Source organism: Nicotiana attenuata, unplaced genomic scaffold, assembly GCF_001879085.1.
Source record: "Nicotiana attenuata strain UT unplaced genomic scaffold, NIATTr2, whole genome shotgun sequence".
Lineage (NCBI taxonomy): Eukaryota > Viridiplantae > Streptophyta > Magnoliopsida > Solanales > Solanaceae > Nicotiana > Nicotiana attenuata.
In genome coordinates, this window is record NW_017671318.1 from 8600 (window position 1) to 66868 (window position 58269).

General features: G+C 39.4%; 2 protein-coding genes across 3 annotated transcripts; one reads left to right on the forward strand and one right to left on the reverse strand.

Annotated features, from left to right (window-relative positions):
- Positions 1 to 28679: 28679 nt before the first annotated feature.
- Positions 28680 to 30633, forward strand: LOC109207527 (taxadiene 5-alpha hydroxylase). Its single transcript, XM_019370468.1, has 3 exons — positions 28680 to 29903; positions 29992 to 30179; positions 30277 to 30633. The coding sequence occupies exons 1-3, from the start codon at positions 28928 to 28930 to the stop codon at positions 30568 to 30570; spliced, it is 1458 nt and encodes a 485-aa protein (XP_019226013.1). The 5' UTR covers positions 28680 to 28927; the 3' UTR covers positions 30571 to 30633.
- A 298-nt stretch (positions 30634 to 30931) lies between these two features.
- On the reverse strand, positions 30932 to 33927 carry LOC109207528. 2 transcript variants are annotated; one of them, XM_019370470.1, is made up of 5 exons: positions 33089 to 33922; positions 32889 to 32966; positions 32616 to 32689; positions 32429 to 32536; positions 30932 to 31346 (listed from the first exon to the last, which is right to left on the reverse strand). In XM_019370470.1, exons 1-5 carry the CDS (start codon positions 33747 to 33749, stop codon positions 31233 to 31235), a joined length of 1035 nt encoding a protein of 344 aa, XP_019226015.1. In that variant the 5' UTR covers positions 33750 to 33922; the 3' UTR covers positions 30932 to 31232. The 2 variants fall into 2 exon arrangements, with proteins under 2 accessions (XP_019226015.1, XP_019226014.1); XM_019370469.1 differs by lacking the exon at positions 30932 to 31346 and adding an exon at positions 31717 to 32091 and having other exon boundaries at positions 33089 to 33927.
- Between the last annotated feature and the right edge of the window lie 24342 nt (positions 33928 to 58269).

Genomic DNA, 58269 nt, shown 5'->3' on the forward strand with positions numbered 1-58269 from the left:
TATATATATATATATATATATATATATATATATATATATATATATATATATATATATATATATATATATATATATATATATATATAAGAAAGTATTCCATGCAGAATCTGAGTATGTCAACTTAGAATCTTCCTAATGCTTAATATCTTCGCACACATTAAATAAGTTAGTATTCCATGTGTCAGCGTAACACAAATTTATCTGGTACTAAACTTTGGTTAAAAGTGATCTTACAATGTTTGTAAATTTAATTAGATTGTGAAAGAATCCCAATTTTATTTAATAGAGCATACAAGATTTGAATTGTTACTTGTGTACTTGTGTATTTGTTCAGGTATATATTTTCCTGGAATGAAAATATTGTTAACATACACTTCTTTCAACTTTCAATATAAGAAACTTACTTCCAACACCAATTCTAAGAAAAAATAAATTAAACTAATATTACTTTATTGCAACTTGTAGCCAAGTGGACATATTTCGGAATTCAAACCACATGTCGAAGTGGACATATTTCGGAATTCAAACCACATGTCGAAATTGAAAACTAAAGCATTTCTTGACATAGCCAGCATTTATACACAAACATGCATATTTACCATTTCATAAACTAGAAAATATGTATTTGTAATTAACAAAGAGCTCAAGTTAAAGCTTTGAATTTTATTACATCAAATTCAGAATAATCTGAGTACTACGTAGTTGAGATAAATACCTAGATAGCAGAGAAGTGAGCAAGCACAACGGCAGAAATAGCAGAAAAAACAGCAACAACCAGCAGCAGATCAGTGTTAGAAACAGCCCAGAAAATCCCGCGAAGACACTTAAAACTAGTAGCTAACAAACTCATAACTTAGCCAAATGATTGCTCTATTTTTCTTAATGATTTTGCACTCTAAGATTCAACCAAAACTCATAATTTTCACCTTACTTTTCATGTGTTCAACTGCTGAATTTTTTTATGTTTTTGTGTGTTCAAGCAATTCTAAAGATGTATGGAAGTATGATGGATTCCCCCCTTTAAAAATAAGGAAACGGCAGCCCTTAAGTAGGCAAAGAAAGCCACTTTTTGGGCAAATTTTGGTTCACCAAAAATCTGTCCAAAAGAACCAAAATCTACCCAAAAAGGTACTGACTTTGTGTGCTAAACACTATTCAAAGGTTGTCCAAAAGGTGAAAGGACAGCCTGAAAATCTGCTATAGCAGAAGCAAGGAGAAAAATATCATTTCAGCCACCCTACTAGTCAAAAGTAGGCTACTAGCATCCTATTTAGTGATAAAATAACATAAACTTCAGCTCTTACAAATATTAATACCAAGTTATGTAACCAAAACAAACTCAAACAAACTATAATTGACAAAACAGAGACGAAACTTTAAATGGACCTAAAACTCCAACTAACTAGACTAAGACAAATTGATTTGTGCAAACTAATATGGAACAACAACTGAATTTCACAAGCTATTGCTTGAAACAGAAATTAAACGAACATGACTAAACTATCACGATTAATAACAACTAAATATACGACTAACTATATAAACAATTGAACTAATCTTTTGGTTTTTTTTCTTCATGAAATTAATATAAAGACTTAACTATTCGACCGACTAGGTCAAAAAACTGAAAATTCAGACTTGACAACTCTATACAAAATAGTCGACCGACTAGGTCAGAAGAATCAAAAATCAGAACTAACGGACAAACAATAAAAAAAAAAAGGTCGACCGGCTAGGCCGGAGAACTAAATGTTCAAGCTCAATCAAATCCACACAAAATAGTCGATCGGTCGAAGAACCAAAAATCAGAACTAACAAGCAATAACGAACTATTCGACCGGCTAGGTCGAAGAACTAAAATTCACATTTATAAAGTAAAATATATTTAAAAATTAATACTCATTGCACATAAATAACATAAACATTAATGGAAATTAAACCTTAGAACTAATACTAAAACAAAAGCAAAAAATCAGAAAAGATAAAAATAAGGAAAGGAAATTGATGTTTTACCATACAGAGGAATTCAATGCCAAATCGAGCAACGAGACGGATGCCGGGGGCGACGAATGGTGGCTGCCCGACCTTGAAGCGCACGTTTCCTCTTAGCAGGCGCCAAAACAAACAAGTTTGGCATCGTGCTAGAAGGAAATGAGCGCCTCTAAGTCGATAATAGAAAAGAAACAGAGGTTGATGCATTTGGTGGTGATTAACGGCAGTGAAGGTTCGCCGGCGGCGGTGTCACGGCAATGGGGGTGGCTGCCGATGGTGGTGAGGCTTTTCGGGGTCAAGACCAACATAGGATGATAGATCGTGTGGAGCTCTACACGTCTATGTAATTATGTTATGAAGGAGAGGTTTAGAATCCGACGAATTTACAAAATAAAGTAAGCCAGGGTTTCGGATTTTGGTTTATTCGTGGAGTTTGGGAGGGATTAAAGGGATTTGGTTGGGATGGGCAGAAAGAGGAGGAAGAGGGGAGGAGATGGTGAAATTTTAGGGTTGATTGGAGGACGTCCGCCGCCGGTGGCGAATTCCGGCTGGCGGCGCTGGGCGGGGCGGACGGTGAGGGAGAAGAGAGAAGAGAGGAGGCTAGGTTTTGGGGTTAATTGAAGCAAAATTTCTGATTTTTTAAAGTTTATATACGAAATGAAAGATTAAATTAAGGCCATTGGATTGAATAAGATCAGATGGCTAGGATTGACCCTTGGTAACTTAACCAAAACGACGTAGTTTGAATATAAAACTACGTCGTTTAAACACTATCTTGGCAGACATTTAATTGGTTTTGAAATTGCACTCTTAGCCACCTTCTCTTTCAAATTTGGCCCGATTTCTTCCTTAATCCTATTTATTAAACTAAACTTACACAAATAAATAAATTAATTAAATAACTTATTGAAATGATCAATCAACTAGATTAATTCACCAATTGAACGGTTAGTTAATTTCTAAAATCCACACAAAAAAGGAACTATTTTTTGGTATTTTATGATAGGAATTATGCAATTAAAAACACAAAAATTGAGAAAAACAATAAAAAAATTAAAAAAAAATAAAAACTAATAACTTTAAAAGGTGTAAAAATAGTGCAAGGTGTTCACAAAAGGTCCAACTGATCACCGCGCCTTTATTGTAAATATGCAGTTAGGAATAATCCAGCCACTACAGTCTCGGAACAGAACAATCTTGTGTCATAAGAAAAGCTATTATACAAATCGATTTTTTTTATTGGCTTCATTCCGAACGTCCCATTATTTATGGCGAAATCTACGCCAACCACCTCTAATTAGGTCCTATACTCATTAGTCCGACAATGTGCATCAAGTTGATTGCGACTTACGCTAGGGATTGTGTTTGCAACTCTAAAAGGAGCTCACTCCCAGCGTTAAATAGCACCGTTTAGTGGCGTGCAGGGAGTAGTCATCTTGTTGCTGGTATGTGAGTTGACAACAATTGAGCCGAGAAAGAGCAAAAAGGATATTCATGATATTACGTAAGATTTTTCTTCATACGCTCTACTCGCAGAGCGGTATACTGAAAAACGAAGCCACTACCTTACTTAAGCAATTGGAGGCGGCTGAGCACATCCCACAAGAGTCAAGCCCAGAAAGTGTGGCAAGTCATTCACCAAGGCCATTACCAACAACAAGATTATATTCTAGATGTCAACTTGAAATCTCGATGAATCGAGGAGAACGAGTCAACCCTACAAATGAAATAGGGATTGAAAGAGTCAATATTCACCCGCGAAAACTTTTTTTATTGCAAAATTTAGGACAATACAATAAAGGACAAAATAAGAATTTGGTGTAATAATACAATTTGTTTTTAGATTTCTACTTATAAAACTAAAAAGGAAATATGTAAAATTGTCTCTCCTAAAAAGATTATTCTAGAATAAATGGGCAATAGTTAGGAGAGATGCGCTAGCGATAGGGAGTGAAAGTTCATAAAATTACTTGGGATGGGAAAAAGTGGTTGATGCTAAAAAAAAGATGGGGTTTCATCAGGCTTTCACTTTTTCGATCGACCTCACCGACAGATGATCGAAGGCCTTAACTAGTAAACTGCTCTAGCTAATTGTCCACCCTTTCCAAGTGTGATTTCTATGTTATGTATGGTCGTGCCTAAGGGCATATCGGTTGAAGTAGATTCTTCTTTTGATCAATCAAAACTCAATGCAGCATGCGCTGAAATCCGCCTAGCTACTTACTACTTTACAACACTTAAAATAAAAAATGAAATGGAATTCAACCTACCTCTACGAACAGCCTTAGACTGGCGTACTGATAGTAGCTGCTACCCATACCGCTGATGGTCGCTTACCCAGATCTGTTTATGTGTATACGCTTAGAGCTCACCTCCCGTCGTAAAAAAAATTAGTATTTTTCGGAAATTCTCGGTAAAAAAGAAGGGGATGTATTTTTTTTCTGTTTTAAGAAAAGGAAAATCTTATTTCCCGAATCATTGTACATTGCAATTTAAATTAGGAATTCTGTGTCCAACTCTAAGCAGCCCTTAACCTCGCTTTAATTTTCCACTCAAGTGTACGACATCTGCCATGCTTAGGCCCCTTCTTCCCTTAACTAATGAAAGAGTCCACCATCAACCTTAGTATTCTCAAATAAGGTGTGCAGGCCTGCCCCTTTAGTAGGTGATTCACTACTGAAGCGAAGAAAAGGCTGGACCAATCAAAGGGGGTTGGCACTGAGACTTTACTTTATCAAGATGGAAATAGGGAACTCCTTTTTGGAACTGCCTTTGATCTTAGGCTCGCAACTACTAGGTATGTACCCTTGAACCTAGCCCTCTTTTGTAGCACAGGGGGATAGAAAATGCTTTTCCCGCAGTAGGGTAGGGAGAGATTCTTTTTCTTTACTAGAGCCAAGACTGTACGAATCTTCAGGATCAACTTTTTAATCTCTTTCTCAATGAACCAGACAACGAATTTCTTTCGATTTTACGCAAATCCCCTTTTAGGGAACAAGGCAAAGTTTCAGCCTGCCTTCCACCAAATATAAAAAACCTTAGAGCTTTCTAACCTGCTGACATCCCAGCGAAGAGAGTCATTATTTGTGTTACATCTTCGAATTCGAGAGAGGGCCGCGGTTTATTATTGTCAACTCACATAGTGTCACCTACCAGCAACAAGACGACTACTCCTTGCACGCCACTAAACGACGCTATTTAACGAGACGCCATCAGTTTGGAGCGCGAGGCCAACAGAGCTTGCTGCAGATGAGATAAGAAAAGGCTCAGTAGAGGGGATCTGGCAACTGTTATGAATGTGGAAGAGTGGGGCATTTTCTCGTTACTGTTCCAATGTTCAGGCGGCAGCGTTGCAAATGGATAACCTTTCACTATCTAGGTGCCCTTGAATGAGGGGTCCCACGGACTTCTTCCCCAAAGGTCAAGCCGTAGTTCTTGTCCCTGGGAGAAGTGGAAGGAGTTAGGAGTATGGAGGGCCCTTTGCCCTAAGAAATAGGCGGTTTCGCCTTCAAGTCGTCAAGAAAAAGGCCGCAGGTGCAAGCAACCGATGCTTTGATCATTCAATTGACTCCTTGCTGCCAGTTCGTGCTTGCTGTCATGCTGGCATAAGCAGGGGTTTCGGTCGGTTTTACCTACTATTGGATTTGAACCAATGACTCTCGCCGTATGAAAGGTTTAGTGACTGGGGTGGATTTCTATTCTATACATGTCTCCTTCTGTTACTATTATATAACCTCCTCGAAGCAAGGAAGGGAAGGAGGAGGAGAAGCCTCAGTCAAGCTTCCTTGTTCCTTAGTGTCGTCTTGGCCCATAGTTGTTGACTCCGTTCTTTATAGCCTAGTCTATATCCACAGCTAACATGACTCCGTACCAACGCTCCCTCTCGCCCAAATAAATGAAATGGGATGAATCAAATCAATAACCTTTTTGATTGATTCAGGGCGCAGCAAAGCTAAATTAAATCAAGGCAAGGGGGCTTACTTTTCCTGAGGCTGATTCATCCTATTTAAATTTAGCTATGCTAATGGAAGAGGAAAAGTTTTCAGATGAGATGGACCCCCAACACCACTGAATAATTCACTTTCAAGTTCTCTCCTCCGACCCAGGAGAACACACGGTCAAGCCAAGTCCTGCTCGATGAATCTGAAGCAGCAGTCTGCAAGACTCGGTCCTTCTTTCTTCTGTTGTAAGAGGGGTGAAAGGGAACAAATTCGGACGCGGTTGTTGCTACGCGGTGATACGGACTCGACCTGCCCCTACCCACTCAGGGGTACCATAGCATGTCAGAATAAGGGGGGACATAGACCTCTATGCTCGAATTCGTCTCTTAGAAGCACGCCTAATCGAGCAATTACCTCCTCAACTTAACGATTGGGGCGCTATCCCTTTGGCTGGGATGGGAAGGAAGGTCGAGGAGGCAGGGAAGAAAAAGTTATTCATTGTTTGCTTACCCTTATATCAGGCCTTGGTACGGCCTATACAGGCAAGATTTTTTGTATCCTCCTATTTTTAAAAAATGGAAACTTAGGTAAGTGCTTCCTCAGACCAATAGAGCCTAGCCAGAGAGAGGACATTCCCATGCTGCGATTCGAAAAGGTCTCCAGAAGAAGGTCACCAATAGCTAAGATAGGCCCTGCTTGTCTAACTCACGACAAATAGTTTTCATGGCAAAAATGAACGAAAAGTGAGATGAGTGTGCTATTTTCAAATCGATTGATACATAGCCTGATCTGTTCTGATAGATCGAAAGTGGCCCACAGGGTGCCCCTACAGGGCCCGAATGAAAGACCCAAGCCTACATGAATGACATGAACCATCAAAGTCCTACAAATGAAGACTTGGCCCTATCAAGCCTGTTTTCCTCGATAAAAGCCCACAGAAGGGCCTAAGCACAACAAGCCTACTCATCATCAAAGCAAGTCCAAGCCCATGATGCAGGATATTTAAGAGGTGGGTTGGTCAATCCATTTTTGCCATTGGAGAGGCACTTAGCAGCCAAATATGAGCACCATGGCTTTTTCTTTTCCAAAGTATTTGGTGAAGAATAGATTTGATTTTGGCTGGATTTTCAGATTGAAATTCGAAGAAGAACACATGATGTACGATATACATATAAAATTGTATTAAAGTTGTATAATGGTTGTATGAAAATTATATTTGGTTGTATTTTATTTGTAGTTGTATTATTTTTTTTTAAATGTTGTATGATTGAAAATTAGTTGTATAATGTATGAGTCGTTGTAAGAATTTTGTATTTAAGTTATAAATACTATCTTTTTACATAAAGTTGTTGATATGTATCAAAATTGTATTAAAAGAGGAAGTTTTGATTGGAATCTCAGAGAGGAAGAAACACACCACATACAAAATATATATAGATCATGTACAAAAAATATACAAAAGACATATTGTATAAATTTGTATGAAAATTATATTTAAGTTGTATGATGTTGTAGTTGTATTTAACTGGATAAAAATGATGTGTAAAGTTGTGGATAAGTTGTATACTGTATAATTAGTTGTATGAAATTTATTTTTAGTGTGTATGTTGTTGTAGATATATCGAATTTGTATTAAATTTATTTTTAATTTGTATGTTGTTGTACCATCCATTATTCTTTTCTTACTCGATTCGTTAAAGAAAGAAAAATAAAGAATGAATCCAAATTGACTCATGTCCACTGATTCAAGTTTGTTTAAACTGAAAAACTTGAATATTATAGCAGCAGTAGTGACTGATAATGGCAATGCATAAGTATTTTTACTAGCATAAATTTTTTATTTTTAATTTTTGGAGTAGCGCTACAATACTCCGATTCTTGATGATGGCCCAGAAGTTGGAAACGATGATAGTGACGATCTGTCGTTGGCATAACCTAAAAATGAAGAACTGATATTGGTTTCTATTTAGGAGGGAGGTGGCAAAAAGAGAGAAGAGTTCTGCTAATTACTGCTAAAAATAGGCAACACACAATTGGAAGGAATCTTATTTAGATGGAACGATAATTTGGACTTTATTCCCTTCCATTACCCTCTTTTCCAAGCAAAGAATCCCCTAATTTAAGGATCTAATAATGGCTTGTAGTATTTAGGGTAGCTAATATACAAAATTTAGACAATTTTAATAAATAAGTTTAAGCTATTGTATAGGAACGAAAAAATCCCCCGGTAATATACTTGCCTAGCGAAACTCTACACCATCAAAATAACGAGAGAGAAATGAGTTTATTCTCAATTACGAAATGGCAAGTTCAGATGTATAGGTTCTCTACCTTCGGGCTTCAAATTGACTTTTGGAAAAGGTGCAATCTCACTATATCTATTCTTCAAGTAATTGCATGGATGGATGGAATGATTGAATGGAAAAAAAGTTTATACAGCCAATATTTGCAGTAAATCAATGTATATACTGCACGTCTTTGACGTACAGTTTTCTGGCTTAATCATCGTGATTCATGATTAATTAGTATGCATTCTCGTCTCAATTTATTTCTTAGTCATGGTGAATTAATATAATTAGGTGTAAACATCTGGTGTAAGTATTTCACAACCTTCAGCCTTTTCCTATTATCTTAGCTCGCCGCATACCACAAAGAAAATTAGGACTAGTAATTACTAAGATTTTACGTAAACTAGTGTCAAGAAAAAAGAAATTCAAATAGCACCACATCAAGTGAGATGAGAGAGTAACTCTAAATTGCACATCTATAATATCCTTTAATTGGATGAATAAGAATCATTACGTGCATACTGATGATAGGCTATAGTTACGTATTTTAGTCGATTATTACACTCTAATTTACTGCACTTTAGTTGAGTTTGCGCTTTAATCGCTAGTGTTTTGCACTAACGGTGTGTTTTATGCCTTGCAGGAATGATTTCGAGCTATATAGATGTCATGGAATGAATTCAAGTGATTTAGAGCTTTGAAATCTGAGTTAAAGCCCAAAGAATTAAGTCGGGATCGTATTCGGGGATCAACGGATGGTAGAGCAACAAAACGAAGAATCGAGTAGGCATATTGCGCACTGTCTAGTAAAATGCACATAACTTTTTGCTCAGAACTCCATTTGGGCTCCACAATATATGGTTGGAAATATCACTTAAAGGGCTACAACTTTCATGTTTTATGTTTTTCCAAATTACAAACAGAACAGGGTAAAATACGAGGTCGAAACCGCGACCGCGGACCTGAAGCGGGCTGAGGCAGTATACCTGCCATATACCGCGGCCGCGGCGTCCAGACGTGGAAAAATTGTCCTTTTTCGCGTAGGAGAAGGTATAATATCTTGGGCCCGACCCTACTTGGTATATATACATGGAAAAACGGTATATTGAGGGAGGTTGGACATATTTTTGACACAGATTCGATCTAAGGAGGCAGAGACACAATAGGAGCAAGGCGGGGAATTCTTCTACAAGTTTTTTCTTCCTCTTCCTATTTTTCGTTGTTGGTTATGACTTTTAGTATTTTAGTTTCACATACTATTATGAATAGCTAATTTGTTATCTAGGGTTTTGATGGAACCTTTTGAAGGATAAATTCTTGTTATGTTTTTATATAATTGAGCCGTAGTATTTTTTCTATTTGTTCAACTATATTATTCTTGTGGTTGATTGAAGGGCCCTCAATTAGCTGTGCCTATTTAGTATGTATTACTCGGGAGAGAGTGCATATTTAGGTAGTTGTTGAATAACATCACTCCCGACGTATGTGAGCAATCAATAACCAAGGGTTTAAAGGTGGGATTAGGGATAACGAAACCTTGGGTGCAATCTAAGTGAGTTGTAATTAAAGCTAGCTAGCGTAACTCGGGAGAGTATGTCTAGTAAATTATCGTAGTTACTCGGGAGAGAATTACAACACACAGAGCGCTCATGACCGGTAGAGAATACTTAGGCGAAATTATAGAAGACATAGCGGGAAGGATTCCGACAATTGGGAAAATCATAACTCAAGACCTCCTTAATCTTTTCTCCAACCTGTAGTATCTTTAGTGTTAATTTATTATTTTAATTTGTTAGTTAGTTAGTTAAACACAAGAATCTTAATATCTATAAGTTAGGAATTGTTCAAGCTTGTATTCTTGGTGATAACAACTGTAGCTAAGCCTTAGTTCTCTGTGGGATTCGACTCCGGACTTGTAAACCGGATTATATTTGCAGCGACCGCTTATCCTTTTCAGGACTAGAGTTGGGCGTGATCAAATTTTGGCGCCGTTGCCAGGGAACTAACGGTGTAGTTGTAGGTGTACATATTACTAGGTTTCAAGTTTGAACTTTTATTTTAATTTTTTAGTATTTGATTTTTTTAAATTTGTTTTATTTTAGTTTTATTTGTTTATTTGAGAAACATGACATCATGGAATTATTAGAATTTGGATGTTGGTAATGCTACTTTTAATCCTCCTTATGCATATTGTAAAGGAAACCACCCAGGGCAAAATTATCAAAATATTCCCGAGAGCGAGTTTTGTGCACCAACTCAATCTTATATGTGGAATGTGTGTGATATGTGTGGTGGTCAAGATGGTCACTTTCATGGTTGTACTTATATTTCTTATCTTCCCCAACCCCTTACTTTGATGGTTCTTCTTTTTCTTGTGAAGTTAATAGGAACAAAGAACCCGTATATGAGGACCTGAAAGAGATCGAGGATATGAATAATTAGAGTTCATATCCTCTCTTTATTATTTTTCAATTGCCCATTATGAATAATTTAGTAGTTTTATCTTGTTTTGTCATGAGTAGCTAATTCCTTAGTCTAGGGTTTTGATGGAACCTATTGAAGGATGAACTTCTTGTTATGTTAATATAGTTTGCCGGTTTAATCTCTATTTGTTCAACTATGTGCTTGTTGTAGTTAATTGAAAGGATCCTCAATTAGCTGTGCCTATTTAGTGTGCATAACTCGGGAGAGAGTGCATATTTAGGTCAATTGTTGAACAACACCACTCCCAAAGTATATGAGGGATCAATAACTGCGGGTTTAAAGGCGGGATTAGGGATAACGAAGCCTTGGGTGCAATCTAAAGTGAGCTGTAATGAATAAAGTCAGCTAGCGTAACTCGGGAGAGAGCGCCTAATAAATTGTCGTGATTACTAGGGAGAGATTAGGCGTAATAATAGTGCTCATGATTGATAGAGATGATTAGGCAATTCTATGTGAAACATAGCCGGAAGGGATTCCATCAATAGGGGAAATCATAACCTTAGATCCTTCTCTTAATTGTCTACACCTTAATCAAGTTAGTTTGCAGCTGTTTATTTACTGTCATTCGTAGTTAGTAGAAATACCATCAATTGTGATTCACAACATTTGGGAAGTTGATTTCGTGGAATTTAGTAAGTCTAACGAGAGTAATTGATAGGTTAATTCCTTGTGGGTTCGACTCTGGGCTAAATACTCATATTATATTTGCAACGTCCGCGTGTCCTTTTTATAAGGCATAGTTGGCGTGATCAAATTTTTGCGTTGTTGCCGGGGAGTTAATGGTGTAATCAATTACAATTGAAAGAAATACAAAAATTCTTAGTGTAGTCAGTTTTCTCTATACCCAATCTATACATTGAAATTTTAACGTTTGTTGACTTGGTTGTACAGGTGCATGCCTAGAACTGAACGAGAACTGGTGAAGTATTCGAAGCTCTATCAGATCCCGAAAAAGTTGTTATGGCTTTGAACCGAGCCAACCGGAAAAGCAAACAGCAACAAACAATTGAACAATTCGAACCGAACATGGGAGATCACGAAAACAATCCACCTGCACCTATAGCGCCATCGCACCTCTCTTGCCAAAGGCTGCTCTCTATGACTGGGCACAACTCACAGCTGAAAATCTAGCCACAGCGATTGTAGTCCCGCAGATACAGGCTGAATCATTCCAAATCACGAATAACATGCTGCACTTGCTGCAGAATAAGGGACTATTTTCGGGTTCACAAGTCGAAGATCCTCAACAGCACTTGAAGAATTTCCTGTCAATCAGCAAAACTCAAAGGCAGCCCAATGTAACTCAAGAAGCAATCAAGTTGTTGTTGTTCCCATTCTCAGTGACGGGAGCTGCCCAGACCTGGCTAAACTCACTCCCCATAAATTCCATAACAACTTGGGAGGAGTTANCGTTATTTAATTCACCGCGGCTGCGGTGGGACCGCGGTCGACCGCGGCCGTTCGGCGTCAGGTAGGTATTTTTTTTATTTTTTTTCTTTTCCGTTTTTTTTATTTTGTTCAATTTTATATCCCACCCCTTAATAATTTCAAAACCCCCCCTCTCCACCATCCAAAACACCCGACCCACCCCTTATTTCCCCAATTCCTTCTTTCTCTCTAAACCTAAACCCACGACCACCCCCATTCTTCTTCTTCTTCTTCACTCACCCCAACTCTCCCATCTCCATTCCTCCTACCCCTCCTTCCATTAACGTATGTTACTCCTTTCTCCCCTCTCTTTTCTTTTTGTATTTTGTTGTAGTTTATGCTAGTTTAATGTTGTAATGGTGTAGTAATTGTTAGTAGATTTTTGTTAGTTTCCTCTTGTTTTGCTTGTGAATTTCGTTGTTGGGACTGATTGGTGAAGGGGATGTGTGTATAATGTGATGAAAAGGTGGGTTATGGTTGTTAAAGGAAGTGTTGTGGGGTGTGATGGTACAGTTGAATCTTTGATTTGGGGAGGAATTGATGTCACATTATGGGCTATGTGTATGAAGAATCTGTCTTGCCCACAAGGTGTTTGGGGAATTGCCCCAATGGAGTTATAAGGGGCTAATGTGACATGGTTGTGGTGAAGTCTGAGTAACCACCCATAGTCACATTTCACACATTCACTAATCGGCATTTCTCTGTTTGACAGGTAAAATGAGTTCATCTAGGAAGCAACGCAATACCGGGTCCTCCGCTAGTGGACCGGGAAGCTCCTCGAGAGCTAGCGACAAGCAAGTGCGCCCCAGTTTGACAACACTAGGTTTGTCTCTAAGCCGGCAGAGAACCGGTACAATGCAAAGGCAGCTAAGAAATTGCTACACGAGGTGCATATTGACCGACAAGCCTTAGAGGTGGAATGCCCGAATTTGTTTAATGAGTTGAGGAGGTGTTAGCTGGACATCTTCTTTGAGGAACCAGAGGTGGCCAATGTTCGGATGGTACGGGAGTTTTATGCTAACTACCTGGAACATGAGAATGGAGTTGTTACTGTACGCAATACACGGGTAAATGCGTCTATCAAGGCCATCCGCAGGGTGTACCGGCTGCCCGTGTTCAGGGGAGAAGATGATGATTATCGTATTTTTAGCCGAACAAGTGCCTTGTGGGGAACTCTTCTTGAGACTATCTGTGTGCCAGACCGAGAATACATATGGATAAAGCACGGGATCACACTCAATTCCCAGTCTCTCAATTGGGAGGCTAAGTGTTGGCTCATCATTATCAACAGTCAGTTGTTGCCCTCCAGCAATAAGACCGATGTTAATCTACCACGGGCGGCAGCAATCTATTGTTTCATGGCCCACAGGGATTTTGATGTGGCTAGGCTCCTCCATGGCGAGATGCTCATTAGATCACCTGAGTTACTCAAGGGCTTCTATATCCCTTCTCTAGTCACCAGGCTGTGTCGTCTTGCTAGAGTCCCTGAAGATATTAGAGTTGATGGGCAATTGCCATTGAAAGCCCCGTTCCTGGCAAGGAAAATTAGAATTGGGATAGAGCCGGTGGTGAATGTTGCTGACTCGGATGATGAATCTGATAATGCTGAGGCTGAGGCAGCAGAGGTCCCACCACCTCCGAGAGTGGAAGAGGCAGGCCCATCACAGCCCTGCCGAAGCACACGCATGACAGCTTTGGAGCAAGAGATGGCTGGGTTGCGCACCTCAGTCACTGATTTGGGTGCCCGTGTAGACGCGGTAGCTGACCGGCAGGTAAAGTCGGAGAAGAAATTCCTAGGCTGGCTGAGAGCTCTGGGTCGTGCTTGCCATGTGAACCCAGACACCGTCTCCGATCAGGAGTGATCTTTCAGGGAAGTTCCTTTACCTCACTGCTCTTTAATTTCTTTATGCCATGAGCACATGTCTACATTTTAAGTGTAGGGTGGGGGATACTTCAATGTATGTATGTAATTATAACAATTGACTGTTTGATTTTGTTTTTGTTTTGCTTTGATTATTTTTGGTGTTTTAAGTAATAGTTCATCAGGTAAAGTAAAGTAGGTAAGTGACTTGTCCCGACGACGGATCTCTTTCGGCGGGGTCCTTGAGGGACTAAGTCGAGAAAAAAAAGGGGGAATATGGAGACTCTTCCTGATGACGGATCCTTTAGACAATTTTCTTGAGGGAAGTAAGTCTAGAGAAAAGACCAAAAAGATTTTTTTATTTTTAGGTAGTGTAGTAACTCCCCCTTGGTTTTTCTTTGGGCCACGGTTCTTTTCCAAGGGCTTAGCTTGAAGCGGGTGTAGGTAGTTTTTGTTTATTTTGTTTTTTTTAGTTTTAGTGGATTAATGGGCTATGAGATAAAATCGAAGGAGAAACCCTTAGCGGTGATACACCTGAACACAATAGACACTAGAGTGTAACGCTTAGTCTCAGTGGTTGAATCTTGCTAAAGTGCCTTAAAATGTATGTTTGTATCTAACTTGAACACTCAAAAGAGAATGTCTTGATAAATCAATCCGGAGTGAGTCATGTGCCATGCGTGTGTGAGTTTTACTGTATTCCATGATTCACATTTGATGCCTAGAACTTGCCCTGTGTGTTTGCAAAGCGAAATAGTAGCTTCATTCAGTCTTAGAAGTGATATAGGCATTTCTTTGTTAAGCCAGATATATATAACATAAACCCACCTGAATGTAATACATCTTAGTTAACCCCGTTGAGTCTATAAGCCTGTTTCTTTGGCAACCACATTGCGAACCTTACCTAATTGTTTGAATAGCCTGCTGTTTGAACCATTTTACCTCCCATCAGCACTTGAATGGTATTGAAAGTATGCAAAAGCAAAAGTGTGGGGTGGTGGTTTGGTTGTTGAGTGCAACCATTGAAATAGAGAAAAGGTGCAGAATTTTGAAGAATAAAAGAAGAAGCACCACGAAAAAAGAAAAAAAAGTTATAAATAAATATAGTGGTTGATAAGTGGTAGCTTGATGCAAATGCACCTAATGGATGGAGATATTTTAAATAAAAAGTGGTGGAGTGTTTGGTTGACATAAGTACGGTATTGAAGGTTAATGTAATTGAATTAAAAGTGCTTAAGGAGGTTAGTCACTATATCCAAATATATCCTACCCGTCCTTTATCCTACATTACAACCAAGTGAAGTCCTATTGATCTTAGACTGAGTGGGCTCGATGAGTAGAGTATTACACTACGGGCAAGCTTATGGTGCATCTTTGTGGCATGTGAATGTTCCTTTAGAGAGTGAGCGAATTTTGTTTATCTAAGTTCCTAATTGTTCAAAATACCATTATATGTGGAACTACTCTCTTGTTGTGATGTGAGGGCATGTGATTCACAAAGGAAAGGTAAGTCTTGACTCTTGTATAGAGTGGTTTGAGTAAGTGCGAATGTTGCATGGTACGAGAGATTTGACTTTTGAGGTAAAGGCTGTCACAACTAGGTGAAACTTTGGTAAATTGTTCACGGTGTGAGTCGTTAAAGGAAAAGCTTAGGGAAGGAACTTTGATGGAGTATGGTGGATTGCTCGAGGACTAGCAATGATTTAAGTGTGGGGTGTTGATATTAGGCTATATAGATGATATTTACACCTTAATATTATCATGCTTTATTGTTGTTTTATAGGCAAATTGTCAACAAAATGCTCTAAATGGTGTTCTTTTGTTTCGCAGGGAATATTCTAAGTGAGGAAGCACCACGAAGTGTTTTGGAGGCAATAATGTGAAGAAAACGCCCACTCAAGAATTACCCGAGCACAAAGAAGTGAGAAAATGGCCTGAGCAAATTCCACCGCGACCGCGGCAGATTAAGGCTCGAGGCAGAATGATCAGCTCCCACCGCGGTCGTGTCGCGGTCACGGTGCACTGTTCACACGCTAGGAAATTTGGGGACCAAAGTGTAAATTCGGGAAAACTTGTGTCAAACCCTTATAAGCTTTAGAAATTCGCCCAAGATTGTATTAAGCTTGTTTTTAGACAACTTTGGAGGCAAGAACAAGTGTGAGAAGAATAGCAAAATATTAGAGTTCTTCTATCCTCTCTTTATTATTTTTCAATTGCCCATTATGAATAATTTAGTAGTTTTATCTTGTTTTGTCATGAGTAGCTAATTCCTTAGTCTAGGATTTTGATGGAACCTATTGAAGGATGAACTTCTTGTTATGTTAATATAGTTTGCCGGTTTAATCTCTATTTGTTCAACTATGTGCTTGTTGTAGTTAATTGAAAGGATCCTCAATTAGCTGTGCCTATTTAGTGTGCATAACTCGGGAGAGAGTGCATATTTAGGTCAATTGTTGAACAACACCACTCCTAAAGTATATGAGGGATCAATAACTGCGGGTTTAAAGGTGGGATTAGGGATAACGAAGCCTTGGGTGCAATCTAAAGTGAGCTGTAATGAATAAAGTCAGCTAGCGTAACTCGGGAGAGAGCGCCTAGTAAATTGTCGTGATTACTAGGGAGAGATTAGGCGTAATAATAGTGCTCATGATTGATAGAGATGATTAGGTAATTCTATGTGAAACATAGCCGGACGGGATTCCATCAATAGGGGAAATCATAACCTTAGATCCTTCTCTTAATTGTCTACACCTTAATCATAGTTAGTTTGCAGCTGTTTATTTACTGTCATTCGTAGTTAGTAGAAATACCATCAATTGTGATTCACAACATTTGGGAAGTTGATTTCGCGGAATTTAGTAAGTCTAACGAGAGTAATTGATAGGTTAATTCCTTGTGGGTTCGACTCTGGGCTAAATACTCATATTATATTTGCAACGTCCGCGTGTCCTTTTTATAAGGCATAGTTGGCGTGGTCAAAGTTTGGCGCACCGCGGTAGCAGTTAAATTAATTTTATTACATTTATATATGAATTTGATGAAACTGTAAATCATATAAAATGAATAAGGCAAAAGTAAAAAAGAAAAAAAAAGAGGCCAACATCTAAGGCTCCCCCCCCCCTCTCTCTCTCTCTTCATGATCCAGCCATAAGACAACATAAAATCAACCCTAAAACAGTCCAGCAAATACAACAGGCATTTAGGAAAATGTTGTTAAGCTAAGGAAACTAGAAATCGACACAAAAGGTGACAAGATCGTCTATAATAATTTGGACAATCACTACAAGAAATAGTTTTATAACGGCGGTTTAAAACCGCCACAATAGACTAAAACGGCGGTTTCGATAAACACCAGAATTCCGTTCGCCAGAATTCTGTTCGCCAGTAACATATTGCGGTGTCGTTTTTTTTTTTTTTTTTTTTTTGTTTTTTTGAACCCAAGAGTCTCACCCGTTAGGAAGCGACCCGACTCCTAAAAATGCCGCCTATTCCTAACCGGTCCCTCATCCCTCTTAAATATATCCCTTCACCATCACTATCACCACTATTCACATCAAAACTCCAAAACTTCCCTTTTGTCTCTCTTAAAACCAATATTCACTCCTCTCCAACTCACTGATTCCCACCATGTCTGAACAACAAAAAAACCCAAATGTTCCAAGTATCATCCCTACTGAGTCTTCACCTGTTAAAATGACGATCACAAAATCCTCACTCACCACCACTACCAGTCCAAGCCCTAAGGCAGAAACACCACCTCCCTCTGTTTCCTCACCTACCCAATCGAGTAGTAGTTCTCATCGGAGTCTCAAAACTTCAAATCCTAAGAAGTTTGTGGCTACGAACTCTCCTTCTGCCTCGCCAGAAAAAATAGGGGGAACAAGACACAGTTAAAGAAGAGGAAAATTAAGAAATTTCCAGTCTCCGTATGGAAGAAAGCCATAATGTGGACCAAACTGTTAAACCCGTCAATGCTGACTCAACAATGTCGATTCCTAGTTTGAGTACAGGTAACGCACCTCCCTCTCTTGAGTTTTCCATAGAGTTACAAGAAAAGGAAGGAAGCAATAGAAATCGTGTTGTCTATAGCTGCTGAAGGTGTTGTTATTGAGAAAGGTGAGGGTGTGTCTACGCCACAGGGGGAAGAACCTAAGACCCTTATGGAGAATAGGGAGCTTGTGCCTGTTGAATCATCGGCACCAGACATTGCTACTGGGGAACCTGCTGAAGGGCCTAATCTTTCGGAGGATCCAACTCAGGGGTCTTCTCAAGAACCCCACGTCAATACTGACCCGGCTCCCTCTCCTCATTTCTTGCAGAGCCTCTATGTATGGTTGTTCTTGAGATGAGATCTGTGTCTAAAGAACAAAATGGGGATAGTGAAGAGGATTATGATGATATGCCGATTGCTAGCTTGACTAGACATAGACCAATTGTTACTCAAGAGTCAACTCCTAAATGACATACTACAAGGTGGAAAAAGAAGGAGGCTTTTGAGTCTGCTATTAAGAAAAGCCAAGACAATCAAAGGAGGAGGGAATTGGTGAAAGATGGGAAGTCTGTGAATGAGAAGAAAGTGCCAGTTGTCACTGTGGATGACGAAGAAGATGAGGAACCTGGTTCCTTGACTTGCAAGCACTCCCAGAAGCACACTCTCCCCAAGCCTAAAAGGGGATCTTCTGTGAATGTTGAGAGTCTGAACAAGCTTGACGATGTTATCACGGGTGGCAAGTTAGTGGAAGAATCAGGTGACAAGGTGGTGGAAGAATTAGGTGAAAATTTGTCTGAGAAGACAGAGTCTGTGAAGTTTGTTGAGAAGGGAAAAAGTGTTTCTGTTGAGAAGGGAAAGAGTGTTCGCAAATTTGTAAAAAGGAAAGTTGATACTGATGAGGAACCTGGTTCCTCCAAGAAGGCCAAAGTTGGTGATCCCCAGAGTGCTGGGAAAGAGAAATTGAGGGATCAAAAGGTGCTATGGGGCTACACATTTGCCCCTGATATTTTGGAGGAGGCTGAAATGCGACAATTAGTTTACATTTGTAAGTTTCAATAGTGGAAACACTTGTTCACAGGAGATGCTCCCAAAGTATATGAGGAGGAAGTGCGTAGCTTCTATGCTGAATTCTTCAAAGTTGAGGATGACCATATCTGCATGCTGGTGAATAGGGTCGACTTCGTTATGGACTCTACTGTGCTGGGGTCTATTCTGGTGTACCCGCTGAAGGGTTGTCTTCTATTCAGGGAACCTGCTCTTCAAACTTCATAAACGCTATCCTGAAGGACAAAGCAGTTCAGCAAGGGGAACGGGTACAAAAGAAGGAGCTCCTTCTAGTGTACCAATTGTTGTTTGAAATAGTGAACAAGGTCCTGCTTCCTCGTGCTGAGAGAAGATCCATTACTTCTCATGCAGACCTGGTTCTCATGGAAGCACTGGATAACTACACAACCATCAACTTACCTGGCATCATAATAGAGCACATGCAGAAAGTTGCAGAGTTCAACGATGGTAACCATGGGTTGCCTTACGGGTTCCTTCTTACTAAGGTGTTTGAGCACTTCAAAGTTCCCTTGGGACAAGCAAACGTGAGTACCTATAAGCAATCCTTCTCCAAGACTACTCTTGTGGAATGTGAATGTATTGGAAAGGTTAGAGGGGTTGGCAGCACTTCCACTATCTCCCAGTTGATCAACGCTCAAAATAGTGCCACTGATGAGATAAGAAAGTTAAAGCAAGGAATGCTATTCTTGAGGGTCAGCTAAGTCACCTGGTTCCAGTAGCTCTCAAAGCACAGAGGTTGCCCGTCTGACCAAGGAGAATGCTGAGCTCAAGAAACAAGTTGAGGACCTGAAGGAGAAACTGCTCATTGAGCAAATGCCGGCGAATGCTCGAATGGATTTAGTCCTCAAAACCCTTTCCTCTTCCTCTAAGCCCTCTCCTTCCAGTGCTCCCTAGAAAGTGTACCCCTCCACTGTCAAATTTTTAAGTGTTTGTTTCTTATGTTAGTTTCTGATGATGATTGTGGTTGGTACTTTTTCTTTTTGTTCTGACTTATGGATGGTTGTTGGCAACATTTAAACTGATCCCTGTCTTAAAATCCAAATTGTTTAATGAAAGCTTGTTCTCTTTTGCTATGTATCCCTTACTTTTATGTTCTGCTTTTAGTCATGTTGTGTGCACATAAGTGGCATGAGTTAACTCAAGCTAGACTTCTTTTTGCTTAAATCCTGCTACTGACCTTTTTATGATGTCAAACGGGGAAAAAATAATTCGGGGGGAACAGGATGGGGAACAGATCCAGGGGGAATACATGAAATGTGAATGTCATTCTGGTTCTTAAGGAGAACTTGAATTATAAGTTTGTCATCATCAAAAATAGAGAAATTGATAGGTTATATATGCATCCTTGTTATGTTTTGATGATCTAACAAACTTACTGTCAAGAACCAGATAAGGAATCTGTTACACATTCTCAAGACCTTAAGATCAACAAGGTTCTAGTTGGGGACATGGTTCAACTCTTCAGAGTCAAAGGAACAACGGAGGGAACAGATAGGTACTAGTTCCCGTGGTGACTGGACAAGTCAACCGCTCCAGTTGTAAAGTTGTTGCCTACACACGTAATAGTGCGAAAACAATACAACATTCAACTTTATGGGGAATGCCCTTTACCTACCTTGCTTACATCATTCAAGTGATGTCACAAATGAATTATTAACATCAAGCAAAGGTAAAACAAAACACTTGCACATTCAGGAATTGATCAAGCATTCTCTCAAGTGATTCATCAATCTTGCAAGTGACTTTCTCGGGCATCAAGAACAAAGAACAACATAGCAACGGACCAGTTACCTCTATTGAGTTATTATATGTCCTTAGTTGTGTTGTACCTTTGTTGAAGTTCCTTACTTGTAATTCCTACTTAGCTTAGTTAGAAGCATTGCGTAGTAAACCTTTTGTAAATCATAAACCCTTGTGTTTGTGTCTTGGCTAGAGTTAGTCGAGTTGTAAAGTCTTTGTAATAGAGTTATTACAGAGTGGCTTGTAACAAAGTTGTTACAAGTTAGTGAGGGATTAAGAGGTTATTTCCTAGGTTATAATAGGTTGTAATCTAAAGTTCGCTCAGTAGTGAAGTTGAAATCCTACAAGGGTAGGTCGTGATTTTTAATCCCATGAGCTGAAAATTTTCCTCGTAAAATTTCTCTGTGTCATTTACTTACTGCAGTGTGCATGTGTTCAGTGGGAACTAATAGAGCACCTGGTTCTCTATATAGTTTGGTTGACCCTCAAATTCTATCACAACCCCTATATATAGATCCCAAATAGTCCCAAATCTATGAGAGAAATATCTCCCAATTTGACAAGGAACAATAGGTTTTCCTTTCCCAAGTCTATTAGGACAATGGGTTTTCCTAAACCTATAGGGATTATGGGTTTTCTAAATTACAAGAAAATAATTCAAGCCACAAAATAACACATTTATATTCTATAGAGGCTTGTAGATATGTCCTGACCCATAGGAGTACAGATGTCAGCATAGTAGCCTTGTCGGCTCATTTATGTATATATTTATTTTGGATAGCTTCCCGTTCGGTTCAGTTGGCCTTTTCGGCCTAACAATCATATATGTTCAGATAACACATGTTTCAGTAGATACACTCAGTCAAGTAAGACACCAGATGGGTCTCGTCTTCCTGGATTTGGAGCGTGACAAACTCACACACTCGCACAAAAGCGGTGGTGGAACATATTTCGCACCTGATTAGCTTGATTGTTCAATTGTGAACTTTTTGAAGTGACGTGATGTCAGTTAAATAGCTTAGTGGAAAAAATTCCAATAACTACGTAGTATGGACTTTAGCATAATTATAAATCTTTTAATTCTAAATCCAGCTGAATGAAACCGGCCGAACTGATCAGACAAAAAATAATCCCAAATATGACAAACAGTTGGGTCACGACACGATTAAAAGACACTAAAGTTTCTTGACCTATTATATATTGTGTCTAGAGGTGGCAAAATGATTAAAAGAAAACAGTCATTCATCCATATTATCCATCAAAAAATGGGTTGGATAATGAACTATTTAAAAACGGGTCGAATTTGGATAAAGAATCATATTATCCACTTAGAAAATGGTTAACCAAATGGATAACCAATGCATAACTAATATGTTTAACTTTTACATTTGTAAACCCTTAAATTGGGGGTGATTTTTAAAAATAGCCAGATTTACAACTGGTCGTTCAAAAATAGCCCAATTTCAAAAGTAATCGAAATTTAGCCACTTTTTATGTAAAGATAAATCTGAGCGAAAACACTGTTCAAAACCCGAAAAATACTCCAGTATATTATGCTGGAGTTCCAGCATAAGTATACTTGAACTCCAGCATATTATACTGGAGTTCCAGGATAGTATGCTGGAACTCCAGCATAATATGATGGAGTTCCAGCATAAATACACTAGAACTCCAGCATAATATACTGGAGTTCCAGCAAGTATAATGGTCCAGTATAATATACTGGAGTTTGGAGCACCAGTGCTCCAGTCTCCAGTATATTATACTGGAGCCAGCAAAGTATACCGGTCCAGCATAATATGCTGGAGTTCATACACAAGTGCACCGAAACTCCAGTATATTATGCTGGACCGGTTTCTATTGCAGCAAAACGGTGGCTATTTTTCATTGACTTGGTAAACGTTGGCTATTTTTGATTGACCAGTCCGAAAACTGGCTATACCGTAAAATTTTGGCTTAAATTGGAGTTCCTCAAGTTTGGGAGACTAGGAATTCTCATAAGTGACCATATTTAAGAAGCCATGATAATATGGATATCCATATTACCGCTGGATAAACTCGTTTTTATCCATCTCAAATACGGGTCGGGTCGGATAATTTATCCGTTTTTTAAATTACCCCTTTTGACCCGCATATATCCGACCCGACCTTCCCGTTTGCTACCCCTAATTGTGTCTAAGGTGTACTTGGTGGCTTGTTGTCTTCCTTTGGGCGCAGCGGAACGGGATCTCAAGATTAATAATCTGTTTGGCCAAGCTTCTAAAATCAACTTATTTTTTGCTACTCAAGCCAGCTTGTTTTTCGCTTTTCATTCACAGACTCCAAAATACCGATCTTATTTTTCTCGTTCTGGGATTTGCTGTTACTTTGAGTTCTATGATATTCTTCCATAGATAAATCAACAGCTTTCGGAGCAGCTATTTATTTGGAAAAAAAAAAGAGAAATAATATTCGCCTTAATTGTAAACTCCGACCAGTGTCGGCTCAAGGCCAAAGCAACTGAAGCAAAGGCTTTAGACCCCAAAATTTTATGGGCCCCATTTTTTTATTACAAATAATTTTTGTGGTTAATTTTTTCATACACTTAATATTTTAACGTAAAAATTACAAGATTTTTATGAAAAAAAATAAACAGAGAACTATTTAGCCATGTGAATGATTAGCTATATTATCCATTAAAAAAATTACTTGAAGATATTAACTATAAAAAAATTATTATTTAACTACTTTGTATCTCAAGAAACTATAAAAATAAACTTTAAATAAAAATATGTGAAAGTTCAAAGAAAAAAATTAAGACCTCTTCACGAAAAATTGCTTTAGGCCACCTACTTTGTTAAGCCGGCCACTGACTCCGATCCGTGGTTGTTAGGTATAGGAATATCATTACACGTGATAGCTAATATATCAGGAATCTTGAGTATTAGTTAGAAATATAATAATGGCAATTAGATAATCTTCTCTTGCAAATTAAAATACTGGCGATGTTAATTAGCAGTGTTTTAAAAGGATTTTCGGGGACTTATCTCGGGGCTCGCCCCGGGACGGGGCACTATCAAAACGCCTTGAGACTCATGTGTAGGGTTTAATTTTGTGAGGCTTACGCTCCCAAACGCCCGACAGTGCGCCCTAAATACACCTAACGCTCAACGCTCGGTACTCACCCAATAGTTCCTATGTAAATCATGTGTTTGAATTCATTAATTTGTAACGTTCACTCTTAAAATTCTTTAACAAATGAATGATTAAATTTTTTTTTCTATAGGAATATAAAAATTGTGAATGACTCAAGTAACGAACCATAATATTGAATATTTACTAATTGAAAACATCGTGAGGGTGAATATCATTTGAATATTTCTTCTAAAAATATGATCAAAATTTATATCTTTAGTTGATAGATCTTCACGTATTAGTTCTATGTCTCTCAAAATTATCATACATTTCTTATTTACTATTTAAAAATAATTTTATATTTACTCATGAAGGAGTAATATTTTAATTTACACTATTGATAAAAGTTAATAGTATTTACCTTTAAAGAGGTAAAATATGCAGTTTGATAAAAAAATTTAAGAAATTATAATATTTCATAGTAACTTTAATAATATTGTATTATTTATACTTGTAAAGCATGCTAAATATTTTATTTTATATAAGTTTCTTTAATTGTTTTTAGTTTTTTTGAACTTTTAGTGTATCCTTTATATTTTTATTGTGTTATAATGCTATTATTAATTCATAAATTTAAAAAATTAAAGATCCGTGGGGCTTATGCCCCGTGTTTCGAGGCTTTCGCCTCGCTCTATATTAAGTAAAACGTCCTGTCTCACGCCCCGCTTTTTGTTAATTAATTGTTTGTGCCTTCCTTTGAGGATATTTCATTTGTTTACTTCAAAAGAATTTTCCAACACGTCATCGGTTATCATACGCGACATATTAAGTACTTCAAATATTAGCTCATTTTAAGAAATTGAGTTTGAGATAGAAACAGAAAACAAGACTCGACCTCATTAATTTTTTATTTACGTTTTTTCAATTCCCCAAGCTCAAACATAACTTCCTACTAAGAGTGAATCTTATTTATCCATCACATTCCTGGACGATAGTTAAATATTTTTGAAAGATGCGTAGTTTTGTTATATCTTATTTCTCTCGGCTAATTTATTCAATTTAATTTGTGACATTATTATATTTATAAGTACTAATTAACTTTAGTTTCAGTTGGTGGTGAAATACTAATCAAGTTTTGGTGTTTAAAACTTAAATCACTTCTAACGTTAATATCAGATGAAGAATAATTAGACGAGGCACTTCTCGTTCTATTAAAAGAATCTAGTTTCTTATTAAAACCATTTACTTTTGAAAATCTGACGTGGGAAGAACACCTTTTAATCTTTAACTAATGTACAGTAGGAATTTCAATTACATAGGTGAGATGGATTGCTTAAAATAAACGCAATTATGAATTGCTTAAAATAAACGCAATTATCTACCTCTCGATCTCGTCTACCCCACAGGTTTAACATATTCCATTAGGTTTTTACAGCATATTCTGTACTAAGCAGAATTTATTAGAATAAAGGACCCCAGAATGCACCTGTATGCAGTATGGTTCAAGATAAATATGACCGGCCAAAACAAATTTATTGGCAAAGTGATTCATCTTACTAATTGTAAAGTGATATAAAGTTGTCAAAATGGAATTGGCTTTTTAGGATTGGCCAATCCAGTTCAAAATGGACTAGTTTCTTATTACACATATTCTGTACTTGGATAAAGTTGGTTTAGAATTTTTCAGAGTGCATGCATTTGAAATCAAGACTTATAAGTCCGACCTAAATTAGCTCATTGGCCCTTGAGACTTGACTTAAGCTGAGCCTGCACAAGCCTGGGGGACAAAATATATTTGAATTTAAATATTTAATATAAAAGAAAAATTCAAAAAATAAAGCTAAGTTATCCTCCTTTTTCAATCCTAGATCCAAAGTTAACTGTTTATATAATTCTGGTTATATATAGAGAGAGAGAGACTATGTATGACCATATTTCTGAGATCAAAGGAAAATTATTATTGATCTGTGACGGTGAAGTGAGGAATAATTTGAACACCAATATTACATGGTTATTTTTTCATCATGGCTGATATTAGAATTCATATTTTTGACATGCACAAGATTAGTTTTTCATTTGCTTCATTAATAACGAATTAGAAATTTTTTAAATGACCAGTAATAATTTTTTTCAAGAGATAATATCATTATTGATCATTTATCATTAGCTTAAACTGCCCGTTAGTATAGGTAAAGACCAATTTTTAACACTCAGGAAATTTTTTGACAAAAGTAGCAAATTTCATGAACATTTAAAATTTTTATGGACTATGATGATGATAATTAGCAAATGATCTTAGACCCAAATTAAAAGATTTTATCATATAAACTTATTAAAGCAATCCTTGAACTTGAGAAAATTAAAAAGAAAATATTTATCTAACGAAAAAAAAAAATACAGAATATGAGTGCAATTACAAAATTCCTTATTAAATATCAAGATTCTTGTACGACTATATGCAAACATAAGTTATTCACATGATTAAGGGACTATGTCACAAAGAAATCCTTAAAGATTTAAAAAAATTGAAAAAAAAAGTATCAGCCCATCCTAGCCCGCGACCTTCTTAGGGCTGGATTGGGCTGGCAATTTTAAGGCCTGTTCAAAGGGATTTTTTCCCATCTATACCATATATGAAACTTTATTACCAAAAATGTGCATAGTATGTAAATTACTCGCCCAGTCCACGTTTTACCTACAAATTTTGTACCATTCGTCTATTAGGTATTAAAAGGGCAGAATATTCCCTAAAAAAACGTGCTAAAATTAATGAGAGAATCTTGGTATTAATTGATTCTACATTAAATTCAATTTTTAAAAGGGAAAGGAGATTTCTCATCTGCGTATTTTTCTTCAGAACTACAATTCAAATTCTCGAGAAAAAAAAAAAGAACGAACAGTTACAAAAATTACGAACAGATTCAACTACGAACAAATTGGACGAACTGAATTCAAATTGTAAAATTCAAATTTTCGAGTTTCAACAACTCAAAGTTGATAAAATCTGTTTTTCGTCGTTTCTTCTCTCAAATTGTCGCTCATATATATCTGTTCTTCATCTTTTCTTCTCTCAATATAGAAATCCAAAAAAACATCACCAACAACAAGAAATCATATTCAAATTGCAATCATGCTACAATTTTAATGGGATTTGGGATAACTATGGCGGATTTAGAGATTTTGAAGTTAATGCCATTGTGGTAGATGAGAATGCAAAATCCCAATCATGCTACAATTGAATGGGAAAAATCTGATTATAAAAAATGGGTCTCATCTACAAAATTTCTACAAAAAAACTACAAATCAGTTTTAGTATTGTATAAAGTTGTACTGTTTTTAAGGGTATCTACAAAGTTACTACATTTATACTACAATTAAACTACAATCTATGTTGAAACAAAAATGTTGACTACAAAATTTTCTCTTCATCTACAAAATTTCTTCAAAAAAACTGCAAATAAACTACAAATCAGTTTAAGTATTGTATAAAGCTGTATTGTTTTTAAGAGTATCTACAAAATTACTATTAATTGATTGTACAATTAAACTACAATTTATGTTAAAANTAAAACTGTATTGTTTTTAAGAGTATCTACAAAATTACTATATTTATATTACAATTAAACTACAATTTATGTTAAAAAAAAATATTGGCGGAGGAGAAGAATTATAGTAAGAGAATAAGATAGGAAAAAAAAATGAAAGGATGAAAAGATTCAAAGAAGGGAGAGATTGACGGAAAGTTTCCGGAGAATTTGGGGTGGAATGTTTAGCTTATTTTGGGGTCATTTTGGTGGAATTTTGTTTGGTTACAGAAGAGGGAAAAATGGTAAAAAGAATGTGAGGTATGGGTAAAAACGTGGGTGGGGGTGAGGGGTTAGGAGAGAGAAATGTGGGATATATGGATACCTTTAATTAAGGAGTAAAAACTGCACATTAATTAGATATGGATACCTTTAATTAAGGAGTAAAAACAGCCCATTAATTAGACACTTAATTAAGTATGGCATAGGATTGGTAATTTGGTATACTAAGTGTAATTTACTCAAACTTTAAACATATAGGGTAAAAAGGTTTCGTATGTGGTATATGAATATAAAAATTCCCTTCAAATGGTAGGTTACCCTATCCTAGACCACCAAATTCTAAAATCTGCGAGGCTTGGGCTGGGCTAACCTGGCCCGTTTTGATAGCTACTTATGGCAGACGAGACCCGATCATCACATATTTTAAGTGGTGGGAATTCAAACGAACTTTAATATTTTTGACATGGAACCTAGATACATATGTGAATAGTTACAAAAAATTCAACGAATGTTAAATTATGAACTTATAATTTTAAAATTTCAACGAATTACTTATTAAGAGCCTTAAGATTGAACCTATCAAGTTTAAATCTTATGGATTATTTTAATTAACAAGTTTAGAGGATCATGTACCTTTCCATAGATATAAGTTGTTCTGACATAATTTCTACTTACAGCTACCAGAATCATTCCTACTTGATTATTTCTTTAGTATTTTTCAACATAACGAAGGTGGAGAAGATGCTCTGCAAATTTCACGTCCATTAGAAGCTATTTAACCCTATTTATATATTAGCCATAGCAGATATCTAGGGATACTTTTGCTATTAAATATTTCAATACCAATTGACCAATATTGCAAGAATCGTGGTGGCCGGTAAGTTTTTTCTTTTTTCTTTTTTTCATATGAATCTTTCAGATATATTATGATGATGATTCAGAGGTTTTAATTTTTGTAGGGTGAAGAACTTGATTTTTGGACGGCCAAGCTCACATGCATTTCTTCTGAAATAAATTAGTGAATGGAGTAATTAATTAGCTAGGTCTATAATTGGTTGACTTTTTATGAGTGATCAAATACCTTTGACTTCTTAATTGATTTTCTGTTGTTCTTAATAAGTCATCTTCCCCATGCAAAGGAGTATAAATTTGGCATAGTTTCTTAGCTAATTAACACTCCAAATATTCTTTTGTTAAGTTGTCTATTCTCTTTTCCAATGGCTCTTTCTTTGTTAAGCCTAATCAACTTTCCTTGTTCTTTCTCCTTATCAATCTTTTTCATAATTGTCCTTTCCATTCTATTGAAACATTACAAAGGCTATAAACACATTACCAAAAAGAAACTTCCACCTGGAGAAATGGGGCTTCCATGGATTGGTGAAACCATAGAATTTTACAAAGCCCAAAAAAAGAACAAATTATTTGAAGAATTTGTTCAGCCCCGGATGGAAAAATATGGAAAGACATTCAAAACAAGACTAATGGGATCACCAACAGTAGTGGTATGTGGAGCAGAAGCTAATATGTTCTTTTTGTCTAATGAATTCAAATTGGTAATAAGTTCATGGCCTACTTCTTCAGTTGAGCTAATGGGCAAGAATTGTATTATGGAGAAACAAGGAGAGGCGCATCGACGCCTTCGTGGGATTATATCTTCAAGTCTTGCCTCTTTTAGTCTAGATGCTATGGTTCCTAAAATTTGTAACACAATTCAATCTCACTTAGACAAGAATTGTAATGGCCAAGACCAGATCATAAAACTTTATCACCTGACCAAATGTTTGACGTTCAAGATTGTGTTTGAGTGTTTTTTGGGAATAGTAGTCAAACCAGGATTACTTGAAACGTTTGAGAGAGTATTGGAAGGTGCTTTTTCACCTCCATTTAAGTTTCCAGGATCTAAGTTTTCAAGGGCAAAAAATGCAAGATTGAAAATAGAGAAAATTCTTGTTGAGGTTATAAGGGAGAAGAGAAGAGAGATAGAATTAGGAGAGGAGAAAGAAGGGAAATTAGACGAGGCATTACTTTCTCAGTTAGTGAAAGCGTTGATTCGCGGTGAAGTAAGTGAAGAAGAGGTCGCTGATAATGTTGTTTTGCTAGTGTTTGCTGCACATGATACAACTTCTTTTGCCATTGCTATGACATTTAGGATGTTGGCTCATCATCCCACCTGCTATTCACTTCTCATTCAAGGTACGTTTATATATGGAAGCTAACCACAACATATCTATCAACTTTTTTCTCTGTCTATTAAACTGATTAATGTGAAAATTGGACACAGAACATGCAAATATAATGAATAACAAAGGATCAGATGAGATACTATCGTTGGAAGACACAAAAAAGATGAAATACACATGGCAAGTTGCTCGGGAAAGCATGAGGCTGTTTCCTCCTATATTTGGTTCTTTCAGAAAAGCAATTGCTGACATTGAATTTGAAGGATTCACCATTCCAAAAGGTTGGAAGGTAAGAATTATCACTACCCTTTGAGTCATTAGATAGCTGAAGAGTGAAAGATCAAATCCTTTTTACATGTCATGCTAATTTTTGTTGTTATATGCAGGTATTGTGGACAACATACGGTACACATTATAGTCCAGAGTATTTTAAAGAGCCCCAAAATTTTGACCCAAGTAGATTTGAGGAGCCTGTTCAACCATATGCATTTGTACCATTTGGAGGAGGGCCAAGGCTGTGTGCAGGGTACCAATTGGCAAAGCTAAACATTCTCATATTTGTTCATTACGTTGTGACACGATATGATTGGTCCTTAATAAATCCTGACGAACCAATTGTCATGGATCCCCTTCCCTTCCCTTCCAAAGGAATGCCCATTAAAATTTCTCCAAAGTTCTAATGAAATATAACCTTGTTATCACTGTATTTGGCTGATTTATGTTGCAGGGCACTTGATTCGTTATGCACATTAGCAAAGTCAAAAAAAAAAAAGGATTCCACATCATGCCTCAAATTAACCATCAATCAAACAAATTATTTATACGACTGTTTTATCTGTTTATAATTGTCATCAGTCTGAACAATCATGAAACACCTGATGACATTCAAATATTAACTAAGGGCATGTCATAATCGTTAGCCCAGTCATAATATACAATTCCATATGGCTTGAAATATTTGGAAATAAGTGACCTTGAAATCAACCAAAATAATGATGTTGCAATCAACCAAAATTGTATACTATTAGGAGAATGAACTCGTTGACAAAATGCATCTATCATTATCACCAAATAAATGTTTAGCAGCATCGACTCAAGAGAGAAAATTGTTCTAATATTAAGTTGGTACATGATTCAGTCAAAACAAATGCTGAAATGACTGATATAGCCTTCTTATCAGATTCCACACTCAAGAGACAAACCCAAGCAAATAACCCTGTATAATTATTAGTGGTAATAAAAAAAAATGGCTGTTCCTGGTCGGGTTGGGTGTGTACTTTCTTTTTTTCCTTTATGGGGGGGAGGGGAAAGAAACTTTTGTCTCTTGATCTAAAGAAATTCCCTAAAGTGGTTCATCTTTTACACACTGCTGGCAATCAGGAAGAAGCGTATGATTGACTGGCTTCATCCCCTGGCTACTCCATCGGTTCACAAGAGCCACCTCAAGTACCCTGACCTGCAGACATTTTGCTCTTAGAATCAAAAGTGTCCAAGGAAACCAGGTCAAATTGCAAGATAAAACGAAAGGAGGGGAAGCACTTCATCCAATTTGATGAGAGACAACTTGATAGTGAAGAAGTGATCACATAATTGTGCATTATAGTTTTGAGTAGAGTAACCCATAAAAAAAAATCTTTTGAGTAGTGTATGTTCTTAGGAAACCTCATAACGAATTGCTGCATAGGGATTAAGGCAGCAGCTACGCCAGTAACTTTTGGAAGTGACAACGACAAAAATAATGCAGGTGATGGACCTATTTCTCATGAGCAGCTGTCACAATGCAGTGGATGAGGCATCCAATGTACCTACCTCAATTGGCGGATATATATCCAATAAGCTATTTGACAAGATGCTAAAACTGCTTTAAGCATCAGAGAGGTTGTCTTTACTTGAGAATGCTACAAGTTCATTGTGACAAAAGTAATACAAATATAGGTGACTTTTTCAAGTAGGGGAGAATAGGATGTCGACCCTACTGTCACCACCAAAGATTAACTCCATGGACTATGTCTAACAAAAGAACCGCTGCTGATAAGCAATTCAGCTGAGAGAAGCAGAAAGTCTGATCTATGTCTAACAAAACAACCGCTGCTGATAAGCAATTCAGCTGAGAGAAGCCAGAAAGTCTGATCCATGTCTAACAAAACAACCGCTGCTGATAAGCAATTCAGTTCTGAGAAGCCAGAAAGTTTGATGACCGACTGGGTAAGAGGAGTCCATGCCAGGAAGCGTGATCACCAGATTAGTGCTCAGCTTATACATAAACCTCTCTACAATCAGTATCGGAACAATAACAAGGGAATTTGACTTCAAATATTGGACATATGCATTTAAAAGGTAAAAGATCTCGCAAACATTCAGGATGGAGAAAAAAGATAATTGATAGCTCAAGAGATTCACACTACTGGAAATTTAGTTCAACATAGGTGGATTAGTCGAGGTGCGTACAAGCTGTCCTGGGTGGTATTCTAAAAAAAAAGTTATGAACCAAAATTATAATCAAGGTCATCAAACAAATCATTCTTTAGGAAATCTAACCTGCTGTACAATTAATGGTTCCTCTGCACGACTTAATGGCTCTGTCAAAATAGTAAGAAAACCATTTCTATTACCATAAACTATGTCTGTAAACGGCCTATCACCCACCTGCAAAGGACACAACATAAACTGTCAACTGAGAAAGGACAGAGAAAAGCTTACAAAAAACTAAAAGAACCAAGTTTACCATAATAAGCCTCGACGATTCACAACCGAATTGTTTTTCAATTTCTTCAGCTGTTCCAGCAGGCTTCTTCACCCCTAACGTATACACATAACGGAAGCAGCAAATACAAATAGCATTAACTCAAAGATAGGCAAATGATATTCATATAAATTTCTCATTTTTTTGACTTATCATTCGTTAGTTCATGTTACTTCAGAGTTGCATTACTATAGAAATGGAGTACACGATACATGACAGATTAGGGCAAATGGAATAAAGAAAAATTCAACTTACTGTGCGTAATGACTTTAATTCCGATTGCACGTTCAAGAATTCTGGCTTTTCTACCATCAGGGTCATATTCATCTAGTCCTACAAATTCACAAATCATAATTACTGAGCACTACTGAGACGAATTGTTAGGAGTCAAGACTGGCCCAATTGACACGGGCCCAACTAAGACATTTGCACTGATCTAAAAGAAATCTAATTACCTGCAGAGTTGCTATAAACTGCAATATTGTTACCAAAGAGAGATTTGCACTGATCTATAGAAGAGGCAAGAGGAGACCACAAGCTCAAGGAGTAAGGAACTGTAATTGTATTATCCTTGTCAAAGACCACACCTTGAAACCCTCGTTTCTTTAGCTCAGCCCAATCGATATACCTTATATCCGGCACAATAACATGTGGGATCGCCAAATGCTTGTCCTTAGAGAAAACCCCTAAAGAAGAAACAATGCCCTCCACGTTAATCCTCTGGCCTACTGCAGCTTTTAAGTCTGTCCACCACATGTTTGTGTAAATGCCTGAATGATTGGAAAGCTCAACTTCCGGTTCCTCGTTGTCTTCACTGTACTGTCTTCTCTTTTCTTGAATTGAAGAATAGAATTCTTCCCAATTTATACGGTTCTGTCGATCTGGGTTTGTATCTGGGTCTGTACTGTTGTTGTCCCCTTTGTGTTTCTGTTGGTCCTGACTGCAACTATGTGTAGAACTGAGAGTGAAACAACACTTGTTTGTGAAATGGGTGGAGCAAAGTGAGGAACGAGGAAGAGTTTTCTTATTGAGATTAAAGGAACGATGGGGGGAGTAAAAATGCTTAGGAATTGGGTAGAAGCAAGTATGCAAAGGAGTAATTGAGGTATACTGCATAATCAAACCTTAAATCTGGTATCTCTATGGGTTTATATATAATAAAATAATTGTACACATCGATTTAAACAAGTGTAGTAGTTAACCAACCTGTAAGGGTACTTTCACGTTACTGCTGGATATCTCGACTCTCTTTTACGTCAGAAAGGAGAAAAGCGACTGAATTAGTGATGTATTGATGATCACAGAGGACAATTTGCGAATGGCTAGCCCATAAATGGATCAATTCAAAAATAGCCATAGTTTTAACGGGAAAGAGTTCAAAATACCCCTAAATTATTGAAAAAAGTTTACATAAACCCTTCATCCACCTATTGGGCTAAAAAATACCCCTCCATCCACTTTTTTTGTTCATTTTTGCCCTTTGACCATTAGGTCAATGCTAAATCAAAAATTATTATTATTCTTTTTGTAAAACTTGAAGAAAAATATGTTGCAAAATATTTTCGTTTTTTTTAAACTAATGCACCAATACTCCATTAATTTAGTGAAGACTTCTTTTTTTTTTTCCAGTTTTTACAAAAACAAAATTTATTTACATTTTTTTCAGTTTTTTTAAAGCATTTTTTTTTTGTAAAAACTGAAAAAAAGATTGTAAAATCAGAAAAAAAATATTTTCAATAAAATATTTCGTTTTTTATAAACTGAAAAATATATGTTCAACCAAAATATTTTTGTTTTTGAAAAATATTTTTTTTCAATTTTTTCTAAAGCATTTCGTTTTATTTTCGTTTTTCAGTTTTTTTTTAAAAGAAAAAATATTTTCGTTTTTTTTAGAAAAAATAAAAAAAAAATATTTTTCAACAATGAAAATATTTTTTTCTGTTTTTACAATTTTTTTTGAGTTTTCACAATAAAAATGCTTTAAAAAAATTGAAAAAAATGAAATTCTTTATTTTGTAAAAACTGAAAAAAAAGAAAAAAGAAGAAGACTTTACTAAATTAGTGGACTACTGGTGCATTAGTTTAAAAAAACGAAAATATTTTGTAAATTTTTTTTTAAAGTTTTACAAAAGAATAATAATTATTTTTAATTCAGCATTGACCTAACGGTCAAAGGGCATAAGTGAACCAAAAAGGTGGATGGAGGGGTATTTTTAACCCACTAGGTGGATGAAGGGTATTTTAAACCTTTTTCAATAGTTTAGGGGCATTTTGAACCCTTTTCCGTAGTTTTAATAGTAATCGAAATTAAGTCACTTTTCATGTAAAGATAAATCTAAACGAAAATACTGTTCAAAATCCGGAAAATACTCCAGCATAATATACTGGAATTCCAGTATACTTATACTGGAGTTCCAATATAATATACTGGACTTCCAGGATAATATACTGTAGTTCTAGTATAATATATTGGTCGAGCATAATATGCTGGAAGTTCATACACAGGTGCTCCAATCTCTAGTATATTATGCTGGAACTTTCCACGTGTTGGAGTTCCAGCATAATATGCTGGAAGTTCATACACAGGTGCACCGATCTCCAGTATATTATGCTGGAACTTTCCGTGTTGCAGCAAAATAGTGGTATATTTTTTAATGACTTTGCAAAGGCTGACTATTTTTAAATGACCAATCCGAAAACTGGCTAGCCCGTGCTATCTTTACTGGCGTGACCCAAATAGATATTGAGTTAGCCCATCTGAGGTGTTTATGTTTTTTTTTTCATCAACAAAGAAACTAATACTATATATTAAATTGTTGTTATAGTACCATTACTACGAGTGTCATCTATAACACTCAAGTTTAGAAACTTAATAATACTCCCTTCGTTTTAATTTATGTGAACCCATTTGATTGAGCACGGAATTTAAGAAAAAGAGAAAATTTTTAAATTTGTGGTGTACAATGAGCCACATATATTTGTGTGGCTATAAATCATTGAATAAAGGTAAATTGTTTCCAAATAAGGAAAGAGGTCATTCTTTTTGGCATGGATTAAAAAGGAAATAGTATCACATAAATTGAAACGGAGAAAGTAACAAAAGAAAATTAGTTTTATCAACATATTTATCACTTCATTTTTTGTTTTATCTGCAACAATTACTAATCGAGGTCCAGCACAGAATGTTGAAGTTTTACTTGTACAAATTTCAGTAATGCTGGAGTTTTCCCTATTTCAGTTAAAAATAAATTAATTTTATCAACATATTTATCACTTCATTTTTTGTTTTATCTGCAACAATTACTAATCGAGGTCAGTGCCGGCTCAAGGGCCAAGCGACTGAAGCAGGCGCTTTAGGCCCCAATTCTTTTAGGCCCCTTTAATTATTAATTTGAAAGTTGTGGTCTTAAAAGCTTAAGGGGTAAAAGGTTTGTGGGGTCATGCCATTTGTGTGGCTATAAAAGCTTCTCATTAAGAACAAAAAGGGTAAAATGAAGAGTTTAAAGTTGAATTATTTCCAAATTTAGAAATGTGTCATTTATTTTGGAACAGACTAAAAAGGAAATTACCTCATTTAATATGAAATGGAGGGAGTAGATCTTATGTGTTATTTATTTTTTTCAAAAATTTATAATTTAATGAAAAATATAAAATCTAAAGAATTTTTCGTTATGTACTTGAAAGTGACTATACATACATTTCTGGTAATGTACATATATAATCCAAATTATTTTTATTCTCTTTTTTTTCATTCACATAACAATACCTTGTATTCTAGGTTCTCTATTCCTTTTCCTCCTAAGTTATCTATTCTCATAAACAAGTGTTGAAGATAAAATTGCACATTTTTCTTCATTCTTTCTCGAGTTGTTAGGCATTGCAGCAAGCAAACCAACAAGGAAATTTTTGTTTTTAATATCAAGTTACAACTTCTAGAATCAATTTTATTTTATTGTTCTAACTTGTTATTCTCTTCTTTTTTTTTTGTTATTATCTTTTTATATATTACATTGTAGGTCTATATTGCTTTTTATATGATTAATTATAAGTATATCAACTAGAAAATAAGAATCAAGTAATTACTTTAAATTCACAAAAAAGGAAAAAATTGAAACTTTAATGCAATCTCATAATAGAGCTCTTGATAAATTTTTAATCCACAATAAAAAATAAATTAAAAAATAATGAGAGTGCTCTTTAGAATATGAAGAAGTCACTAAGTTGATTGCAAGTGCATACAGGAAAGGAAATAATAAAATATATAGAAACTTTGCATCTAAAAATACGTACAAAATATAAACTTCATATAATGTACGAAATTTTGTAATAAAATATTAAGGCCTCTAATAAAAGTTTGGCTTTAGGCCACTAAGTAACTTGAGCCGCCACTGATAGAGGTCCAGCACAGAATGTTGAAGTTTTACTTGTACAAATTTCAGTAATGCTGGAGTTTTCCCTATTTCAATTAAAAATATTTTGTTCAAATATAACCGTATTAAAAAGCGGCTAAAGTTTGAATAATTTTGCAATTGTAGCTAAGTTTCAATTAGCGGGAGGAATGAAAAGCAACTACTCCTATTTGTCAATTTCTTCCTAGCATATCCATAGAGAAGATTGCCCCTCGTACTCCTTGAGTTCGGAACCAAAATGTAATTCTTTTGGACTCAAAGAATAAAAATATGTGAAAAAAATTTAGTGACCAAAATATGTATAGCGTTTTTAGAATCACACTATACTTTAACGACCCTTTGGCCAATTAAATATAGTGTTTTTTCAAAAACTCTCTCTCTCTCTCTCTCTCTCTCTCTCTCTCTCTCTCTCTTTCTCTTTCTCTCTCTTTATATATATATATATATATATATATATGAAGTGGGACCACAAATAATTCTTATGTGCTTAACTGACATAACAATAATTCAACTGGGTATAGCGTGTTTTTAAAAGACGCTATACCTCAAATAATTGAACCCCCGGGCTGGTTTTTGCCTTATTTAAAGAGGTAAAGGATTTTGTAAAAATCCATTTATAGACATTTTCAAGTCTTCTGAAAGTTTTCTTTGTTAAGTTGTTTTGCATTTTGTCATAATGTCTGAAGAGCGAAAATTTAGGGTTTCATTATATTGCGGGGGGGGGGGGGGGGGGGGGGGGATAACTTAGTAAGTTATAGTTTATCTCCACAGTCTCATGTTAAGTTGCCACTTACAATGGAGTACGATAAATTGGTATCGTTGATATATAAAAAAATGAGTGTGAGCAAACGTTCGGTGAATCTTAAAATAACCGGAAGATATACGTATTCTGTGACTCCCTAGGGGGTTGCTTGTTATGCTGAGTTTAACATCGAAGACGATGAAACTCTGAGTGATTTTTTGGGGACTCCGGATGAATATCGAGAATTTATTGTGATAAAACTATTGAAAATGTACGTCAAGGCTTAAGACTTTCGCAATAATGAGGTTGCGCAAAGTAGGGAAATTCCTCAATCATCGGGTGGTTATTTTGGAGCAGTTTTAGTCGAACAGGTTCCGGCTGAAAGAGCTTGGCCGGATCTAAACTTATCTCCACGGGCGAATGAGGAGCGAGGAAATAATGTCTCCCCCAGTATACATAATCCACAAGCCGAGTGGTAAACTTCAATTCCCGTTGTGTTACGATGTACATTTTTGTGTATTGTATTTGTATTAACACTCATATATTCCACAGGGGGTACCGACCAGATATGAATTTTACTAGTTATGAACCAACGGCCAGTTGGAATATGCCTAGTTTTGTTGTGTTGGATCATGGTGGTCCATCCGAGAGTCAGCATAAATAAGATAATGTGCATCATGGGATATCAACACATTATGATTTGTAAGTGAATATATAAAGTTATATGTATTGTTTGGACCAATTTCAGTAGCTCATTATTTCTTTGGTTGTGTAGTGAAAACGAGCAACTTGATGGTCCTGTCCTCACTCAATTGCCAGAAGACGACGTATTTACTCGGGATCTGGCAGATGCGTAGAGTCAGGAAGAGAATAATGATTATGATAACAATGCCGATGAGTCTGGAGATGACACACCCTTCCTTGACGAGGGTGATGATGAGGAGGAAGAGAATGCCGAACCTGATTTGACGAGGGGGCATGCTCCACCTCCCGTTAGACCAAGAGTGTACGAGTCTCATGTGCCGTTTCATTCAAGGCATATTTCCTACCTTGATCATTTGCCAAGTACGTCGTGATGTGGATGCCCTCACAAGGGATATTGACGAAATTCGGACAGCAATGTTGGATGAATCTAAACCAACGGTGCTGTCAAAAGGGCATGCTTTTTCCTGATAAGGCGCACCTAAGCAGGGCGGTGTCGTGAGATGACGGTATGGGAGTCATCTTCGGATGTATACAATGTTGTTTGCCGTAGATGGTTTACAGGTTGTAATTAGATGCTGCGTGCAATAAAGAAGAAAACAAATATGTGGAAAGTGGGTAAATACATTAGCACCCACAATTGTGAAATGGACACAATCAGTGGGAATCACTTCAACTTGGATGTTGACTTGAATTCTCTTGTCTTGATTCCACACATTGAAGCGTCCATAAGGTACACGATCAAAGAGTGTATTACATCCGTCCACCAGGAATATGGGTGTACCATTACCAAGAGAAAGGCATATCTCGGCCGCAAACGTGCGTTTGAAATTGTTTATGGTGACTGGGATAAGTCATTTGCATCTCTACCCAGGTACATGGCCGCATTGCAACACTTTAACCCCGGGACTGTTGATGAATGGAAGCTTGAGCAGAGTCTATATATATTCAGATACGTGTTCTGGGCATTTAAACCAGCAATTGATGGTTTTGTACATTGCCGGCCAGTAATATCCATAGACGGTACTTATGTCTATGGAAAGTATGATATTAAGCTGTTGATCGCCGTTGCAGTAGATGCTAATGGACAAATATTTACCCTAGCTTTTGCCATTTGTGCCAATGAAAGCCAAGAGACGTGGACGTTATTTTTGAACCACTTGAAGGAGCACGTTGTCAAACAACATTCAGGTATTTGTCTAATATCTGATCGACATGGCGGTATTTTAAGTTCAATACAACATTTGCCTGAATGGCAGGAACCGTATCATACCACCGTTATTGTGTGAGGTACCTGAAGGCCAATTTCCAGAAGAAATATCCCAACAAGGACTTGCATGATTTAATGTGGATGGCTGCAACTGATCACCAGGAGTGCAAATTCAGGAGGCGCATGGAATCGATCAGGCAGGAAGATGAAAGAGCCTATCATTGGTTGATGCGACATGAGCTTGACAAGTGGACATTGCATGCGGACGCTGGCAGATGATGGGGAACCCTGACTACAAATATAAAATCTTTCAACGGGTTATTGAAGACTGCACGTGGATCGCCTTTCACTACCATGGTGCGGATGTCATTCAAACAAATGGCGGAGAGGTTTGCTGAACGGCATAAAGGTGCACCAGAATTGATGGAGATAGGTGTTGAATATATGCCAAACCCAATGAAAAGTTTTGAGAAATACAGGAGGCGAGTACATTGGCATTCATTTTTATAGTATTACAACGAGCGAAATATTTTTGAAGTTCTCACCGCTATCCATCAAAACCAAGGGAATAATATACACACCGTAAATGAAGCTAGCAGGTTGTGTTCTTGTGGAAAATGGTCCATCTACCATATGCCGTGCTCACATGCCATCAAGTGCTTTCAACCTACAGGTTTAGGGCCAACCAACTATGTTGATAAGCAATACAATGTTGCTGCATACTTAAACACATATAGTGGGCAGTTACGGCCAGTGGGTGTTGAGCATTATTGGCCGCCAGAACCATTTAGAATAGTATGTAACAAGGACTATTTGCGTAAGCTACAAGTGCAAAAAAATGCGTATATGGAACCAAATGGATGTTGGTGATTCCGTTTATGCACGTAAATGTGGCATATGCTCGCAAACAGGATACGACTGTCGTAAATGTCTTTCAACTGGTTTGGGTGGCGGTGGTAATCCAGCTCCTGGTGGAAGTTCATCTAATGTGCCCAACAATCAAGGATACACGTAGTGTTTTGTTTATCTTGTTTGTAATGTGGTTGTAATAAGTGTATGTACTTGTTTATCTTGAAGAATGTATGAAATAAAATTATGTTTTCATTGCTGTTAAATCTTATTGATATTTAACATTAATACTTCAGTACAACAATCTTAAGTAAAGGAGTTAAAATTTAAAATTTGAAGTGATTTGGAGTAAATTTGAGCAAGATTTGAGTTAAATTTCAGAAAAGACGCAAGTGTTTGTAGACGAATCTACAGAATAAGACTTCAAATTTTATATACAACATCCTTATACTATTTCCAACAAGTGTGAAAAAGTGGCTCGCCTGCAAAAGATAACTTCTGGAAAAGCTGTATTATGCCCGTAAAAATCTTTGACACGCGAAGCGTAGCGCGGTTAAATACTACGTTATGTGAGTTGTCTTATCGACGTAAAAAGTTGCTCGCCTGCAAAAGATATTTGTACCTGAAAGAATCTTTAACAAGCAAAACATAGCGTGGTTAAATACTACGTTATGTGGGTTGTCTTGTCAATGTAAAAAGCTGCTCGCCTGCAAAAGCTACTCGCCTGGAAAAGCTGTTTTGTACCCGAAAGAATCTTTAACCCGCGAAGCATAGCACGGTTAAAAACTACGTTATGTGGGTTGTCTTGTCGATGTAAAAAGCTGCTCGCCTGCAAAAGCTGTATTGTACCCTAAAGAATCTTTAGCATGCGAAACATAGCGCGGTTAAATACTACGTTATGTGTGTTGCCTTGCCTATAAATAACTAGCGCATTTTAGTTATTATCTGCGCTTAACCAAAACAAATAGCAAAACTTTCCATAAAAGCAGGGCTTTTTTTATTGCATTAACAAATGTCTGGATGCAATGACCAACCAATGTGCTATTGTGGCAACGCTATATGATGAAGTCATGTTGGTCCGATGGTCATGTTAGGCGCATATACTGGATGTGTGTAAACAGATTTGGAGGCAATGACGGAAATTATTGCAATTTTGAGGAATGGTATGATGAACCCATTGAGCAGGAATGCTACAAAGAATCTTTGCAGTATATTTGGAATATGAATTGTGAATACCAATGTCACGACCCAAGTTCGCCCTCCGTGAACTGTCGTGACGGCACCTAGTCTCTACGACTAGGCAAGCCTAACAATTTGCGGAAAAAAGAACTAAATGCGGAAAAACAAATAAAAACTGAAGATAACAACTATAGAAGTGTTTAAGATGCCGCTCGGCATGTACCAACACAAGATCTCAACAACTGAACAATTCCCAAAATCCAGAATCCCATGAATCACAAGCTAAGAGATACATAAAAGCTCAAACTCCAGAAATGTCTATCAACAAGGAAAAATACAGAAGGGCTAAACTAGTACAGAGAATAGAAAGGGACTCCTCGATCTGCGGACGCGGCAGATATACCTCGAAGTCTCTACAAGAGCGCCTCGCCTTAAGGGTGATAAGACTGAGTGAGAGTACATGGATCTGCACATGAAAAACATGCGCAGAAGGGGCATGAGTACACCACAACGGTACTTAGTAAGAGCCAAGCCTAACCTAGGTCGGGTAGTGACGAGGAAGGTCAGGGCCCTACTGAGGTTAAATGAAATACAAGGTATGACAGTATAGAATAAGGTAGTATAGTAAGTGCAACAGTAAGAAGTAACACAGGATAGAAAGAACAACAGCAGCTATAACAGAGACAAAATAATCACAGAAAAAGGATACAGCTCACACAGAGATAACAATCGGGGATCTCCCAGGATACCGTCCTATAGTCCCAAATATAAATATCCAGTGGATCTCCTGGGATACCGTCCCATAGTCCAACTCATAGTGCGCGGGGATCTACCGGAATCCCGATCCGTAGTCCCAAATGTAAATACTCAATACTGGGGGAATCTACCGGGTGCAGTCCCGTAGTTCCAATGTAAAAGTGCAGGGGGATCTCCCGGAATACAAATCTGTAGTCCCAAAGTAAACATACAGGAGGATCTCCCAGGATACCGTCCCGTAGTCCCAAAGTAAAAGTGCCGGGGTATCTCCCGGGATACCGTCCCGTAGTCCCAAAGTAAAAGTGCAGGGGGATCTCCCGGGATACCATCCCGTAGTCCCGAAGTAAACACACCGCAGCAACACTAAAGAGTACTTAATTCAATATCAAATTTCTATACCAAAGCAAAACAGATGTTTCTAGCCTAGCATGTTGCACATAATCCCAACAAGGCAATTTGAGCAAGTAAAATAATTAAGTCAACTAAACATGCTTTTCTAAGCTAATAGCAGGCTTAAATTACACACGGTATGAACATGAAAAAGGAAATCACATTTTATAGTTACTTAAAGAGAACGGAGTTTCAACAATTAGCACAAGTACGCACTCGTCACCTCACGTACAAGGCATTTCAATTATCAACGAACCAATCCTAAGGGGAGTTCCCCCACACAAGGTTAGGCAAGCCACCTACCTCGATGCCACGAACACAATTCAAGCCTCAACTACCGCTTTACCTCTTGATTCCACCACCAATTCGCTTGTATCTAGCCACAAGTTACTTTACTATATCAATAAATGCTAAATAAATTAATTCTAATGCATGAAAATAGGTTTTCTAACGTTTTTCCCAAAAAGTCAAAAATCGGCCCCGGGCCCACATAGTCAAAACCCGAGTTCGAACCAAAACCCGATTACCCATTCACCCACGAACTCAAGTATATAAATTATTTTGAAATCGGACCTCAAATTGAAGTCTAAATCCCCAAATTTCAATATTCTTAGGTTTTACCCAAAATCCCCAATTTCACCATGAAAAACCCTAGATTCTAGGATGAAATCTTGTAAAAAGAAGTTAAGAAGTGAAAGAAATGAATTTAAAATCACTTACTTGTGTTTTGGGAAAGAAAAAGTGTTTGCAAAATTGCCCCTTATGTTTTAGGTTTCTGAAAATGGAAGAATAATTGAAAGGTCCCGTTTATATACCCCTCTCAGACCCTCACCGCGGATCGCATAAAAGGACGGCGGCCGCGGAGCTCCACCGCGGACCGCCGCGAGGGCTTGGCCTTGCTCACCGCAGACCGCATAAATCTCACCGCGGTCGCGAGAAATCACTGCGGACTGCAAAGCCTGGTTCAGAGACCTGCAACTTCTATGAATCTGCAACAGTTATTTTTCTAAGTCTAAATGCACTTCGAGGCCTATCCAAAACTCACCCGATCCCTCGGGGCTACAAACCAAACATGCACGCAAGTCCAAAAAAATCATACGGACTTGCACGTGCGGTCAAATAATCAAAGTAACATCAATAACTATGAAATTAGCATCAAGATTGAAGAAAAATATCATGAACTCTTAAGTTCAAATTCTTAACAACCGATGGTCTGATTCACGTCATTTCAAGTCCGTTTCTTATCAAAATTTACAGGATCAACATAAATCCCATATAAGACCTGTACCGGGCTCTGAAACCAAAATATGGGCCCGATACCATCAAATTCCAATACATTCAAATTTCCAAAAACTCTAAATATTTCAGTTAAACAATTTTCTTCAAAAATTCATTCCTCGGGCTTGGGACCTCGGAATTCGATTCCGGGCATATGCCCAAGTACCATATTTTCCTACGGACCCTCCAGGACCGTCATATCACGGGTCCGGGTCCGTTTACCCAAAATGTTGACCGAAGTCAACCCAAATTCATTTTAAAAGCAAAAATTCATCATTATTTTCACAGATTTTCACAAATTCATCAACACTGGGGCTGTAGTCAAAGCTGTCTTGAGCTTCTGAAAGCTCTCCTCACACTCTTCCGTCCACTGGAACAGAGCACCCTTCTAGGTCAGCCTGGTCATAGGTGCTGCAATAGATGAAAACCCCTGAACAAATCGACGGTAATAACCCGCCAAGCCAAGAAAACTGCGAATCTCTGTAGCTGAGGATGGTTTGGGCCAACTCTGCAGTGCTTCCACCTTCTTCGGATCCACCCTTATCCCTTTACTAGATACCACGTGACCCAAGAATGCCACGGAATCCAACCAGAACTCACATTTCGAGTACTTAGCATATAATTTCTTCTCTCTCAAAGTCTGGAGCACTGTCCTCAGGTGTTGCTCATGATCTTCCCGACTCCGGGAATATACCAGAATGTCATCAATAAAGACAATAACGAATGAGTCAAGATATGGTCGGAACACACTGTGCATCAAATGCATGAAGGCTGCTGGGGCATTGGTCAGCCCAAATGACATAACAAGGAACTCGTAATAACCATACCGAGTCCTGAAGGCAGTCTTCGGGATATCTGGCTCCCGAATCTTCAACTGATGATAGCCTGAACACAAGTCAATCTTAGAAAAAACACAAGCACCCTGTAACTGATCAAACAGGTCATCAATACGAGGCAAGGGATAACAGTTCTTCACTGTAACCTTGTTCAACCGGCGATAATCAATACACATACGCATAGAACCTTCCTTTTTCTTCACAAATAAGACAGGAGCACCCCAAGGCAATACACTGGGCCGAATAAAACCCTTATCAAGCAATTCCTATAACTGCTCCTTCAACTCCTTCAACTCAGGAGGAGCCATACGGTACGAAGGAATAGGAATGGACTGAGTGCCCGACAACAGATCAATGCCAAAATCAATATCTCTATCGGGCGGCATGCCCTAAAGGTCAGCTGGAAACACATCAGGGAAATCCCGTACCACTAGGACTGAATCAACTGTAGGGGCATCAATACTGACATCTCTCACATAAGCTAGATATGCATCACACCCCCTTCTCAACCATACGCTGAGCCTTAAGGAATGAAATAACTCTACTGGAGGTATGATCTAAGGTACCCCTCCACTCAACACGCGGTACACCTGGCATAGCCAGCGTCACGGTTTTAGCGTGACAATCAAGAATAGCATAATGGGGTGACAACCAGTCCATGCCCAAAATAACATCAAAGTCTACTGTGCTGAGCAATAACAAATCGGCTCTGGTCTCAATACCAATAAGAGCAATCAAACACGACCGATAAACGCGGTCCACAACAAGAGAATCTCCAACAGCAGTAGAAACATAAACAGGAGAACTCAAAGAATCTCGAGATACGCCCAAGTGCGGGGCAAAATAAGAGGACACATAAGAATAAGTGGAGTCTAGATTGAATAGAACCGATGCATTTCCATGACAGACCAAGATAGTACCTATGATGATAGAATCGGAGGCGACAGCCTTAGTACGGGCAGGAAGGGCATCTCGAGGGCGACCTTTACCTCCCTAACCTCTACCTATAGCTGGCTGGGCCGGTGGGGTAGCAACTGGTGCTGTGATCAAAGCCTGAGAACTCTGCGGGGCATGCTGTGGCTGAGAAGTCTGTGGAGGTGCACCCCTCCTAAGTCTGGGGCAATCCCTCACCATATAGCGTGTGTCAACACACTCAAAACAAGCTCTGGGAGGACGTGGCGACTGTGACTGGCTTGGGCTAGGTCTGCTGGACTGACCACTGGAAACACCCCGTGCAGGAGGCGCACTAGATACTGGTGGCACATAATAAGGCTCCTGAGGTCTGGGAGGAGCTGGGGTACCACTGGCTGTTGGAAGAGCTGAATGAACAGGGCGACTCATATAACCCCTACCATGAAGACTTGTAGCTTGGGCACGGGTACCAGAATAATGGCCCGACTCTCGAGACCTCTTGGCCTCTCTCTCCTCTCTATCCCTAGCATGCATACCCTCAATCCTCCTAGCAATGCTCACCACCTGATGATATGAAATATCTATCTCCAACTCACGAGCCATGCTAGACCTGATGCTGGGGATAAGCCCCTCAATAAACTGGCGAACCTTCTCGCGAACAGTAGAAACCAAAGCTGGTGCATGTCTAGCCAAGTCGGTGAAACGGATAGCATACTCCGAGACATACATAGTACCCTAGCGCAAACGCTTAAACTCTACGCGCCAAGCGTCCCTGAGACTTTGGGGAACATACTCTCTCGTGAACATATCTGAAAACTGAGCCCAAGTCAGGGAAGCTACCTTATCCGGACTGTCTAACTCTTAAGCACGCCACCACTGATAGGCGACTCCTCGAAGCTGGAAGGTAGTGAAGGAAACCCCGCTCGATCCTGAAATACCCATGGTATAGAGGATACGGTAGCAGTCCTCTAGAAATCTAAGGGCATCCTCTGAGGCTAGTCCGCTGAATGTAGGAGGCTGATACTTCTTGAACCTCTCAAGCCTCTTCTGCTCCTCTGAAGCTACTGCCCTCTCCTCGGGCTGAGCCGGGGCTATCGGCTGCACATGGATAATCTCTGGGACCTGATCAACATGCACTCACTACTCAGGAGTGCGAGCGGCGAGAGTCTGTGCTCCTCCCTTGGCCTGGGATGTAGCTGCAGCAAGGGGAAGCAACCCTGCCTAAGCTAGAGTAGTGTACATAGTCATAAACTGCGCCAGAGTCTCCTGGAGTGCTGGAGTAGTGGTAGCGGACGTATTAGTTGTCTGGACACCGACTGGAACTACTGGTGGCACCTCGGTGGCAGCTCGTGCGGGTGCTCTGGCTGCACCACGAGCGCGTCCTCGGCCTCTACCCCAGCTTCGGCCTCTAACGACTCCAGTAGGGGGCGCGAGTGCCTGATCATCTTGGGTAGCACGTGTCATCACCATCTGTGAGAGAATAGAAGACAGAAGCTTAGAATTGTGATATCAAAATCTCGCACGACAAGAAAATCAAATGAAGTGGAATTTTCCTAACAGTTACATAGCCCCTCGCAGATAAGTACAGACGCCTCCGTACCGATCCGTGAGACTCTAATAAACCTGCTTGTGATTCATGACTCCTATGAACCTAGAGCTCTGATACCAACTTGTCACGACCCAAGTTTGCCCTCCGTGAACTGTCGTGACGGCACCTAGTCAGTACGACTAGGTAAGCCTAACAATTTGCGAAAAAAGGAACTAAATGCGGAAAAACAAATAAAAAATGAAGATAACAACTATAGAAGTGTTTAAGATGCCGCTCGGCATGTACCGACACAAGATCTCAACAACTGAACAATTCCCAAAACCCGAAATTCCATGAATCACAAGCTAAGACAGAGAATAGAAAGGGACTCCTCGGTCTGCAGATGCCGCAGATATACCTCGAAGTCTCTACAAGAGTGCCTCGCCTCAAGGGTGACAAGACTGAGTGAGAGTACCTCGATCTGCACATGAAAAACATGCGCAGAAGGAGAATGAGTACACCACAACGGTACTTAGTAAGTGCCAAGCCTAACCTCGGTCGGGTAGTGACGAGGAAGGTTAAGGCCCTACTGAGGTTAAATGAAATACAAGGTATGACAGTATAGAATAAGGCAATATAGTAAGTGCAACAGTAAGAAGTAACACAGTATAGAAAGAACAACAACAACTATAACAGAGACAAAATAATCATGGAAAAGGGATACAACTCACACAGAAATAACAACCGGGGATCTCCCAGGATACCGTCCTGTAGTCCGAAATATAAATATCCAGTGGATCTCTCGGGATAACGTCCCGTAGTCCAACTCATAGTGCGCGGGGATCTATCGGAATCCCGATCCGTAGTCCCAAATGTAAATACTCAGTACTGGGGGAATCTACCGGGTGCAGTCTCGTAGTTCTAGTGTAGAAGTGCAGGGGGATCTCCCGGAATACAAATCCGTAGTCCCAAAGTAAACATACAGGGGGATCTCCCAGGATACCGTCCCATAGTCCCAAAGTAAAAGTGCAGGGGTATCTCCCAGGATACCGTCCCGTAGTCCAAATGTAAAAGTGCAGGGGGATCTCTTGGGATACCGTCCCGTAGTCCCAAAGTAAACACACAGCAGAAACACAAAAGAGTACTTAATTCAATTCAAATTTCTATACCAAAGCAAAACAGATGTTTTTAGCCTAGCATGCTGCACATATTCCCAACAAGGCAATTTGGGCAAGTAAAACAATTAAGTCAACTAAACATGCTTTCCTAAGCTAATAGGAGGCTTAAATTACATATGGTATGAACAGGAAAAAGGAAATCACATTTTATAGTTACTTAAAGAGAACAGAGTTTCAACAATTAGCACAAGTACGTACTCGTCACCTCACGTACAAGGCATTTCAATTATCAACGAACCAATCCTAAAGGGAGTTCCCCCACACAAGGTTAGGCAAGCCACCTACCTCGATGCCACGAACACAATTCAAGCCTCAACTACCGCTTTACCTCTTGATTTCACCACCAATTCGCTTGTATCTAGCCACAAGTTACTTAACCATATCATTAAATGCTAAATGAATCCATTCTAATGCATGAAAATAGGTTTTCTAAAGTTTTCCCCAAAAAGTCAAAAATCGGCCCCGGGCCCACATGGTCAAAACCCAAGGTTCGAACCCAAACCCGATCATCCATTCAACTACGAACTCAAATATTTAAATTGTTTTGAAATCGGACCTCAAATTGAGGTCTAAATTCCCAAATTTCAACATTCTTAGGTTTTACCCAAAATCCCCAATCCACCATGAAAAATCCTAGATTCTAGGATGAAATCTTGTAAAAAGAAGTTAAGAAGTGAAAGAAATGAGTTTAAAATCACTTACTTGTGTTTTGGGAAAGAAAGAGTGTTTGTAAAATCGCCCCTTATTTTTAGGTTTCTGAAAATGGAAGAATAACTGAAAGGTCTCGTTTATATACCCCTCTCAGACCCTCAGCGCGGACCGAATAAAAAGGAAAGCGGCCATGGAGCTCCACCCCGGACCGCGAAAAGTCGAGCGCGGCCGCGAGGGCTTGGCCTTGCTCACCGCGGACCGCATAAATCCCACCGCGGTCGCGAGGAATCTCTACGGACCGCAAAGCCTGGTTTAGACACCTGCAACTTCTCTGAACCTGCAACGGTTATTTTTCTAAGTCTAAATGCACTCCGAGGCCTATCCAAAACTCACCCGAGCCGTCGGGGCTCCAAACCAAACATGCACGCAAATCCAAAAACATCATACGGACTTACTCGTGCGGTAAAATCATCAAAATAACATCAATAACTATGAAATTAGAATCAAAATCGAAGAAAAATATCATGAACTCTTAAGTTCAAATTTTTAACAACCGATGGTCCGATTCACGTCATTTCAAGTCCGTTTCTTACCAAATTTTACAGGCTCAACTTAAATCCCATATAAGACCTGTACCGGGCTCTGGAACCAAAATACAGGTCCGATACCATCAAATTCCAATACATTCGAATTTCCAAAAACTCTAAATATTTCAATTAAACAATTTTCTTCAAAAATTCATTCCTCGGGCTTAGGACCTCGGAATTCGATTCCAGGCATACGCCCAAGTCCCATATTTTTCTACGGACCCTCCGGGGCCGTCAAATCACAGGTCCGTGTCCGTTTACCCAAAATGTTGACCGAAGTCAACCCAAATTCATTTTAAAAGCAAAAATTCATCATTTTTTTCACAGATTTTCACATAATGGCTTTCCGGATACACGCCCGGACGACGCCCGAAATTCGAGGTGAGACAAAAAGGAGGTTTTAAGGCCTCGAAACATAGAATTTATTTCCAAAATAAGTGATGACCCTTTTGGGTCATCACAACCAACACCGTGAATCTAAAATGAAATGAGAAATTGCGGCATTGCTGGAGAAACTAAAAGAGGCGGAAGAAGGAAAAAATAGGCTAGAAGAGAAATTTAAATGGTTGGAGCAGAGAATACTAGGCGGGAGTGATTAAACAATGACATGTATGTGTTGAGTGTAGTATTTCATCTTTATATTTTCTGTGTCTTGTATTTTCATTAGTTGTACTAAATTTAAATTATGTTAAGTTGCTATGTTTGTGTTTGTGTTGTAGTATTAAAATAACGAAGAGCCGGAGAAATAAAAATATAATGCATATATAATGTAAACAATAAAAATAATTTTCATTATTTACTGAATGTCATATGTACATAAAATACAAAAAAGAAAAAAATCAATGAGTCCCACATTCTGTATGATTTAATGCAGCCGTTGGCCTGAGACGCATCCCATCCCGCCCGGCTACACTATCAGGATCATCCTCATCAGGACGCCTCTTTATCGAAGGATGAGCTGCAGCATCATCATCGGTAAGGCTGGCAGACTCGGTAGAAGGGGTCGTCGGTGCAACAGTAACCTACAGAATAATGACATTTTTTTATTATATGAAACATGTAATAGTAATGTAGGGGTTGATTGCATACAAATAATTAAAATATCTTACCATGGTCGCAGCGGGCTCATGAATATACTCATCCGCCTCAGGCATGTGAGTGTCGCACCTAGTGGCCTCCGCGACATGCGAGGATGATGGCTTCAAAAAAAATATGCTTTAGATATTTATGACTAATCAATGAGATAAACACAAAAATTAAGTAATAGTATTACAAACTAACCAAATCCTGTGGAAGATCCTCAGCATCCGTCGTTGGTGAGCCATAACTAAGTCGGCGCCCACTATCCACATCTTGTACCGGTCGAGCATCAGCAACCGTCGATGCCTCTGGAGGGTCAACAAACACCTCATCTCATTATGTAAGGTAAAGGCCGTGCCCGCAATCGACAATGGAGCTGATGGGGTCACTTACGAAGTCCCTGGAGTAAGACCTAGGCTAAATGAGGGCACATCACTAGGATCAGGGTGGTCACCTGGCTGATCAACTCTAACATCCTCAATAGGTGCCTCAACGCCCCCTTGCTGGGGACTACCTCCTCGCCGACCCCCACGACCTCGTGGGACACTCATGGTACACCCTCGCCTCGTGGCACACCCCTACCACGTCGACCACGTTCAGGCTGCACTGCTGGCCCACGATGGTACTGCTCTGGCGCCATATAATCAGCCTCGTGTGCTAAGCGCTCATCATCCCGAGCTCGCTACAATGTCCGGGCAGCCAAATCTCTAACCTGCCGGCCATAGTCGTGCAAAGCGGTCGCTCCCTCGCTGGCATTCTACTGTATCTACTATCCCAACTGGTGGAACATATGTAGTCCAATAACCTGCACAACATGTAAAATATTAATTACAAAACGGTAATGTTAATCTTATAACTAAGTATACCAAATAACATACCAGCGCCTCATGCCTCCCAGCGTATGGAACGAACTGACCGCCAGCGCGATGAACGGGATTCCCGACGATAAGTCGGGTAATGCTGCGGTACCATCTGATATACTCATGTGCACCAGCCATAAGCTCGGGTGGAGGGGGTGGCGGAATCAGGTCACGCCGCTGGTCCCAAGTCTCGATCTGCGCCTCTAGCCATGCCTCATATGCCTGGTCAACCCTCGAACGATCATCCCGCTGATAATGTGTTCTAACCCAAGCGGGCGGTGGAGGTACAAGCTGTGGTCGACCAAACTGGCGAAGGACTCGCTCGTGGCATAATGCTCGACAATATGGAGACACATCAACGGACGAAAGAGCTCCAGATAAGTTGCCCAGTCGAGTAATAATCGGGCAAACCAGCTATTAGCTCGTCACTGTGTGGCCTCCAATTGAACTATTACATAACAACAGGAACCGTGAGTATACAAAACACATATCTAACGTAGGCCAGGTAAACTTAAGTATAGAATTACATGCGCGTCCTCCAGCAAATCCAACAAATCTCTGCAATAGGGGAGATTATGTCGAGCCTCGTACTCGCGTCCGTATCCCCGCCTCTCAACCCACCTCCTAACCAAAGGGAGAAACGGTGGAGGTGGTGCATCCTGAGCTATGGGTGGTAGAGGTGGCTGAAACTACAGGAACTGCTCCGAGGCCCAAACCTAATATACAATTTGGACGTAAAATTTAAGGTATATTTTTATGATGTATGTTATAATGAAGAGAGTATTTGACTATGTTTTCACCTGCAACAACAGCATAAATCATGCAACGTCTCGCTGGGAGCCCATGCATGCCCGGCACATCCGCCGGTACAAGTAACCAAGAACAAAAGTACCCCAGCTGTACTGATGCAAATCATCTAGCCGCTCAAGATGACAAAGAAATATCAAGTTGACTGGGTTTCCCGAAGTGTTCGGGAATGATACGCCTCCAAACATAAGCAGTAGCAGCGACCTCGTGTACCGGTTAATATGAAGCTCCGATGTATCATCAGTAATATCATCATGCATGCCCTCCAAATGCAGCCGGATGGGTGTCAACGCAAGACGACTAGCCCCAACCAATACCCTAATCCTCCGGCGGAAACCGATGAGCCGCTGCAACGTGTCCAGGTACTGAGCTCCCGTATAATCTCTCATGCCTTGCTGTGACGACCCAACCCGTCGTCACGCGAGTTACCACCCCATTTTCCCCATTTTCTAATTCTTTATGCTTCATCATCAGTGTTGGGTGTGAACGAGTTGATTGGGATTGGTCCTAGAAGGAAATGAGACACTTAGTCTCTTTAAGGAAGGTTTGTTTTGGAAAAGACAACCGGATGTTGACTTATGTGTTAGAGGGCTCGGACATGAGTTCCGATGTTTTGGTTAGCTTTGGGGGATGATTTGTGACTTAGGAGTGTGATCGGAAGTAATTTTGGAGGTCTGGGGTAGAATTAGGCTTGAATTGGCGAAGTTAGTATTTTGGCAAATTTCGGTCGATAGGTGAGATTTTGATCCGAGGGTTAGAATGGAATTCCGAGAGTTGTTATAGCTTCATTAGGTGATTTGGGATGTGTGTGCAAAATTTCAGTTGATTCGGAGGTGTTTTGGTCGGGTTTTTGATCGAATGCAAGTTTCGGAAGATTTGGATGAACTTAGGCCTGAATTTGATGTAATTTGATGGTTTAGGTGTTATTTGTGGTGTTTTGATGATTCGAGCAAGTTTGAATAAGGTGTTGGATCATGTTTGTGTTTTTGGTTGAGGTCCCGGGGGCCTCAGGGTGATTTCGGATGGCTAACGGGAAGTTTTGGACTTGTAAGGATCAAAAATCACTGTTGCTTCTGGTATTTTTGCTTCTGCGGAAATGGGACCGCAGAAGCGGTACCGCAGAAGCGAGGAGCGAGCCACAGAAGCGGCAGGGATCGCAGGTGCAAGTAGGGATACCGCATCTGCGGAGTCGCAGATGCGACCATGTGACCGCAGATGCGGATTGTGGAAATCTTAAGGGAAACTGCAAATGCGAAAGGGGAATCGCAGATGCGGGAGCCGCAGAAGCAGTCTTGTCACCGCAGAAGCGATTTATTCCGCAGAAGCGACTCGTAACTGCAAAAGCGGAAGTCGCAAATGCGACTAAGGAGCCGCAGATGCGGAAATAACTGGTCAGTGATGTTTTATTTCTCCTTCGCGAAATTTCAAAGGGTTTCATAATTTTCACTTCGGACTTGGAGATTTTGGGTGAATTGGAAGAGAGAAATCAAGTGACTTCTTCGAGGTAATGATTTCTGAGTCTAAAACACGATTTTATGGTGTAAATACATAGATTAGAGCTGAAAACTCAAGGAATTAAGAGGCAAAAATGGTGATTAGGGCTTGAAACTAAAGAGAGCTAAAATGGGGATTTGAGGTGTCATTTGGACTCCGATTTTGGTGTTCTTTATATGTATAGACTCGTGGCGAGATAAGGTATCCGTTGATGGTAAATTTTTCTGATTTTCGAGAAGTGGACCCGGGGCCCGGGTTTTGCTAATTTCGAGATTTTCGCTATTTTTCGATTGTTTTCGATTGGGTATTGTCCCATTAGCATATTGTGACGTATTCGTTGTGGTTTTGATCAGATTCGGTACACGAGGAGGTCAATTCGAAAGGCAATGGCATAGCGAGCTAGGACTTTGGCCGGCTTGAGGTTAGTAATAGATGTAAATGCTGTGGTGAGGGTTTGAAACCCCGAATTTGCACATTGTAGTGCTATGTTGAGGTGACTTGCGCGCCGGATAACGGGCGTGGGGTAGAGCACCGTCGGGGATCGTGACTTGGTCCGTCCCGCTTAATAAAATTACTACCTAATTGATTGAAGCTTAGTGATATCCTTATAAAAATGGATTACTTGTCGTAATTGGGCTTCGTGCCAACTGCTTGAATCCTTCAGGGATTGTTTTTACTGGTTTCTTACCATATTTACAGATAATTGAACTCAGTCCTAGTATTTAATACTGTTTTGCAAACTCAGCCACTTTTTCTTAAACTTGAAACTTAATTAATATTTTTAATGAAGTTTGGGCTGAATATTTCTATATGATTGTGCCCGAGGGGCTTATGTGATTTCGGACTGAGCATGGGATCGGGCTGCACGCCGCAGCGGTGTGATATTGATATTGATATGAGGCCGAGGGCCTAGTTGATGCCACGATATGGCTTATTATTGTGCTTGGGCCGTAAGGGGCCCCTCCCGGAGTCTGCACACCCCCAATGAGCGCCATCGATGATAAATAAATGGAGCGGGTTGCACGCCGCAGCGGGTACTGGGAAGTACCGGTCTATGTGTTGCATTGCATACTTTTAATTGTTACTTATTCCTTTATCTGCTGTGATATTCTATAATTGTTTTCACCATATTACTGTTTTTATGCTACTGGTTCAAGTTGCTGTATTTATAGAATTACTTTGTGCCTATTCAGGATTTCTTATTCTCAGCCTTTATTTATATTTATTACTCTCTGGGCTGGAAGTACTCACATTACTCCCTGCACCTTGTGTGCAGATTCAGGTGTACCCACTGAGGCTAAGTGAGACTTTTCTCTACCTAGCATCACATTCGGGAGTTTCAAGGTAGCTGCATTTGACGTTCGCAGTCCTGATCTTCCTTCTATATTATTTATTTTGTTTTCCGCATTTCTAGAGAACGATATGTAGTAGGTTGATACTCATGTATTAGAGGCTCAGACTTGTGACACCGGATTCTACGGTCTGTGTAGTATTTTATATTTTGGGTTTTCCGTATGTTTGAATCTATTTCGTGATTTCAGCATTTGACTTAGTAATTCAGCTATGTTAATTTATTCATGCACTGTGATTAATTGGTTAAAGGTTGTTTAAATGGTCGGGCTTGACCAAGCAGTGTGTTAGGCGCCATCACGACCGGGGTTGGGGTCGTGACAAGTTGGTATCAGAGCCTAGGTTACTTGGTCTCGCGAGTCATGAGCCGGTTGGTAGAGTCTCGTGGATCGGTACGGAGACGTCTGTACTTATCCTCGGGAGGCTGCCGAACCTTTAGGAAAACTTCACATTCTTGAAACTCTTGTCGTGCGGCTTTGTTGAGCTGAGAACTAAACTTCTATTGTCCTATTGTCTCACAGATGGTGATGACACGAGCTACTGGACGTGATGGACGACCACCAGTGCCACCTACTGTGGCCACCAGAGGCCGTGGACGCGGTCGTGGTCGTGGCAGAGGCAGAGCAGCCGGGGTAGCACCTGCTGATCCGTTAGTTGCCCCAGCTCAGGATCAAGCTCCAGTTGTGGATACTCCAGCAGCACCTGCTCAGGCACCAGCCGTGCCTATTGTGATTCTGGGTCTTCAGGAGACCTTGGCACAGATGTTAACGGTCTGCACTGGCCTGGCTCAGGCAGTTTTAGCCACCACAGCAGCAGCAGCTACTTCACAGACCGGGGGAGGCAATCAGACCCCCGTTGCCTGCACACCTGCACAGGGAGTGCATAGACTACAGACACCAGAGGCACCTCCAGCTCAGCAGGTCGCACCAGCTCAGGGCTTCGTGGTTCTAGCTATGCCAGATGATGAGCAGCGTCGTCTTGAGAGGTTTGGTAGGCTCCAGCCTCCGACATTCGGTGGTGCTGAGGGCGAGGATGTCCAAGGTTTTCTTGACAGATGTCAGCATATGCTCCGTACGGCAGGGATCCTTGAGTCGAGTGGTGTGGCATTTACTACTTTTCAGTTCACGGGGGCTGCTCTTACTTGGTGGGAGGACTTTGAGAGGCGTAGGCCTGCCGGTGCAGCACCTCTGACTTGGCAGCAGTTCTCCGCTCTTTTTATGGAGAAGTATGTACCTCAATCCCGCAGGGAGGAGCTGCGTAGGCAGTTTGAGTGGTTGACACAGGGGGATATGACAATGACTCAGTACGAGATGAGGTTTTCACAGCTGGCTCGTCATGCTACTTGGATGGTTCCGTCAGATCGTGAGAGGATTAAGAGATTTATGGATGGACTTAACTAACATCTCCGTATTCTGATGACTAGAGAAAGAGTACTGGGTGCTACATTTGAGGAGGTGGTGGATATCGCTCGTGAGATCGAGTCAGTTCGCCGTAGAGAGCGAAAGGAGAGGGAGGCTAAGAGGCCTCGTGGATCAGGCAGTTACAGTGGTGCTCCTTCGAGCGGCCAGTTCCAGCAGGGTAGAGGTCGCTCATTCAGGCCTGCTCAGTCGGCTCGTCCAGAGTATCATGGGGGATCTTCAGGCCGTGGTCATCATGGGCCCCAGCAGGGTCAGTCTTCACTCAGCGCCCTCCCAGCTCAGAGTTCATCTCATGCCCCATAAGTTCAGGGTTCTTCTGCACCAAGTGCATCTGCTAGTCACTCCGGTGCGAGGGGTTTTCGTCAGTCCCCATCCCCAGTACCAGGCAGCTGTTATGAGTGCGGAGAGTCTGGTCACTTGAGGAGGCAGTGCCCTCGCCTTCGAGGCAGACAACATCAGCAGAGGGGTCAGCCCTCGACTTCTGCTCCAGTTACTTCATCACCCGCCCAGTCAGCTAAGGGTGGAGATCAGGCAGCCAGGGGTCTTCCCAGAGGTGGAGATCGATCAGGCGATGGCCAGGCTCGTTTCTACGCTATGCCGGGTAGGACAAATGCCATTGCTTCAGATGCTGTCATTACAGGTATTGTTTCAGTCTATCACAGAGACGCCTCAGTATTGTTTGATCCCGGTTCTACCTATTCATATGCGTCTTCATATTTTGCTCATCATTTGGGTACGTCCCGAGGGTGTCTTGCCTTACCTGTTCATGTATCTACCCCGGTGGGCGACACTATTGTTGTAGACCATGTATTCCGGTCATGTTTGGTGACTATTGGGGGTCTGGAGACCCGAGTTGATTTATTGCTATTGAGCATGGTGGACTTCGATGTTATCTTGGGCATGGACTGGCTATCTCCGTGTCATGCTATCCTGGACTGTCATGCTAAGACAGTCACTTTGGCTATGCCGGGTGTACCGCGGATCGAGTGGCGTGGTGTGACTGATTATATTCCTAGTAGAATTATTTCTTTCTTGAAGGCCCAACGTATGGTTGGGAAGGGTTGTCTTTCCTATTTGGCGTCTGTGAGAGATGTGGAGCTGAGACTCCTAGCATTGATTCTGTCCCAGTTGTGAGGGATTTTCCCGATGTGTTTCCCGCAGACCTGTCGAGCATGCCGCCGGACAGGGATATTGATTTCGGTATTGACCTAGTGCCGGGCACTCAGCCCATTTCTATTCCGACATATCGTATGGCACCAGCGGAGTTGAAAGAACTGAAGGAGCAGCTTCAGGAGCTCCTGGATAAGGGGTTCATTCGGCCTAGTGTGTCACCTTGGGGTGCACCAGTTCTGTTTGTAAAGAAGAAGGATGGCACAATGAGAATGTGCATCGATTATAGGCAATTGAACAAGGTAACAAT

Coding starts and splice junctions, on each gene's coding strand:
- LOC109207528 (XM_019370469.1), bottom strand. CDS start 33,749: ATGCAGTATACCTCAATTACTCCTTTGCATACTTGCTTCTACCCAATT. Junction 32,690..32,888: donor AATTAAAGTCATTACGCACA/GTAAGTTGAATT, acceptor TGTATACGTTAG/GGGTGAAGAAGCCTGCTGGA. Junction 32,092..32,428: donor AACCATTAATTGTACAGCAG/GTTAGATTTCCT, acceptor CCTCTTACCCAG/TCGGTCATCAAACTTTCTGG.
- LOC109207527 (XM_019370468.1), top strand. CDS start 28,928: ATGGCTCTTTCTTTGTTAAGCCTAATCAACTTTCCTTGTTCTTTCTCC. Junction 29,904..29,991: donor CTATTCACTTCTCATTCAAG/GTACGTTTATAT, acceptor AATTGGACACAG/AACATGCAAATATAATGAAT. Junction 30,180..30,276: donor CCATTCCAAAAGGTTGGAAG/GTAAGAATTATC, acceptor TGTTATATGCAG/GTATTGTGGACAACATACGG.